The sequence below is a fragment of the Hyperolius riggenbachi genome, chromosome 3 (assembly GCF_040937935.1).
Source record: "Hyperolius riggenbachi isolate aHypRig1 chromosome 3, aHypRig1.pri, whole genome shotgun sequence".
In the NCBI taxonomy this organism is placed as follows: Eukaryota; Metazoa; Chordata; class Amphibia; order Anura; family Hyperoliidae; genus Hyperolius; species Hyperolius riggenbachi.
Genome location: NC_090648.1, coordinates 104,669,634 through 104,741,722, shown reverse-complemented (window position 1 = coordinate 104,741,722; position 72,089 = coordinate 104,669,634).

The following is a 72,089-nucleotide window of genomic DNA, read 5'->3' as shown; positions in this document are numbered from 1 at the left end:
TGTACAGAGTATATATGCTCTTGTCATTAACTGTCCCTCAGAGGGGCTCACTATCTAGTCCCTACCATAGTCATATGTCTATGTATGTATTGTGTAGCGTATGCATCATAGTCTAGGGCCAAGGTAGGGGGAAGCCAATTAACTTATCTGTATGTTTTTGGGATGTGAGAGGATACTGAAGTGCCCAGAGGAAACCCACACAGACACAGGGAGAACATACAAACTCCTGGCAGATATTGACTTGGCAGGGATTCAAGCCAGGGACCCAGCGCTGCAAGGCAAGAGTGATAACCACTACGCCACTGTGCTGCTAATGATCAAACAGAAATGTGCTACAACTACGAGCTAAAAATACGGGGAGGGTAATTCCCTTCCTGCTACGTAAAAGCGCAAAGGTCACAAACTGGCATGTGCACATTCACAATGCTACAGCTGTTATGACTATATGGGATGCGCTAATGGAATCCCTGTAACATGAATAAGTAAACAACAAAAAAACATAAAAGAATAAATAAAAAGTCATGCTATTCCGGCAAGCCTTAATAACTCCTGTGTAGGGCTCCAGCCCTTAAAGTGGACCCAAATTAAAAATACAAGATTTCAGAAATGAAATCTATTTTCTAAATTATAATAATAAATAGCAGCCTTTTTTCAGCTGCATGATGACAAATATAAAATATTTTACATTTATTGGAGAAACCCCTCCCTTCCTTTCATATTGCCGGGCCAGAATCCGGCAAACTGGTGCAGTAGATGGTGTCCGGCAAAGGAGGAATTGCTAATGGCTGCCACCTGTATAACCCTAGTTATGAAAAGAGAAGGGTGAAAAGCATGCACTGAACTGCTCATAGGCTTGAAGGAGTGTTTATTTATCTTTGTATGTGTCAGAGTGGTGCAAATAAATATTTTGAATTAAAAAAATGTTTGGTTTGGGTCCGCTTTAAGGACAGGTAGATAGAAAGAGGAACCACTACACTCTCTCACCACAATCGAAGGTGCAGAAAAGTTCAGCAGGACACAGATTGGAAGTTGAATTGTACAACCCTCAAGATCCATAATATTTGAGGTATTCTGCAAAGGCCTCCCCGTTTGTCCAATGTTTGGACTCAAACCACCTTATGCTGGGGGAGGTGGAGGGAGGGAACTACTTCCACAAATGTGGGGGAATACCCTACCCTTAGGATCATTACGGTTCTTTCGTATTCTTAAAACATGTTAGAATAGAATTGTTCTTTAACAGATGTTATGTCATACTAGTGTTATTATGTTACTGTCTTAAAGAGACACTGAAGCGAAAAAAAAATATGATATAGTGAATTGGTTGTGTACTATGAATAATTACTAGAAGATTAGCAGCAAATAAAATATTCTCATCTTTTTATTTTCAAGTATATAGTGTTTTTTCTAACATTGCATCATTCTATATTATGTGCAGATTACACAACACTCACCATTCAAAATGAGTCTTTCAGAGCAGTCTGTGAAGTAATGAACTCTCCTCTGCCAGAGGAAAAGTAAACAGTTCAATTACAGTTGAGATAATAAAAGTCAGATAACAGCCCTCTCCACCACTAAAGGTCCGTACACACGCCGGACTTTAGGCAACGACGGGTCCGTCGTTGCCTCCCGCTGGGTGGGCGTGCCAGCGACAGTCCGGCGTGTGTACGCTCTGTCGTCAGACTGATACGGCTGTTTCTGAGCGATCCGCCCGGCGGATCGCTCAGAAACAGCCGTATCAGTCTGACGACAGAGCGTACACACGCCGGACTGTCGCTGGCACGCCCACCCAGCGGGAGGCAACGACGGACCCGTCGTTGCCTAAAGTCCGGCGTGTGTACGGACCTTAAGACTAATGCTGGGAATACACGTTAAGTTTTTACTTTAGATAGATGGGTTCGATAGATAAATTCCGACCTGTTGGATCTGGTCGATTCTACTTTCGTTTCGATTCTCCTCATTCAAGTGAATGTAATTGATAAGAAAAGATAAGGAATCGAGAGGGGAATCGAGCAGTGAATCGAGAGTAGAATCGATCGAAAGCGAAAACGACGGCAAAAACGAACGCAAAAACGCATCGTGTATTCCCAGCATTAGTCGGAGAGTTAATGGCTTGTTTACATAGAGATAACAACTGGAGTTTCTTAACTCTTCCTGTACTGGAAACAATTAGACTGATGCATCTGATCTTAATGTTTTATTTCTTAGCTGTACTACACATACAAATCATAATATCATAATTTTTTTTTCCGCTGCAGTGTCTCTTTAAAGGAACATGAGATAAAAAAGAAAGAAACACTTTACTCACTTGGGGCTTCCACCAGCCTTTGGGCTGGACAGTCTATCTGTCCAGTGCCAAAGTTCCTCTGTCCTTCATGTTGTCGCTGTCCCTCCGTAAGATGGCCACTCACTGCTGGGTTGCGGTCTTTTTACGTGTGTGCTGCGTGCCTTTCGTGATTGCGATCACATGGCCGATTGGCCGTAAGCGCTCTGTTCCTGTGTAACTCAAGTCTTTGGAAACTGCACAAGCGCAGAGAGCTCCTGGCTACAGAAGTGCAGTCACGAGAGGCGCACGCAGAAGGGTCAACAGAGGCGACACCCTGGAGGACAGCGGAACTTCGGCTCTGGTCAGATAGACTTCTAGGGGTTGGAAGAAGCCCCAGATGATTAAAGCTTCTCTTTCCTTTTTATTTCATGTATCCTTTAAGTAGAACTTCACATTCACAACTTTTCAATCCTTCCAGTTATTTCTGTTGTGATGTAATTTGTTAATTATATTCACCTCCCAGTGGAATATATTGTTGATTTCGATATCTGTTTTAATAAATATTTTATTGTAAAAAAAAAAAAAAAAAAAAAAAAAAGAATGGATAACCAGTTAGGTCTAAACCTCCTAGGTAAGGCCTCATTCACACTCAGGCGATCAGCAAAGAGCTGCGGGATGACTCACACTGCGTCAATTGTGGCGCGTTTGCAATTTCCGGCAATCGCAAACATTTTTGTGAATGCGAATGTGAACAGAGCCTATATTGGGAAAAATTAGGCCTTTTTTTCTGTTATATTTTTTTATTGAAATATTTTCAATTAACAACAAATGATATAAATGAACAAGACAACGGTACATCTGTGAAACAAGGGCTCTTCTTCAATTCACTTTTCCTCCTAAGTTTTCTCTTAGGTGGTATTTTCACACCTTATCAATAAAATGCCTTTAACACCACCAGCAAATAAGAAAGTACTCAGAATTATTTTGACAGCACTGTTTCACTTACTTTTTGGAACTTTTTCAGTTGCAGAGTGCTGAAAAGTTATTTTAACCACTTCCCCTCCCCCTGGATGAGTAACTACATCCCTGCATTTCCCCATATCTCCTTGTAGGGACGTCCCTTGCTGCTGCGCACTCCCGCTGCCCCCCCTTCGCCCCGCGCTCACTCGTTACCGCCGCCCATCGCTAGACAAGAGATCAGGTTCATTGATCTAAGTCCCATGTGAATGACCGTGATCATCAATGAGATGGCGCCGTCATTCACAAAAACCGATACTTAATCGATACTTACACATCCATGCATTAATTCCTGTTTGCGTAGTAATACTACTCATAGGGAAGTTATGCACGAGGACATCTTGTGGCCAAATAGTAAAATTACATCTACAAACTTTTTTTTAATTAAAAGACATTTAATTTTTTTTACATTCAAAATTAACCCATTACCTCCCACACTACCCAATAATTACCCCAACAAATATTTTGTTAAAAAAATACATACATAGTTACCTTAGGGACTGAACTTTTTTTAATATGTATGTCAAGAAGGTATATTACTGTTACTTCTTAAATTATGGGCTTGTAATTAGTGATGGACGCAAAACTGAAAAAATGCAAACTTTTTTCCAAATAAAATATTGGCGCCATACATTGTACCAGGGAAAAAAATGTTAAATGTTGCAATAACCTGGGCAAATGTGCAAATAAAATGTGTGGGTTTTAAATAATAGCATGTATTATTTTAAAACATAATGGCCGAAAACTGAGAAATAATACATTTTTTCAATTTTTTTCTTATTATTCTCATTAAAACACAGTTAGAATAAAATAATTCTTAGCAAGATATAGATTGTTTCGTTGTGACAAGTAGTGATAAAGTTATAGGTGAATGAAAGGAAGGAGTGCTGACAAGTGAAAATTGCTCTGATTTTTAAGAGGAAAAACCCTTGGAGGTGGAGTGGTTAAACAGAGGATAAAAATAATCTCCTAGATAGAAAAGGAATAGAATAAGGGCCAATACAGTATATCTTAAAGGGAACCAGAGACGAAGGAACCTTAAAAATTGCAAAATATTTTATACATACCTGGGGCTTCCTCCAGCCCCATCTGCATGGATCGCTCCCACACCGCCTTTCTCCGCTACCTCTATCCGCCGGTACCGGGTCCCGTCACTTCTGCCGGACGCGGCCAGTTTTCCGCATCCACAGGGACTCCCTCCGTCTCTTTACGCATGCGTCTGCGCAGTATGGAGGGAGCGCACTGCGCTTGCGTCGACTGGCCCTGACTGGCCGCAATGACAGGACCCGGTACTGGCGGATAGAGACAGCGGAGAAAGGCGGCATGGGAGCAATCCAGGCTGATGGGGCTGGAGGAAGCCCCAGGTATGTATAAATCTATTCATTTGTCTCTGGTTCTATTTAAGGGATAACACAAACAACACAAGCCCTTTAATCTGTTAATTTATTGTATCTCTGATAGATATTCTGGTGACAAAGTCTTCCTTCACTAAACATTGCAATAAAATAGTGCATAAAAATAGTATAAAAAAATAGCTACCGTATTTAAATGCATGAGGGCTCTATAACAACAGTAAAAACAGTGGTCACATATAAATTACTCTAAATTAGGTAATTGTAGCGTAGTGGTATTCTAAAAACTGGGGATTATTTTGACAACCTTGAACCAACTTACCATTCTAAGGTGATATTATATTTAGTTATATTCATGAAAGGGACGCTGAGCAGGACCATAATATGGGCAAATGAACTTACCTGGTGCTTCCTCCAGCCCCTCATAGTCAGTGAGGTCCCTTGGCCTCCTCCAGGCTCCATCCGCAGTGGCGCACAACTTTGGCCAAATTCATCGCTCTAACAACCGCCAGGTAAGTTCATTTTCTCATTGTTTGGTCCTCCTCAGGGTCCCTTTAAGTAGCTTTAAAGGGACACTTAAGTCAAACAAAAAAAAATGAGTTTTACTCACCTGGGGCTTCCAATAGCCCGCTGCAGCTGTCCGGTGCCCTCGCCATCTCCCTCCGATCCTCCTGGCCCCGCCGGCAGCCACTTCCTGTTTCGGTGACAGGAGCTGACAGGCTGGGGACACGAGTGATTCTTCGCGTTCCTGGCCACAATAGCGCCATCTATGCTGCTATAGCATATATCATATACCATATAGCAGCATAGAGGGTGCTAATGTGTCTGGGAACGCGAAGAATCACTCGCGCCCCCAGCCTGTCAGCTCCTGTCACCGAAACAGGAAGTGGCTGCTGGCGGGGCCAGGAGGATTGGAGGTAGACAGCGAGGGCACCGGACAGCTGCAGGGGGCTATTGGAAGCCCTAGGTGAGTAAAACTCATTTTTTTTTATTGACTTAAGTGTCCCTTTAACCTCCTTAGCAGTAACCCAGAGTCAGGCTAAGCTTGGAAATCCACAGCTCAGAGAGGTAACCCCGAGCTGGATCCATGGGAGGTGTGTAATGTGCAGGTCTGCTCCAGATCTATCTAGCGGTATGATTTTTAAGGTCTAAAAGCTTGTAAAAAATTGCACCACTTTTAGACAAAAGTCTGACAGTAATGATACCGCTAGGGAGGTTAAGATGGAATGTCTTCAGATTCCCAATAAGAAGCGATAAGCCGTCTGGCGGTACACAGAAGATGGGTTACAAAAGGTCTATAATTTAAATAAACTGTATTAGCATCAATTTGTAATAAAGCCATCTGAGGAGTAAGAGAACATTGCTTACCCATGAATTTTGAGATTAAAGTTGAAATAGTCTCCTAGAAGCAAGACAGTTTAGGGCAACTCCAAAATATATATGTTCAGGTATAAGTGTCCCAGGATATGGACATCAGTTCAACTGGAAAAATATTTATTTAAAAAAAACAATCTGACATTGCGTTTCAGGGGTAATTACATGCTTCCTCAGGTCAATACAAAATGCCTAAAAGCAGTGAATATATATCTCACTAATATTATAAATGCGAAAGTTTGTTGTTACTCAACCATGCAACAATGGCTGAACGGGTTTGAATGAAATTTGGCACATACATAGTGCATTACCTGGAATAACATATAAGCTACTTTTTATCCCCATAACCAAAAAGTGGGTGGACACAAATACATATTTCACTGGGAAAATGTATACTGCAGTCATTCTTGCACTGTTAATGGCACAAGCCTCAAAACTTGTACAGATGGTCATTGGGCGACTGGGGTTCAAATTCAGAAAAGGGGGCGGAGCCACAAACTGCTAATCAGATTTGTTTCATTTCAGTGCAAATTATTGATGCCAAAGACTGCAAAGCTCACAAACTAGGTCACTGAGTAATTGAGTAATTGGGCTTGATTCACAAAGCCGTGCTAATGTATATCACGACTGTGCTATGCATTTAGCACGCAATCTGACGTGTGCAAAGATTTATGTGCACGCACTAACGTGGCAAAATGTGTGCATTACCGCTCGACAGCCGTAGTTAGCATGCGCACGTAAATCTTTACACTCGCAATCCTTTGCGTGCGTCACATTGCGTGCTAAATGCAAAGCACGGTCATGCTATGCATTAGCACGGCTTTGTGAATCAAGCCCATTGTGTGTTAGGTTTAGAAAAAATGGGAGGAGCCAACACCAGCCGACTACATACTCGGGCAACGCTGGGCCATCAACTAGTGTATATATATATATATATATATATATATATATATATATATATATATATATATATGTATGTATGTATGTATGTATGTATGTATGTACGTACGTACGTACGTACGTACGTACGTACGTACGTACGTACGTATATATATATATATATATATATATATATATATATATATATATACACATATATACACATATATATATATATATATATATATATATATATATATATATATACACACATATATACATATATATATATATATATCCCAGCAGTGATACATTGTTTCCCAATGATTACAACTTTTAGATAGTTTGTTATGAATGACTGAAAATCTGCATTCCATAATCGAATTAATGTATTCAAGGATTGATTTTTACATTACAATTTTATACCAGATACAGATTTATGTTCAATTTTGGAGCATGCAATAACCAATGTTTATTTCTAGAGATTAATGAAATGTAAAATTGGGACAACAAAATCCTTTGATTAGTGAACAAAATTGTAAGCATGTAGAAATGTAGACTCAAGTGAATATACAAAATTGAAGAGAAAAGATTTCAATCTACTATTGTCCATCAGATTATTTATGCAATGTACACCGATTTGTACCCATATTGAGATTACTCATAATACAAGTAAAAAAATGGTAATTTTTGTTCCCCTAACCCAGGGATGTTGAACTCCAGTGCTCAAGGGCCGAGGTCCTCATGCTGGGAATACACGATGCGTTTTTTTGGTCTACTTTCCGTCCGATCGATTTTTGATTCGATTTTCCAGTCGATTCTCTTATCTTTTCTTATCTATTTCCATTCACTTCTATGAGAAAAGGATCAGAAAAATGATCGAATATAAGAACGGACAGGTCATAAATTACCGTATCTATCTAACCATCTATCTGCCGAAAAAACGTATGGTGTATTCCCAGCATCACACATTTTTGGCACAGCTCAAATTAGTTGATGGGACTCAATCAGGAAAGATGTGGCTCATCAAGTAGACCACATTACTCCATTTCTCAGTCCATCCTAAACACTGGATTGGATATGGCTCTTGAGGACTGGACTCACCTGTGCCCTAACCAAACGCTTCCCAACCCTGTCCTCAAGACCCACCAACAGTGCATGTTTTGTGGAAATCCACAGAGGTAGTTAATCAGCTCTACTGAGACACTAATTACCTCACCTGTGAATGTTTGTGGTTTTCTGCAAAACAAGTACTGTTGGTGGTACTTCAGCATGGGGTTGGAAAGCGCTGCCCTTACCTATTCATGTGCCTTATTCAATTCACTTTTTTCCTATGCTTTCTCCTAGGAGATCATTTTTCACCTTCTCTTTAAAATAACTTTTCAGCTCTCTGCAATTGAAAAAGTACCAAAAATTATGAGAAAGGTACAGTACTGTCAAACTTATTTTGAGTATTTTCTTGCTTGCCAGTGGTTTAAAAGGGCTGTTATTGAAGAGGTGTAAAAATATCACCCAAGAGAAAACTTAGGAGAAAAAATGCCCATGAGATCTTTTGGATGGATGGTTTACAGCACTCTGTATTTTCCAGTTGCTTTCAGCTAGCTGCATAAGTCCAGCACTCGTGGTTGTCTCATGCACTTACTGAGTGGTTGTCTCGTGCATGCATCTGAGCAGGCTGTAGCCGGCACCCACTTGATGGGACGTGCGTTGTTTTTTTCTTACTGGACATTAACTTCGCCATGTGTCAACAGCTTCTAGGAAAATTCATCCAAACCTGACTATGCCAAGTAGGCTCACGTTTGCAGAATACATTTGAAATAGGCGCCGGTAGACTTGGGCGCAGGATACAGCCTGTATATGGCCGATCCTGCTTCTGCACAAGTCCGGGCTGTGTTAATTACTATTCCCCCTCCAGGTCGCCATGGATACTGGGGAATGAAATAATTCGGCTTCCAGCAATTGCTGGAGGCCGATTTATTGTGTTTTAAAAGTAACTTCAGCTCCGTCTTCTGACGGCGCCGACGTTACTCACTGAGCGCCGATATGGATGTAATCCCTATTACAGTCTATGGTGGCGCCGGCTGCGCCCAAATCTTCCTGCGCTGAAAAGCTCTGCTCCGTGTTTGCAGGAGCTCTGAAAGAAAACCACGCAAGGGATAAGAAGCTTCCAGAACACAATGGCTATAGATCTATGTAAGGTCCTGCGAAACATGTGACATTGCTACATAAACCAGCCAAAAAATACTTCAGTTCTCATCTCTCCACATGTCCCTGTGCCACCGCCAGACATCAGCGGGCCCAAGGGATGCTCATTCGGATTTCACAGATCAGAAAACGGCATTTCCATTTGGAACTCGGAAATCAGAAAATGGAAATACTGCATTGCTGCCACTCGGTAATTCAAGCCCAATTACAGAACTCGGAAGTATTGGACCAATCAGAGAATGCATAGCCAACTGAGAAGTATTTGGCCAGTCAGAGAATGCAAAAAATGTCCAAAAAAAGATTCCTCAGGAATTGGAAATCTGGTGGAATCGGTAATCTGCGTTGGAAAGAATCAGAAATCGCCATTTCCGAGCATCCCTAGCGGGCCATCTATGCTGCTGGACCCCATCGCCGTCATTAGTCTGCTATAGCTGTTGTTACAAAATAGCCCATCATCTTTATCTGATATTTTTAGACAGGAGTCAGCCAAAACACATCCTTAGCAATTCCCCACACCACCGTCGAGAGGCAAAACATCTTTACTAATTTATTTCTACGCTACTTTTCCTGTTTTAATTCTGAAATGGGGAAGAAATTTAATTATGAGGTTCTCCACAGAATGTTCTGCATTAAAATAGAGTGCGGTGAGCCTGCTCTGAGTGAAAGGGTTAATGCATGTAAACTCATGGAAATATGGAACACGTGTGCGCTCACAGGAGAATATTCCTGACAGGCCCATTAATTCTTTCAGCCTTCAGGAGATTTTCCTCAGATTGTGTGTGAAATCAGCTTCTAACGAGGCTGTGTGCTACAGACAAGGAATTGCTTGTATGGCTGTCTTTACCGCTCTTATGAGTACCTTGTTACCCACAGCTCTTTGGGGTATTGAACGATCTGATTTACATGAACTCCAATTGCTGCCGTTCTTCTATAGATCTTCATGAACCTGTACCTTCAAGGTTTGCTGAGTCGTTTAAAATTCACGGTGACGTCTTTAGAAGTTAAAGAATACAGTCCCTTTGTTGAAAACCGAATAAAAACATTACTATCGGTCTTGTGTATCGCTCAAACTATTTTATTTTGTTTCTGAAGCAAAAATTTCAGTAAAAATGATTGATGAAGAACCAAGAGCACTTTTAGAGTTTTTCTTACCTTAGGCAAACTTTTCACACACACACACACACACACACGCACGCACGCACGCACGCACGCACGCACGCACGCACACACACACACACACACACACACGCACGCACGCACACACACTGAGCACTCACACTGAGCACTCACACTGAGCACTCACACACACTATGAGCAATTACACTGTGTGTATACACACACACACACTAAGCACTAAGCACTCGCACTGTGCATACACACACAATGAGCACTCACACTGTGCATACACACACACACACTGAGCACTGGCATTTTGCATACACACATACACACACTCTGAGCACTCACATTGTGCGTACACACATACACACTGAGCACTCACATTGTGCATGCACACATACACTAACATTGGGCTTGATTCACAAAACAGTGCTAACGAATAGCACGACCGCAATGTAATGCGCGTGAAGGTTTCCGCGGGTAAAGATTTATGCAGGCGCGCTTACGCGGAAAAGTGGGCGCATTAATGCGCGTCAATCTTACATACATATAATGTGCGTCAATCTCACACTGTGCGTACACACACACAATGAGCACTTACACTGTGCATACACACACAATGAGCACTCACACTGTGCATACACACACAATGAGCACTCACACTGTGCATACACACACAATGAGCACTCACACTGTGCATACACACACAATGAGCACTCACACTGTGTGTACACACACACAATGAGCACTCACACTGTGCATACACACACAATGAGCACTCACACTGTGCGTACACACACAATGAGCACTCACACTGTGCATACACACACAATGAGCACTCACACTGTGCATACACACACAATGAGCACTCACACTGTGCATACACACACAATGAGCACTCACACTGTGCATACACACACAATGAGCACTCACACTGTGCGTACACACACAATGAGCACTCACACTGTGCATACACACACAATGAGCACTCACACTGTGAGTACACACACAATGAGCAGTCACACTGTGCATACACACAGAATGAGCACTCACACTGTGCGTACACACACAGTGCAGACACCTTTACATGCACACACTGCACAAACACATAATATGGGAGATTGAAGCTACAGTTAGTACACACATCCATCAAGGATCAAAAAATGAGAAATCGGGAATAGACACATTGATGTGTTCTGTTGCTATGGAGGGGGGTGCGGGACAAGGATCTGCACATATTGGAGTGAAATCCTGTGGGTGGGTGTGGAAGGGGGGGGCAGAGTGGAAATAGTAGTGCGATTGGTCTTGCTCAGTTGTCAGGGGTTGTTAAGTATCTGGTACGATGGATCCTTACCAACCCCCCGACACCCAAGCAGGATCGATCAGGCAGCCTCTGACTGTTCATACACTGTATTATTGACTGAAACAGTCATAATTGGTTATTTCAGCGATAATCATTGTGTACGTATAGTGTAATGCCAGTGGTAACTATCTCGCCCAAAACTAAAATTATTTATCACTGTAAAGCCTAGTACACACCGTCCTTAGGTAGTTCTTAGCTACGGCTCTCCTTTGGAACTGTGTCTAGCATGTGTACATCGACCCCCGACCCTCCCCAATGGATTGACAAGAGATTTGGACTACCGCATCTTGCCCGAACCCTGGGTGACTCCATTGTGTCTTCCCCCCCCCCCTTACCATTCTGAGTCACTCCATTGTGCCCAGTGCATTATCCCTATGTTCCCCCTCCCCATAGCAAAAGAACGTGTTACTAGCCTCCAAGCTAACAATGTGCCTGTACAGCATCAGGACTCAAACTTTCACCTGAGGGATCAAATCTTAATTCCTGTGGGCAACAGTTAATGAAGGTGTGTACATTGCTTTACTTTTGATAGGGAATTCTTAAATGGTAATTATGTTCACACCATTGAATGTCTGTCAAACTTTGTTCCCCCTTATCACCACACTATGGGGTTGATTCACTAAGACAAATAGCATGCCTTATCAAAGTTACCATAGCATGCCTTATCAGAGTTAACTTAACCCCTTAATAGCAGCAGATACCAGCCCTGATCTGTACAGGCCATGGGATCATGATCTGTGCGAGTGTACACACCTTAAAACTCCAGTCACAATACGCAGGGAAATTGTTGCTCTTTCATTAGTGAACTGAGGATTGCACAAAGTAGATGGCAACAAGGAAATCAAAGGCCTTCTCTACAGCCAATGATAGAGTTGACAGGTGATCCCTTGCTGTTGGTTGTTAGGTAAAAAACTTAACCTATTTTGGTTCCTGGACGTAGTTTCTACGTCCAGGAACCATGCGCGCTCCCGCGGCCGATCGCGCGCGTGCACGCGCACTCCCGGCCGCGGATTCGGTAGCCAGGGAATCAATGTATCGGGCTACGGTGCCCGATCATTGATTCCTCTCCCCCGCTGAAAAAGCGACAGCTTCTCTCAGAAGCTGCGCCTTTTCTGGCCGTTCCCTTCCCGATGCGTCACTGTAAGCGTATGTTACGCTTAGAGTGACGTCATGTAAACAAACTCATCTTGTGGCCAAAAAGTAATACTACACCTGTAAAAAAAAATAATTTAAAATTAACACACATTTACATTATAAATCTATTGTTTACCTCCCACCCTCCCAAAACTACCCAAATAAAATGTTTACAATAAAAAAAAAAACCATTACAATAAAAAAAAATAAAAACATGTAAATATTTACCTAAGGGTCTAAACTTTTTAAATATCAATGTAAAGATGAAATATTTCTATATTTTTTTTATTTTAAACTTGTAAATAGTGATAGATGCAAAACGGAAAAAATGCACCTTTATTTCCAAATAAAATATTGTCGCCATACATTGTGATAGGGACATAATTTTAACAGTGTTATAACCGGGACATATGGGCAAATACAATACGTGAGTTTTAATTATGGAGGCATGTATTATTTTAAAACTATAATGGCTGAAAACTGAGAAATAATGAATTTTTTCCGTTTTTTCTTATTCTTCCTGTTAAAATGCATTTACAGTAAAGTGGCTCTTAGCAAAATGTACCCCCCAAAGAAAGCCTAATTGGTGGCGGAAAAAACAAGATATAGATCAGTGCATTGTGATAAGTAGTGATAAAGTTATAGGCTAATGAATGGGAGGTGAACATTTCTCACGTGAAAACGACGGAACCTGAATGGGTTAATGAGAAATGCATTAAGTCCTCGTTATAGCAACCTAAAATAATCTTCTTGGACATACCGAGCTCTAGCATTGGATGAACTGTGTGTACCATGTGATCTGTGATTTACCGTCAGATTGGCTATGTAAGGGCCGGGGCATGAATGTGTCATAAGATGCATAAGATTGCTCTGATTCTTTGAGGAGGAACTTTAACAGAAAGGGGGAGTGATCAAGAAATTATTGATATACGCCATTTAATTTGTTCATGCTGTTTGATCCACAATGAGTGATCACCTTTACTACGTCATCATCTTTACTACTGGCAGACATGAAAAAAAACTAGACAATACCATCTGCCATTATTTATAACCACGCCCACTAACATTGTGATAGGCTTAAAGTTTTTTTTTTTTTATAGATATACATATTCACAGAGGGAGATACTGGTTGCTTGGCAGTTGGAAACAGCTGTTTTTCCCACAATGCAACAAGGCTCACAGACAGGAAACTGTCAAGACCTATGTCCTGACATCACACTGTGGGAGGGGTTTCAGCCTTACAGACCCCCTGATGATCTATTCAAGAAAAGGTATAGATTTCTCATGGGAAAGGGGTATTAGCTATTGATTGGGATGAAGTTCAATCCTTGGTTACAGTTCCTCTTTAAATCTATAACTTACAGTAGCTAACTGCAACCTATGACACCAACACATTCCGGACCATTTGTGTAGGCTAACCCCCAAAAAATGACCTTTCAGAGGCTGTGGGAATTTAACTGGGTTTAAACTGGTAAACACTAATCTGGATAAGTTCAAGTGGGAGATATTGTTATGTTGTTAGACCTTTAGTTGCTGAAGTAGTTGTGTTGGTAAGACTATGGCCTCAATTCACTAAGCAGTTTAGACTAGCCTACAGATTTTTTTTAGTCTACTGATCGTTTGGTCAGTTGCATCAAAGGGGAATTCACTATTACCAAATGTTTTAGACCTGTTTTTAGACCTGGTCTAAACCATTTGGTAATTAGGTGGGTAAAGCAGGGGAAATGATCAAAAGATGCAATTCACAAACGAGTAGCTATGACTGACATCCTTCTCCTTTGATGAGCTCTCCTCTGCATAAAATTAAACTCCTGCATAATTCATTCAAAAGGTTCCATCCTCACATCTAAAATACCTCACAGATTTACCTTACCTACAGAAATTAGCTGGTCTAATCGCTGTCAGAAAAAGTGGGCGTGGTTACTCCTTGTTTGCCTTTGTGAATTGTGTAATTACTGAATGTTAGACCAAGTCTAAAAACAGGTCTAAAACATTACACCAAACCATCAGTAGACTAAAAACCATCTGTAGACTAGTCTAAACTGCTTAGTGAATTGAGGCCATTGTTACTATTAACTTTATGACTACTTGCTGCATGATTACTATAGTGTATTTGTGTGCAACTTCAGTCCTTTTACTCCATTAGGATTTTATTTAACTATTGATGAACATAATAGTAGGATATTTTAATTGGATAGTCTGTTGCTATTTGTCTTCTTTATCAATGGAAACCGCCGGGAGATCTATGAATTATAAATTGAATTGATTTTAACTTTTCAGCCTTATAATAAAAAACAGGAATTGCTGTATAACCTGTGGATCTAGTAAAATTCATTTGATCATTTTATTGTATCATTTGAGAGCACTACATTTTACAGCACAATAATATCTTTGCCTGAAGTGGCATTTTAACTATGCATCTTCCAGTGTTTCTTTCTAATACCATTATTATGATATATATACAAAGTTCAATGTGTATGTCCTCTGACACATAGCAGTAGTAAATGTATGAAATCCCCATTCACACACTTTGTTTAAAGGGAGTCTGAAGCGATAGTAAAAACTCGACGGATCGGTCAGAGACTGCTCTCTTCCGCTGTGGGAGGTTTCGAAAGTCTTTGGGAGCACTTGAGTTACCGAAGACAGGCCGCTCTGTACTGCGCACATGTGAGTGACCTCTCTCACGCGGGTGCAGTACAGAGTCGCCCATATTCGGGAGCACTCGGGCTCCTGAAGACTTCCAGAGCCTCCCGCGGCGGGAGATTTAAACAGAGGAGCCTTCAGGGTCCAGGGTTAATATTAAAGTTAATTAGAGCTAGGGGTGGAGTTTGGTATGTTGTAAGTCCTGGAATGGATTCAGCAAATACATTTTATAAGGAATTCAAAAACTGCTGGCTGTAATGCTAATGACTAAATGGAGATAGTTTGTTTATTGAGCTGATTTTATATAATAATAGTATGAAATAGTATAAATACAAGTTAGTGTTAGTAGTTTAAAGGTTATTGTTAGGCACACATCAAGGAAAGATTAATGTTAGGCATCCAGTAGGAAAAAGTTTAGTGTTAGTTATACAGCAGAAGTAAAGGCTAGTATAAAGGCATACAGAAGGGATAAAGGTTAGTATTAGTCATACAGAAGGATTACAGGTTAGTGTAAGTCATACAGCAGCAGCAGCAGCAGTAAGTCATACAGCAGCAGTAAAGGTAAGTGTTATACATACAAAAGGCATAAAGGTTGTTATTAGGCATACAATGGAAATATAGGTTAATGTTAGGCATATGTTATGGCCAGAACCCGAAGTCTGGCCACTTTGGGTTCTGGCCGGTCAAAATGCGAAGTGGCCGTGCACCTGCGGCCAATGTTAGAAATAAAAAGATTCCTGTCCCCATAAATGCATTTGGCGGCCGTCTCGCTGCGGCCAAATTTATCCAACGGGGTGTGGGGTGGGGGGGTAATTGAATGAATTCCTCTTGCGGCAATGTTATTAGATGAAGCCGCCTCTTTGGCTCTGCCTCCTCTCCCTGCCCCTCTCTCATGCAACTTTGGCAGCCGTCGTTCGTAGTGGCAGGGAAGCAGAGCGGGAAGGCTGCAGACATCACTTCTGTCAGCACCCGCTCTGCAGGAACGAACGGCAGGATTCCCTGCTGCTACAAACGACTCTGAGGGATACACGTGTCCCCGGCTGCCAAACTTGCATAGGAGAGGGGCAGGGGGAGGAGGGAGAGCCGAAGAGGCGGCTTCATCTCACATTGCTGCAAGATTAATTAATATAATTACCCCCCCCCCCTCTCCCCCCAGTTGGATACATTTGGCCGCAGCGAGACGGCCACCAAATGCATTTATGCAGACGGGAATCTTTTTATTTCTAATATTGGCCGCAGGTGCACGGCCACTTCACATTTTGACCGGCCAGAACCCGAAGTGGCCAGACTTCGGGTTCTGGCCGTAACACATACAGCGGGAGTAAAGGTTACTATCAGGCATACAACGGGAGTAACGTTTACTCAGGTATACAATAGGAGTAAAGTTTACTATGAGGCATACAATGGGAGTAAAGATTACTATGATGCATACAACGGGAGTCAGAGGCGGCCTTAGAGTACGTGAGGCCTGGGGCGAGTGTCATATGCGGGGCATAGAGCCATAAGTGTAGGCCATCTACCATACCACCATGCTCATGGGCTTTTCCACTTCTAATGCAGTATGCCTTATTATTGTTTAAAAACAATTAAGTTTGTTAAAGGCCACTAAGCTAACCAATAAACTGGAGATGGGTACTAAGCTGGCTGGGGAGCTAGGGATGGGTACTAGGTTAGCTGGGGCGCTACGGATGGGTACCAGGCTGGATGGGAAACTTGAGATAGATACAGGCTGGCTGGGGAGCTAGGGGTGTGTACCAAATTGGCTGGGGATGGGTGCTAGGCTGAATGGGGAGCTCCCCATGCCTTTCCTGCACCACCACCAGGGGACAGGGTGGACAGGGTGATATGTGTTGTGTCTGTTGGCCTGACTTTGCTGGCTGACTCTGATTCTGTTGGTGGTACCTGTTCAGCAAATTCCAAAATATGATGCTACTGAGTCCTGTGAGAGATTCGTTGTCACAGACTCCTAGTTGACGGTGCTGGGTGGTTGGTATTTTGCGCGCCCATTACAGGGAGTGCTATGTGCATGACGTAAATCATGATGTCAATGCGCAGAGCGCTCTCATCGGTAGGCATGCAATCAAGGGCTGCTGGGTAAGCACCTGAGCAGGAGCCAACCAGGAAGAACGGGGCTCTCAGTGCGAGCGCAGTGGGCATGATTGTGGGGCCCCCTTCAGGTGCGGGGCCTGGAGTGATTGCCCCAATTGCCCCCCCCTCTAAGGCCGCCTCTGACGGGAGTAAAGGTTACTGTCAGGCATACAAACTGAGTAAAGGTTACTGTCAGGCATACAACGGGAGTAAAGGTTACTGTCAGGCATACAATGGGAGTAAAGGTAACTGTCAGGTATACAACGGGAGTAAAGGTTACTGTCAGGCATACAACGGGAGTAAAGGTTACTGTTAGGCATACAAACTGAATAAAGGTTACTTTCAGGCATACAATGGGAGTAAAGGCTACTGGCTGGCATACAACGGGAGTAAAGGTTACTGTCAGGCATACAAACTGAATAAAGGGTACTGTCAGGCATACAAACTGAATAAAGGTTACTGTCAGGCATACAATGGGAGTAAAGGCTACTGGCAGGTATGCAACGGTCTGCATGGGTTCCCACTCTGGATTCAATAATTATTATCGAATAGGATGAAAATCGGTGCCGCCAAGTGCATGTCTGATCAATGATGCCACCAATTTCGGGCAGAGCATAGTAATCGGACATGCTACAAGATGTCAGGTTCATTGGATGTGCGGCGTTAACGACAGCGGTGTTAACGAGAAGAGTGACAAACACGACCAGGGGTGTAACAATAGGCCCTGCAAGGGATGCCTCCGCAGAGGGGCCCAGATGCCACAGGGGGCCCGTGGGGGAAAGTTTGAGAGACTGACAGCTAAGGGCATGGAGAAAAAAACATATTCTGCTCTCACACCATTGTTATATTGACTGCATGTGTCCACAACACAGATAAGGACTCATACACACTTTGGAATTTGTACACTGTCCCTGCTCCCTAGGGTTCGTAAAAAACATCTGTCTCTCACTGCTGCAAAGTTCTAAAGACTTGATGTACAACCTTAGAAACAAAGGAACACATTTTGAAAAAAAGTTGTAGACTTTCCCTTTTCAGCAAAAGGATTCCTAGATTCTTATCACACGGGCTAATGACTTTATGGCCTCTGAATACTTTTACAACTCAATGGAGTGGAGATTGATGTCTTACTGTTGCTGCTTCATTGAGAGCTTGTTGTCTCATACTGAGTCCAAGATCCCGTAATAACAGTATTAAATCAGTGACATTCTGAATGTTTTGCCAAAGTTACATTGATACTATATCTTACGTTCAGCATGTCATTGTTGTTCCTCCATATAGCATGTGCTCTCATGTAGTAAAATAATACAGCTGTGTGTGTATGTATGTACTGAGAGCAGAACTGCGATGAGGGACTTGTTGGCTGCAAGGGGCTGGAGGAAGCCCCGGGTAAGTAGATCTGTGGGTAGAATAGATTTCCTGACGCTTCCTTTAATTCAAAGTGTTTTTATCTAATATCTGCATGGGGAAAACTTGGCTGATTCCCGAGAGATTTCATGCTGAAATTGATCTGGAATTGGCCTGCGGTGTATGGGCCCTCTCTCTAATCAGATTCGATCAGAGTGAGATTTGTCTTGTAATCATATCTGCCCATCATTGCTAGATGTATGGCTTCCTTTAGTTGCTGCTTTGCCTATCTTTTCCCCATTGTTGCCTTTGAGCTGTTTAGGTTTGGCTAATAATACCCACTGCAGTATTCCAGCCCAGTGAAAGTATATTTAAGAGCTGAAAACACGCATGATTAACTTTTTCCTTTATCATAATCCTTAAGCACGGTAGTGAACTCTGTAGAGACCTATCAAAGACTTTCTATTGAGAGAGAAATGGGATGGGCTATGTAATCCGTTGAATCATATAGAGACGGAAGTAGGGAACCCTGCCTAATGGACTTTAGGGCAAATGAGGTAAGTGTCTAGCAAGGTTTTAAAGCTAAAGAAATGTGCTGTAAAAGGTGGGTCCACATATACTTAGCCCCAAGCAATCAGAAAAAAAGCTAATAAAGTCGAGGAATAAATCCTAAACTCTTCAAGAGAGTGTTAAACAACGTTAGCTGCATTTAATGGATTTATTCCTTTGGTTGCTTGGCAGCAGTCAGAGATATTCCTTCTCCAAGACTCAGAGGGACCCAAAATTCTGAATAATTCCAAAAACTGATCTTCCGCCCAGCTGCTAAAATCACGCAAGAACCTGTGGAACCCCGTTTCCGAATAAGAGTTTGGGACACTGTGTAACATGCAAATGAGAACAGGATATAACCCATTTGTAAAACATTCAAACTCTATTTCAATTTCAAAATAGTACAGAGAGAACGCATCAAGTGTTGATACTGAGAAATTTTGATTCACAAACAATATATGGTAATTTTTTTATTTATTACCACTAACAAAAAGTTAAGACAGGTCCAGCAAAGGACTGGAAAGTTGTATAGAGGTAGGAAAACAAATAGAGAACATCTCACAACTTCATTGGCAATGGGTCAGTCACATGACTGGGTATAAAAGGGTATTCTGGAAAGCCTAAAAGCAGTGGAGTAACTACAATTCATGCATCCCCCCCCCCCCGCAAAACTTTGATGTGGCCCCTAAATGTTCATACCCCTTCCCTTGCCTCCCTTTGGTGCCCTTCACAGCCTTGGGGCCCATCTCACAAGGGTCATAAAACAAGTGTGGCCCTCATGATCTTCTACAAAAACACCTGATCTGAAGTATAGTCCCCTGTATCGGAGGAAGAGAAGATTAGTTGTTAGTCCCCCACATCTCTGTCCCCCCTTGTGCTGCTTCTCTCTAGTTACACCCCTGCCTAAAACTCTCAGAAGTAAAGATGGGGAGGGGGTCACTACTCTGTTAAACACTTCTCAATAGGGGAGGGGGGGCATAGAAAGGCTCGGGAGGGAGAGGTCAGCAACAAAGGGGCCTAATGCCTCTTATAGGGGGGAGGGGGTTAGAAGGCTTCCATTACGCCTAGATATGTCCTTGCCAGATGTTCCCTTTCTACTACATATGGCGTACGTATAGTTTGGCCGCTAGTCAGCTGGGCAAAGGGCGAGCCGAATGAAGGCTCACCCCACTGCCGCTGAATCACCAGGTGGCCTTAAATACTATTCCCCTCCAAGTTGTAGCAACTCACAGGGAGAAGTCATTCGGGGTCTGGCGATCGCCGGATCCCCGGATTACCCGTGCATGGAGTGCGTACTATAGCATTACTGCTATAGCTGCACCGTCATTTGGCGCAACACGGCTAGCGATGTGCGCCCAAATGACCTGATTCCCTACACATGGGTGATAATAGGATGAGGAAGTTGTATGGACAGCAAACAGAGATCTTGTCTGTCCAATAAAACTGTGGTGTTGCCTAAAAAGTGGAAGGAACTACGGACACCAGCCAGCGGGTACTTTCAACCTATATAGGAAAAAGTACAGACATGCAGTGCACAAAACTTTGCACATTGCTATTTAATACAAATGTACTATCATATACATTAAAACGGGAAGCTGAACTGATGTGATTGAGAAATACACACGCGCGTTCTCTAAATGCTAATGTGACACCATTGCAGAGCGCTTCTGTTGGCAATCTTCTCTCTATATACATTCATGTCACTTGCTATATAGCACATTGTGAATGGCTGATATCCACTGCACTTCCTCATTGTGGATAATTAATTCTTAATATCTTATTTGCATAATATGTCCTCTTCACACAAACAACTTTTCTCACTCCCATCTACCCCTGTAAAAATGTAAAAAAAAAAGCTCTAATTAACCTGCAGACACTGCAAAGAAAAAAAACCTGGAAAGCCGAAACAGCGACAGGATATAGTGAGAGATATGCAAATGATGCAGGCTGCTGTGTGTTGTGCTTATTGTGTTGCTGCTGACAGCTGCGTTTCACTGTCGGCAAGTGACCTTTTTTTAAGTAAGATCAACATTTTAGACGGTTATCAGATGGTTTTCATATCAATTTCTGCTCAAAATACAACCTGTTAAAGAGAAACTCCGTTTCCATTGAAAGTTGCTTATATCACTTCTGAATTAATTGAAGATTTTCTCCCTGTCAGACTTTTTAAAGCAGCAGAGACAGCCATAATATCCCAGGAAAAAAGAAACACCTACTGTATATAAGTAGATAAATACTTGTTCCACTTACACGTAACATATGTATTGTACTGTGTATTCGGTTTAATTTCAGTGAATTTTATATAGTAAATAAAGAGAAAACTGTTTCAGGCATTTTCCATCTTTGCTGCCTCTGACTGAAGCCAATCCTGATGTCATTTTCTACCTTATTCTTTTTTTTCTCCTAGAAACTGCGCTGTCACATCTAGCTTGCTTTGTAAACACAGTATAGATTGTCTTCAGCATCTTCTGCAAAGGGGTGAGGTGTATTTCCCTTCTCAGCCTCCTGACACACTGAACTTCCCTCAGCCAATTAGTGAGGAGCAGGGATGTGGGAGGGGCGATAACAAGCTTCCCTCTCATCAGCAATGTACTAAATATAGCCATACTGACCAGGGCCGGCCCGCCCATGAGGCGGGGTGAAACTTTTGCCTCAGGTGGTACTTCTGGGGGGGCGGAACCCACCTGTCCGTGAGTATGGGGGGCCGCCCGAGCTGGAGGGGATAGGCTGGAACGAGGAAGAGGTGAGTGATCCCTGCCTGTTGCCTCTTATAGCTGCAGCCAGCGACGTAACTTTTTAAAGCTGGAAACAAGCGGAGGATGGGGGACCCAGGCGAGGGAGGGGGGGGGTCCGACCCCCCTCCCCACCGCTAGGCCCAATACCCCCTTCCTGCCCGCTATCCCCTCCAGCTCGGGCGCCCCCCCCCCACACCCACGGCTGGGGGGGGGGGGGGGGCGGAAATTTCTTTAAAGCTTGCCTGAGGCGGCAAAAGGTCTAGGGCCGGGCCTGATACTGACTGAGATAAGATGTATTACAGCAGAAATATTTATTATTATATTTGAATGCTTACAATGCAGAGTCAGGTCCATCGTGATGGTCGTATGTCTCAAAACATTGTTTGCGTACTTGTGCACATGTACCCACATGGTGAAATCACAGAAATGATTGCTACTCGCCCCCCCTCCCCCTAAAAAAAACCCGCTAGTCACAGGAAAAATTGCCCAACAAGTTACCTTGTGGGTATGTGCCTTTAAATGTATAGATGAGGGTTTGCATTGAGAGAGGGTTAGGGGTCAGGTATGCCGATAGTATAATATTGGTAATAGAACATTACCAATATTCTAATTATCAGCAACACCAAGCTCCTATTTTACCAAGTGGCAGTTTGATATGTGTGCCTCTTCAAATATTGCAAAGTCAACTTAATGGTGTACACACAAATTTTGTTTCTCATCAACATTAAAACATTTTGGCACCCAGTTGGCGGACAGCCTCTGCAAACCCAGCTGCTTGTGAATTATAAACACAGCCCACTCCCTGGATATCTCACAGCAATTGTTCAGCCAAGATTCGTCAATCTGCAAAAACAAGTCATGAATATGATCAACAATTTCACAAACTGACACTGTAGAAGTGTCCAGATCTTCCTGCACTTTCCTGAAACCTTCACACTAAGAGATAGCATAAGTTCAGTAATAAGAGACCTTCATAACCAGGTGTTTGCTGCTTACATATGGATTTCTTTCTCACTCTTCTTCTGTAGGGACATGAATGTCAGTTTGAAGCTAATTCTGCGCACGTGCAAAAAGGGCACCGGGGAAATTTAGGTGCTGAGAATAGCCACTAGTAGAATATCGGTAAAATTACTGATATTTTGCTATTGGGCAGAGGTAATTCCAACAGTAAAATATCATCAATTTTGCTGATATTTTACTAACACTAAACCCAACCCTATTCTCACACAAGCTGGTTCTCTACTGATGCCTAACCCTAACCAAACTCCTCACTGGTGACTAACCCTAACTAACCGACTGATGTTTAACCCTAACCAACCTCCCCATGGATGCCTAACCCTAACCAACGCCCCATCGATGCCTAACCCTAACTGACTCCCCAATGATGCCTAACCCTAACCGACCCCTCAGAAGCCTAACCCTAACTGACAACACTGATTCCTAACCGACCGAACACACATGGCTAACCCTAACCCCACCCCCGCCACAAATCTGCTGATATCTACAAGACATTCACTGCCGTAATGCCACAATACATGTAAAATATAGGGCACCAAGGAGGGTTGAGCACCACCATAGGTGCCCATGCTAATTGCACCAGGCTATTTGTAGGTGCAGTTTTTATCGGGCAGCTCTGGCACCCGCTATTGTATTGGATGCCTATTGCCTACAGTGCCCAAATTTCCCCTCATAGCCACAAATTACCATAGGTGCCCATGGCATTTTGATTGACATAGTCCTTATAAATATTTATACATTAGCAAATTAACACTTCACGCTACGAAATAACATTCTTTCCTGTTATTGTGACGAATGTATACTGAGATTTACAGAAGTGGATCAAACCAAAAATGTCTGCCCCTCTTGTGACATAGGGACTTCCTCTCTGAAAGAGGGACAAGGCACTCATGCTTTTTACTGAAAATCATCACCACTTGCATTTGAATATGCATACCTTGAGATAAGAAAGAGGGACACTTAAGACACACCCTGACACGCCTCTAATCATGCCCCCAACACACCTCTAGTCACACATACCAGAATGAATTCAGAAACAAAAGATACAGTTTTATAATTAGAGGTGGTCCGATTTCCACCAGTGCCGATTCTGTGGATTACCAATCGGTTTCTGAGTTTGGATTTCCAAGTAGTTGGGGGTTTTTTGGTCATTTTCTGCATTCTCTGATTCCTCAAATATTTCTGAGTTGACTCAGCATTCTCTGATTGGTCTATTGCTTCCGAGTTCTGGGATTGGGCTAAAATTACAGCGTTGTGGTAATTTCCTAGTTCGGATTTCGTTGTAGGTTTTTTTTTGGTCATTTTTTGCATTCTCTGACTTGCCAAATACTTCTGAGTTGACTCTGCGTTCTCCTATTAGTCCACAGCTTCTTTGTTCTGTCATTGGGCTAAAATTACCAAACTGCGGTAATGCGGTATTTCCACAGAAATCTTTCTGCAAAAAAATTAGATCTCGGATCAGAAACGCAGAACTTTCAATTCCGTGAAATCCAAATGAGTAGCCCTATTTATAATGCAGACCCTGCTGGTCCTCTCTATCATCATTCGGCCTCCTTCATTTTAACATTTTATAATAAGAAATACCGTATATCAATTTAACCACTTCCCAACTGAGGGGTTTTACCCCCTGAGCACCAGAGCAATTTTCACCTTTCAGCGCTCCTTCCATTCATTCGTCTATAACTTTATCATTACTTATCACAATGAAATGAACTATATTTTGTTTTTTCCGCCACCAATTAGGCTTTCTTTAGGTGGGACATTATGCCAAGAATTATTTTATTCTAAATGTGTTTTAATGAGAAAATAGGAAAAATGTGGGAAAAAATTAATTATTTTTCAGTTTTCGGCCATTATAGTTTTTAAATAATGCATGCTACTGTAATTAAAACCCATGAAATTTATTTGCCCTTTTGTCCCAGTTATAAAACCGTTTAAATGATGTCTCTATCACAATGTTTGGCGCCAATATTTTATTTGGAAATAAAGGTGCATTTTTTCAGTTTTGCGTCCATCCCTAATTACAAGCCCATAGTTTATAAAGTAACAGTGTTGTACCCTCCTGACATAAATATTTAAAGAGTTCAGTCCCTAAGGTAACTATTTATGTATTTTTTTTAATTGTAAATTTTTTAGTTTTTTTTTAATTACAAAAAAAAATAAAAATGGGGAGTGTGGGAGGTAATGTGTTAAATTTTTGTGTATAAGTAATTTATTTGTATGTGAAAAATGTTTAGGGTGTAGTTTTACTATTTGGCCACAAGATGGCAACAGTAACTTTTTGTTTAATGCGACCTCCAAGCGTCCTTCCGGGTGCTTGGAGGAAGTACTAGGAGGCTGGGTAAGGTTTTTTTTTTCACAATGATCGCGCTGCTTAGCGGAAAAGCAGCGGATCATTGCGGGGCTTAGATCAATGAACGGGAATGGATTTTCCTGTTCATTGATCTCCGGGCAAGCGGCGGGCGGCGTGTTTACCCGCAGGAGTGCGCGCTAGAGCGAGCGGGAGCGGGGGCAGCGGCGGGAGCGCGGAAAGTACGGATTTCTCCGTCCCTGGGGGTTAAAGGATGGAAAAAGGGACGGAGAAATTCGTACGGGCGGGGGTAAAGTGGTTAAATGATAGAAATAACATAAATAATATAGTGTGGATACAGAGGCGCCAGAAGGATAAAAAGATCTAAAACGTTTAGAAGTGGAGAGGTAGTGGTGGACTTACCTCCTCCAGGCAGACGCAAGAAAATGCCGATCAATTTTCAGCAAAATAAATTATTTACATACTCCAGTAAAATACAACACGTTTCGTGGGAGAGACCCGCTTCCTCAGGCAATAAGATGGAGCATATACAAAAACAGATCTGGTACTATGCCATGCGCCTCTATATAAATAATATACAGTAGTCACGCATACTATAATGATTCTAAAAGAAAAAATATGTTGTTTAATAATTCAAACCAACTGGTTTTCTATCCTGGTTCATTTTTATTCATATTAACATTTGAAAATAAGAAATATATCAATTTAAAGGGTAGGAATAAACTTTGGAGCCAGTTAAACACATTTTCAGTAAAAAAAAATACATATATTTACACCGATCTGTACATCAGTCATGAAAGAGAGGCAGATGAGGGAAAAAGAGGGACAGAGGGACAGGGTTCCCAAAGAGGGACTGTCCCTCCGAAAAAGGGACAGTTGGGAGCTATGGTATCTGTGTTCTAATCACAACGCTGTCCGCAGCACTGGCTGTGTCTAGCAGTAAAATATGAAATTAATAGCAATCACATACATTTTTCAGGATCGCCAATTACACTGACCAGCGCATTGGACCGGCGAAAATCCCTAACGTGGTTGTAAAAGTTACACAGCACAGATCACAACTGATTGTAAAATCTATTATTTGTAGGAAGAGCAGACATTTCCTCAATAGCAATTTCCTACAGAGAGAGTGAAGAGGAGGTTGAGGTCTTGTGCTGGGGACATGGTAATGTTGCCCTCTGTCCCTTACAGATGTGACGAGAGCCCTTGGGATCCCCCAGTTCATTAGCTGTCTGATTAGTGAGTCTGTGTCCCCTGAATCCTTAACACGGGGTGTGTGATTAGCTTGGTGCAGGGGGTACTCCCTCAGCACCATGACACAATGGCATTGCAATGTCACTCACTGTGACATTTAGGTCACAGTCACAGGCCAAGCCTCGGCTCCGAAGACAGAAAACTTATTCCGGAGTTAACCTATGTGTGCGCTTCTGAGAGCTAGGTCTATATGTGCTGCACAGTGTCAGTGTGGCAACACATGCCCCTGGAGTAAAAGGGTTAATATACATATAGATCTCCCATAATGCTACTGTACTGTGTGTGCAGTAATGAAAATGACCAACAAACTCTCCTAAATCTTGTTGTGTGTACAGTGTGTATACAGTGTGTGTACAGTGTGTGTGTGTAGTGTGTGTGTAGTATGTGTGTAGTGTGTGTGCAGTGTGTGTGTAGTATGTGTGCAGTGTGTGTGTGTGTGTACAGTGTTTGTACAGTGTGTGTGTGTGTGTACAGTGTGTGTACAGTGTGTGTGTGTATGTGTACAGTGTTTGTACAGTGTGTGTGTGTGTATGTGTACAGTGTGTGTGTGTGTGTGTGTACAGTGTTTGTACAGTGTGTGTGTGTGTGTGTGTGTACAGTGTGTGTACAGTGTGTGTGTGTATGTGTACAGTGTGTGTGTGTGTGTGTGTGTGTGTGTGTGTGTGTGTGTGTGTGTGTGTGTGTGTGTGTGTGTGTGTGTGTGAAGGTTCCAGCGTTCACGGCTTCTTTTCAGGGGTGCTGTGTCAGGGCCGGATTATCAACCAGGCAACAAAAGCAGTTGCTTGGGGCCCCATTCAGAGACAAAGGGGCCCCATCAGCACATAAACCAGCCCTCGCCATCCAGTCAGCGGTGGCTGGAAGGTATAATGGTTAAAGGGACTCTGAGCAGTGCAGTAACTATGGAAAGATGCATATCATTTTAAAGCTCTCTTTCTCCTCTTTCCAACGATATATAAATGGCTGCCCTATGCCTTTTAGTTTTTGCTATTTTCGCGATAGAAATCGCAGCCACAGGATGACTTTTCTACAAAGTCGGCAGCTCGATTCAGCACAATGCAATGAAATATAAGGAACCCAGGGGGATATAATTACAAACATTATGCTGGTAGGTGTGAAGATGTAATTAATTAGTTGTGGGTATGCTTAAAGGCATACCCACAGGCACTGCTCAGAGTCCCTTTAAGGGCTCTGCCTCTGACACAGGAGACCAGGGTTCAAATCTCGGCTCTGCCTGTTCAGTAAGCCAGCACCTATTCAGTAGGAGACCTTAGGCAAGTCTCTCTAACACTGCTACTGCCTATAGGGCGCATCCTAGTGGCTGAAGCTCTGGCGCTTTGAGTCCGCCAGGAGAAAAGCGAGATATAAATGTTATTTGTCTTGTCTTTTCAAATGATCCCGTGATTGTCTTCAGAGCCAGGCTCTCCTAGGTCCCCCTCCTGCTACTGTGCGCTCTGCCGCTGCCCACTCCGCCCTCCCTTCCCACAGAGAACCACAGCTGCAGCAAGAATGATTAGCAGCAGTTGGCAAACGCTCACTCACCTATCCATGATCCAAGCGATAGAGATCCCATCATCTGAAACCCATCTGTCTCTTCTACAGTGCAGCCACTCGCTCTGAACATCCTGATTCTCAAATCAGACAGGAAGTAGGAAGTAGTAATAGTAGTAGTAACAGAGCGGCAGCACTCTAGAGGAGACAGATGGGCTCCGGATGATGGGACCTCTATTGCTTGGATCGCAATAGGTGAATGTGAGTCATCTGGTGCTGTCATTCTCCCCCGCTGCGGCTGCCTTCTCTGCTGGACTATCGTATTCACTGGGATGGAGGCTGCATGGCGGCTGTCTAGTTTGGGAGGAAATCGGTTGTTCAGTGGTGGGGGTGGTTATGTAATTCTGTCTGGGGAACGGCTTCCGGTTTGGCGGTGTCCAGAGCTTTCTGCTATTGCCAGGCTGGAGATGCAGGGGGAAAGTGCTGCTGCTGTGATATCTGGCGCCCTCTTCACAGGGGTGCCCCAGCCCCTGAGTGCAAATGTCCCAGCCATTCATCTCTCACTCTGCATTTTGCCGCTGCTATTCCCTGCATTGTGCACCCACAGAGGAAAGCGGGCTGTTGCCCATAGCAACCAGTAGCTCGGCTGCCCCGGTGTGTGCGGCATGTTGCTGTGCAGCTGCATCTTCTGATTCTATTATGACATGATGGGGGGCCCAAATCAGTTACTTTGCTTGGGGCCCCATTTAGCCTTAATCCGGCTCTGTGCTGTGTAGCCACAGAGGTAGAGCTAAAGTGTATACATGGTAATTGCATTTTGTGTAGGTTAATGTTAAAGCAAACCTGTGAGATCCACAGGACAAAAAGTCTGATACTTACCTACAGAGACTTTCCCCATCCCTCTCACCTTCACCGATCCAGTGCTGGACTTTCTAGAAGTTCACAGCTCGTTCGCATCCATGAACAGGCGGGACTGCAAGATTGTGGCCATGGCAGCATCACGGATGGGAGCATGGCTGAACACACCGCTTGACAAAATCCTTGTTGACGAGGTTCCAGGGATCCCAGCACTGGGCGGAGGCGAGTGGGATGGGGGAAGGCACTGGAGGATGGAGAGGCTTGTCTCTACTGAGGTAAGTAACAATTTGGGGCACTTTTTCCCTTTCAGGTACACTTTTTAAGAGGGGCTCTGGGCCCCTGAAAAATTCTTCATTTAAAGGTGCCCAAATTACTATAAAAACAGCGTAATTCAGCCACCAGTAATAGCGTCCGCCAGCAATTACGCCTTACCCCTAAGTCCACCGTGGCCTGGAGGGGGAATAATAATTTATACCCCCAGGACTTTTGCAGGAAAAGGGTGAGCCATTTTTTGGCTTTGCCCTGTGCCCAAATTTCCTGGCGCGATAATTACATGCATGCGTATGGGTATTATAACAGCTCACTGGGGTTCTCCTTTTAACATTCAGAAGGTAAAGATCAGAACCAGCAGTCTGTATCTGGTAACTCATCAGAAACGGTCCCACCTATCATTTCTTCATAAGTTTCCTACCATCATCAGCTGTGGCCTTTTAAATACAATTCCCATCTAAAATTGGCATCCAGTTCCATGGTTAATGGGAGTCTGCTAGTAACTCGCTTCCAATTCCCATTCACCATGCGAGTGCTTCAGGCCTGCAGTTGGCTTCCATATTGGCTCTCCCAGTCTTCAGAGCCAGAGAACTGACAACATCATTGTGCTTAATGGAAGAAGCGAGTGGCTGAAAATAGCTGCATTTCCTCTGAGGCCAGCAGTCCCTCGAGGGACAAGAATGTTAATGGACAATGCTTATGGGAAAAGAAAATTTGTTTTTATATATAAATGATCTAGCTTTGTTTAAAAATAGCAAGAGGTGGACTATTTCTGGTTTCTTTCATTGCATTATGCCCATCATTAAAGATCAGCGGCCTTTCACCAAGCCATAAGAGAAGTAATACACTGATTAGCCAAAAGATTAAAAATCACCCCTTAATATTGCCTAGGTCCCTCTTCTGCTACCAAAACAGAAGATCCTTCAAACGGAACCAAGCGCCACTTTTTTTCTCCTGGTTTGTAAAAGCTATAGGAGCTGCCTTGTTCCCTTCTAGCAGCCCATTATTTATCCAGGGAAAGGTGTGAAGATAGCATCTGTGACTTCTCTAAACTCTTTGAAGAACATTGTCCCTTGTCCCCCCATGCAGATGAAAGCTTTTGTTCGCTCTCTGCTAATGTGTGCAATAAAATAATTACATCAGTCCTTCTCTGCAGGACATTTCTGTGGGTCTGGCAGGCCTCAGAAGTAGGGTAATACAACCCTGTGCTAAACTTTCCAATGTAAAAAGAAGAGGTAAAATTGAAGTTTTCTTATTAATGGATAGGACTTACCGTATTCTTCAAGCACATCCCACAGATGCTGAAGTTTACTGAGAACTGGGGAACTTAGAGGCCAAAGAAAACATGGTTCTTCAGGCCAGGCCTCTTTCTTTCATTATTCCATAGTCTAGTTCTGCCACTCATGTGTCCATTGTAGGTACTTTTGATGGAGGACAGGGGTCAGTAATGGAGCTTTGGCAGCTACAAGCTGTGCTATGTTCAGTGTCTTTCTCTCATGACCAGTGTTTGTTAAAGAATAATTCCTGTGATATTGGCCAACACAAGCTAGATTTTACTCTTCATGTGCTTTGGGAACTGGGGTCATCTTTCTGTGGACCACTTTTGGAAGCTACTAACCACTGTATACTGTAGATTCCAAAGTGAACAAAAGCCAGAATGACACTTACTATCACTGGCCCCGATCACCCGATCCCCTCCCCCCCCCTGGCAGCAATGGCTGAATACTTCATTAAGCAGCAGGGAAGCGTTGTGGCAGCTCTGAAATGCAGCACACTGTGGCATGGCAGCATAGTGTGGCTGGCACTGCACTACTTCTCTCTTCACTACAGGTAGAAGGAGTGTACTGTACACCTCGGGCCACACTCCCACCCACAGAGGACACAATCTTTTAACAGTGTTTGCAAAGGCAGGGAACTGCCATGGCATTTTTTCAGAAAGGGGGCATGGCTAACCAACAAAACCTCAATTTTTTCTGGCACAAGTGGTCAGTTTTTAGACATCTTTTCCTGCTACTCAACAGAATAACTTCTGTTGCCTGTGCTGTGGATTTTATTTTTACACTGGAGGTCAGATTTAAGATGTGGTCAAAGTGGTTGAGATCCTTACCATTGCCCATTTTTCTTCGCCCAACATATCACCTTCAAGAACTTCACTCAGCTTGGTGCCTAATATATTCACCAAAGTCTGATCAACTCATTTGTGGACAGGTTCGGACTGGGATGCTAAGGGCCCACCAGGAAAGTATCAGCATGGAACCCACCCCCCCTACTCACATATGCTTATCAGGAAGTACAGTGATCGACATTGGAGACAGAGGAGCAGGAAGACAAATGACATGCAGAGTTTTGGAAACCAGGAAGAGGTGAGTGCTCTCCACCCACTTGCCCGCTGCCGCAGCACTAAATTCTGGAGAAGGAACACGGAAGGGGAGCCCAAGATGAAAGAGGGAGGCCCCCGTCACTATTTTTAAAATACAAGAGGGCCCACCGGGGGTTCTACCATCTCCATAGTGGCCCAGTCCGAGCCTGTTTGTGGATGTGTATCATGGCTCGAACAAAGGAAGTGTCTGAGAAGGAGTTGATGCCCGTAAAGTTGGAAATTGTCCAGCTCTGGTAAATCAAAGCTACGCTTTTCTTTTGGAAATGATTGTGCATTAAGCTGCATATTCTCAAAAAAATGCAATAATAATTGTCCTGGTTCCACATATCATAATTACCCCGTTAATGCAGAGATCACAATTCACAGTCTACATAAGTTCTGCTGAAACCAAAAACCAATTGCCAGGTAGTATACAGAACAAATCTAAAAGAATTATGAGCTTAATTAGCACATTAATAGCACCTGCTGCACTGTTGTTATGCTAATCAACTTGCCATTGTTATGATAATCAAGGGCTCCAATATAGATGTAAACAGACTGCTAGCTGAATAGGTGTTATAGCACACTTTGTGACCTTCTTTTCCTCCATACTTAAAGTGAAGCTGTCAGCCATACTATCTCAGAACCCCCCCCCCCCACACACACACACACACACATACACATATATAAGTAGATAAATACTTGCTCTACTTACATAACATATGTATTGCACTGTCCACATTTTGATTTTAGTGGTTTTTCTATACTAAATCCTTCTTAGGATTTTCCACTTTGTCTGTGTCTATCTTGAAGCCAATCCTGACATCATTTCCTCGCTTACTCTGTCTGTGTATAATTGCCCGACCCCTTCCCAGTCTTCAGACACTCCCACCCAGGTCTGCAGTAGAAAGTGCATTGAGAAATATTGGCCAATCAGAGAGGAACATAGGTGTGGGAACCTGGGAGGGGAAAACAGGAGTGAAAGAGACTTCAGACAATCAGGCTGCATTAGTTAAGTCTGAGGGAAAAGTAAAGAAGAAAAAAGAAACCCCAGCATGCCCTGTAACTTCCTTTGTGTAGCAGATGTACCAAATAAGAGCCAGGGAAACTGGGGAATGATGTTTTATAGAGAAGAAAAAAAAGAGTGATTTTTAACATATGGATTGCCTGGTTAGCATCCTTGTTACTTGTTTACCAGATAAAAATAAACAATTGATTTTTGATTTTATGCCAGACAGTTACACTTTAAAGGGAACCCGAGGTAAAAGGGATATGGAGTCTGCCAAAATTATTTCCTTTTAAACAATACCAGTTCCCTGGCAGTCCTGATCCTGTGTCTCTAATACTTTTAACCATAGACCCTGAACAAGCATGCAGTAGATTAGGTACTCTGACTCAGCTGACTCAAGTTTTACTGGATTAGCCATATGCTTGTTCCAGGGTTTTGAATCAGACACTACTTATGTCAGAAAATCAACAGGGCTGCCAGCCAGGCAACTGGCATTGTTTACAATGAAATAAAAATGGCAGCCTCCATAGCCCTCTCACCTCGGGTTCCCTTTAAGCTACAGGTACATTCTATCCATTACATCATGAAGCCAGCAGCCCAGCAATATAACTCCATAAAGACTAGTGGACCACATTTATTAAAACTAGACAGGATAAGACAAGACAAATAAGACTTATATCGCGCTTTCCTCCTGGCAGACTCAAAGCCCCAGAGCTGCAGCCACTAGGGCACACGCAAGCAGAGCAGGATCATCCACCAGGCAACCTAGGCAAGTGCTTGGGGCCTAGTGGGTGTCAAGGGGCCCATCTGCCATCTTCTTTGACCCCTCTTTACTCCAGCTTACCAAAAGGACCACAAGGAGGTTTCATATCTACTACATTACCAAGGGCTTCAATACATCTTAATCCATTTCTGCTCAGTAGGCAGAGCAGCTGTAGCAGAGTTAGGGAGTCTTACCCAAGGTCTCCTTACTGAATAGGTGCTGGATTACTGAACAGGAAGAGCTGACATTTGAACCCAGGTCACCTCTGTCAGATGCAGAGCCCCTAAGACAAGTACAAAGAAAATTGGTGTCAAACTGGGGGCCCATCTCACAGGGGTCATAAAACAAGTGTGACCATCATGATCTTCATCCCCATAACAAGTGTAGCCACAAAAACACCTGATCTATAGTATAATCCCCTGTATTGGAGGAAGGGAAGGTTGGTAGTTGGGGCACCACTCAGCTCTGGGCCCCTCTGTGGTCACATGGGCGGCTCCCCTGTAGTTTTGCCCCTACCCTGTATCCTGGAAATGTATCCACGTGTGAGGAGACCTGGCCATAGTACAGGCTTTGCATTGTGCTTGTGTTGTATTATCATGCAGTGATTGCAGTGTAACAATAACAGTCTGTATTCTAAATAATGTAGGAGTGAGCTTGCCTTGTAACGCTTCCTCTGTCTGGTACGCCTTCATATATATCTGTCATATTTTTATCTTGGCCAGCTGTTCTTGCTTTCAGTAGAGACTGATGTTTCACACTAGGTAAACAAGATGGAGTGTGCGTTCCCATACAGGCTGAGCCCCACTCTCTGCAGCACTTATGTGTGATGACACTCGTTCTCCGCAGCAGCAGTTACCCCACAATCTCCTCCTAATGTCTGTGCGGCAGTGATTTTTCTTTCTGTGCTAGAAAGTGTGTTGTGATAAATGTGGACAGATGGCAAGCACAGCACACCTGGAGTGTGTGCAGAGGAGGGAAGTCCCAGGGGGGGCAGGGGACATCTGCCCCATAACACCACATATAGTCTACAGATACACCCACCTACCCACTCATCCCACTGCTTGCTAATAGATCACTTACTCTGCGCATTATCCTTTCCCAAGTGCCAGCTAGCAGGACAGAACACACAGTCCTGGCATTCTAGGCAATGTCCGGCGCAGACTGGGGTCAAACTGTGCTAGTGTTCACTGATCTAGCATAGATTGTCACAATGTGATCCTACAGTGCAGATTTACTGACATGTGGGGATCTGACTGTTATAATTAGGAAAGGAGCCCACACTGAGTGGTACTGTGTCATTATCATTCTTCGGGGTTATCTAGCATCATACGTACTTATATGATCCTATGATCCCTTTTTTGGAACCATATCCCTATGTCCCTTTTCCTCCTTATTTTGCTATCTTTGATGCAGTGGTGTGACAATAAAGGGGTGATTACATGGGCTATAGGGGCCTGCTACCCCTAGTTTGAAATTGCGCACAACAATTCACATCTTAACTGGAAATTTTTGTTGCCAAATTACTACTATGAAAAAATTCTAGCTCATCACCATTGGGCACTGGACCCGGCCGGTACTGTCAGTAATCTAGTAGAGGGATTTAAAGCTGCTAAGGGTAGTGGTGTAGCAATAGGAGATGCAGAGGTTGAAACAGGCTCATACACATGTCCAATTTAATGCACAATCAACCGCACAACATGACCAACCACACAACAAGTTGTGTACCTGAAAAGTATGTACACACATGCCAACCAACTGAACAACCAACTTACTTCAATACTAGGGGCTTAATTCACAAAAACATGATAACTGATAGCACGGCCGTGCTTTGCAGTTACCACGCGATGTAGCGCGCGCGAAGGTTTGCTCTTGTAAAGGCTTACGCACTGCGTGCTAACGAAGGTTTGCGTGCAATCAAACCTTTGTTTAGCACGCGGGCATAAGCCTTTATGCTTGCAAACCTTTGCGCGCGTCACATCGCGTGGTAACTGCATAGCACGTCTGTGCTATCAGTTATGCTTTTGTGAATTAAGCCCCATATGTGCAAGCTAAATGACAAACTGCACAACATGTCCGCATTCAAAAACAACAAAGTTGTTCAAAAGACTTGTACACACGTGCCAACCTGCATGATAGTTGGGCAGATTGATCCACCGGTTGGATCTGGCAAACAACCTGTTATCAATTGGTCATCTGGTTGTTTGTCAGCTGTACACACAAGCCCAACTTATCTTCCAATAGACAAGTTTGGAAGATAGTTGGACAGATTGTTGCTACGTGTGTACAAGCCTTAAGGAGAAGGTCTGGGGTGATTAAAAAGCAAAAATCTACTTACCTGGGGCTTCCTCCATCCCCTGGCAGCCGTCCTGTGCCCTCGCGGCAGCTCCGGTGGCTCCCGGTCCCCTCCGGTGCAGATGCCGACCTCCCCATCTGGACTGTACTGCGCAGACGCAGAACTGCTGCATCGGCGCACTACAGTCTGGATGACGTCAGCGCGACTCCATGAGCTGCAAGCTGGAGCGCAGTAGGCAACTTGCACTGGAGGGGACCCCGGGCCACCGACATTCTGATATTGAAAAATTACATAAAAATCAGGAATGCAACATATGCAAGTCCATTGTATTATTGATCAGGGGTCTAACACTTTGATCACACTTGAATATAAGTATACAGGTGAAACTCAAAAAATTAGAATATTGTCCAAAAGTTCATTTATGCTCTCATTATCTCTCGCTTGGACTATTGTAATATATTGCTTGGTGGACTACCAATGAACCGTCAGGTACCCCTCCAATCTGTACTGAACTTGTCTGCTGGTTTCATCCATCTCTCTTCTCGCTCTTCCTCTGCTGCTCCTCTCTGTCAAGCTCTTCATTGGCTACCAATTAACCAGAGGATCCATTTTCAACTCTTTACCCTAACCTACAATCTCTCTCCCCCATACATCTCTTCACTAGTTTCCAGATACCAACCCAACTGCAATCTCATTTCGGCACAGGAGCTTCTTTTGTCCTCCTCTATAATTTCCTCGCCGCATTCATGTATACCAGACTTCTCACTTGCCTCACCCCTCCTCTGGAATGCCCTTCGACAGCACATCCATCACTCTCCAAACCTTTGAAATTTTTAAATGCTCCCTCAAAACTCACTTTTTCCGACAAGCATATGCTCTAACTTAGGCCATTCCTCATTAGACGCTCAAGTTTTACTCCTTACTAGATAACCTAAACAGGCACTGTGGCTGTATGTATACAGCGTACCTCCCCACTTCTGGTTTCCCCCCCATTCCTTTAGATTGTAAGCTCACAAGGGCAGGGCTCTCTCACCCTTATGTGTCTTGGATTTTGTTGTTCATTTCATAGCTTGTGCTCTGTTATACATTTTATTCATCATGTTCCATCTGTCGTAACCAGGCAGTTCTGTATTTTGTACCAGTGTCCATATTTGATGTACATATCATTGTATGTATCATTATGTACCTGTGAGGAAACACGGAAAAGCCGCCGCGTGTACTCAGAACGGGGCGGCTGATTCCACGTCCAACGCGGCGGTTTGCACGCATAGGCCTACATCCAGTAAGATGGCCGAACGCGAAGGGACCGCCGCATGCCGTGATAGCGGTGCGGCGGATTCCGCGTCCAGCACGGCAGGTGATTTGCAACACATGTCTGGTGTGGCTGGGACTGATAGTCCACACAGGTTCAGAAAGACCGCAGAGAGGCAGAACTTTTATGACAGCCAGAAGGGAGTCAGCTGACCAAGCCGGTCAGCTGACGATTCAACCAGTTCCCATTGGTCCAGCACTTAGGGGAGGCGCTGGAGAGCGCTTTGCTATATATACTGGGTGCTGGTCATTCTCTGGTTGTCTGCCGTTGCGATCACTACGTGGAAGCACTCAGACCTTTTGTTTCTGGATTCTGTGCTATATCTCTGTTATACTTCAGACTAGTTCCAGGGTGTTGATGATCACGGACCTCACACCCAGATTAGGGACTTGTGTTATATCTCTGTTATACTTCAGACTAGTTCCAGGGTGTTGATGATCACGGACCTCACACCCAGATTAGGGACTTGTGTTATATCTCTGTTATACTTCAGACTAGTTCCAGGGTGTTGATGATCACGGACCTCACACCCAGATTAGGGACTTGTGTTATATCTCTGTTATACTTCAGACTAGTTCCAGGGTGTTGATGATCCAGGAGCTCATACCCAGATTAGGGACTTGTGTTACCAACCTGTTATACGTCAGACTAGTTCCAGGGTGTTGATGATCACGGATCTCACACCCAGATTAGGGACTTTTATGATCATTCTGTTATTCTTCAGACTAGTTCCAGGGTGTTGATGATCACGGAGCTCACACCGAGACTAGGCATTGTATATTATCTGTTATGACCTTCTGCTTTCCTGACCATTCATACAAAGAAGAAGTTTAAAATGCCAACTCCACTGCGCTCCTAATCTTGTAAACTGTCTTTGACAAACACAATGTAAGGTCCCACCAGAGTGCAGCTCTTATCTTGCTCTGGGATTAAAGCAATTCACTGTAGAAAACAGAAATGGAAAAGGGGAAAAAACAAAGAGCGCTCTCTGGTGCATTAAACTTTTAATCACTCTCTTCACGCACAAGTATAAAAAAACGTACAATGTATCACTTTAAAAATTGCATATCACACTTTACGTGTACATCTCAGCTCCTTCTCGTCCTCTCCAACTCCACTCGATGCGCATCCACACTGTGGCCAGTAGTGAGGGGGACCCCGAAGGAGTCTAGCGCCAGCGGGTGCAGGGACCCGTTTCCTTCCGCGTCCCTGCACCCGCTGGCGCTAGACTCCTTCGGGGTCCCCCTCACTACTGGCCACAGTGTGGATGCGCATCGAGTGGAGTTGGAGAGGACGAGAAGGAGCTGAGATGTACACGTAAAGTGTGATATGCAATTTTTAAAGTGATACATTGTACGTTTTTTTATACTTGTGCGTGAAGAGAGTGATTAAAAGGTTAATGCACCAGAGAGCGCTCTTTGTTTTTTCCCCTTTTCCTGACCATTCCTCTGCTTTCTGATTCGGTACCACGCATATCTGATATCACGTTGCCAAACCCTGCCTGTCTTGGATACCGAATCAGCCTTCTGTCTTTGTACCTTATCTGTCTGTCTGTTGCCGACCTGGCTAGTCCGACCTCGAGAACTATCTCCTCTGTTTAGAGATAGTTCACAGATCTGTCAGTGACACCCCACCCTTGGTGTCACTCACACTCTGGTCCTTCCTTCACTCAGCCTGACTCCCCCCCTTTGGGAGCCTCAGGCCGAGGAAGGAGCCTGTCCTTCAGGCAGTATCCCATACTGCCTTGTATCCCCTTTACGGGGACCCTCCTCAAAGTATTACTGTTGCACCAAACACTCATATTACTCAGGTGTCCAGAGGTTAGAGATATATCTGATTATCGGTGATATTGCAGATCATCAATAATCGGGTATATATCTGTATTCTCGGTGATACTGCAGATCACCGGTAATCAGATCCTCTCTGTGTTACACCGATCGTTACAGTACCCTTGTTTGTTTGCCTACTTTGCACAGCACCATGGAATATGTTGGTGCTTTATAAGTCAATAATAATAATAATTTATTTCCATAATTCATCTTATTTTATTTGTAATAGTATTGATGATTACGGCTTATAGATTATAAGCCTCTGGCAGGGTCCTCCCTTCCCTAGTGTAGTCTACATGATTGTGTGCTCCTTTCCTATGACAGCCTGTACTTGTATTACTGGACCAACCCATAATTGCATGATCATGTATCCTGTACCGTTTGCCTTGTATAACTTTGTTCTGTGTTGTATAACCTTGTTACGTCTGTCATTCTTGTATCATTGTATATATTTATTGTCCAGCCCTGTGTAATATGTTGCCGTTTTATAAATACAATAAATAATAATAATAATAATAGATTAGGAAAAACCCCAAATCAAAATCTCAGACCATTAGAATGTTGTGAAAAGGTTCAATATTCTAGGCACAAAGTGTCACACTCTAATCAGCTAATTCATCCAAAACACCTGCAAAGGGTTCCTATTTTATACCTTTTGAGGAGAATGACTGAAATAAATAGACTTTTGCACAATATTCTAATTTTTCGAGTTTCACCCGTACTAACACTAATACTAAGTGCATACCAACATAGAGTAACAGAAGGAGACAATACAGAACAAAATAATTTTAAAACATATATTGTTCTGTTGTTGAGTTTGTTGCTTGGCTGACAAGTGGTTTAGGGTTTCTGCTACATGGGTTTTCATTGTATACATACCGATCATATATTTTTATATCTTGTTTTATATAGTGCAGTAGGGCTCCCTCTGCCCCCCCTCCCACCTCCAGTGTCACAATGATTAATCGCAGTCCCGGGCCGAGGTCAATTAGTGAGGGTCAGGTGGCATCAGAGGGTTAGGCTCATCTCTTTATTGAACACAATATTTTAGCACACACTGTCACCCCTCAGCATGATTTATGGCCGGTCCAGGCTCTTACAGCACCTTCTGCACCTCTCACCACCTCTCTGGGTTCAGCACTCTCAGCTAATTATATGTGAGCCAAGAGTGTAGAAAGAGGAAGCAGGATTAGAGGCAGCGCAGTTAGGAACAAGACAAAGACCATAGCATACAGTAGAAGAGGAAGGAATAGTCTTTACCAGGGGTTGGCCCAATGAGTTAGTGGCTAACACTGTGGCCTTGCAGTGTTCGTCTGACACAGTGGCGTAGCTAAGGAGCTATGGGCCCCGATGCAAGTTTTACATGGGGCCCCCCCCAAGCACTCTATACATAACAATTGATACGGCGCAACAAAACCTGCCAAGGATTTCCACAGTGTCAGAGGTGCAAGTAGGGGATGGGAAGCAGGTTGTTAATGATTACTACTATTTTAAGCATCTATAGAAGTGATTATTATCAACACAGGGCCAATAAAGAGCGAATATTTTGCTTGAAGGAGGGCCCCTATGGCCCAAGAGCCCCGATGCGGTCGCTACCTCTGCAACCCCTATTGCTACGCCCCTGGTCTGACATTAAAAGCCCCTGTTAACCACCACATTTTCTCACTGCCCTATTCACTCCACCCCAATAATGCTATTATGTGAATTATCCCAGTCATGAGAAAAAAAAGCTCTAATATCTTAATTTTAGCACTCTGATCACAAGGCACTGCTGCTGTCTTTTTTTTCTGCACAGGCAGTTGCCTTCTAGGAGGAGGGTGTGGCTGAACTGCCCTGCTCCAATTCAAGTATCCAGAAGGGGGCATGGCCAAACTGCCACTCACCACCTCTCAAAATCAGGACATCTGAAGGGGGCATGGCCGAACTGCCACTCATCACCCCTCAAAATCAGGACATCTGAAGGGGGCATGGCCGAACTGCCACTCATCACCCCTCAAAATCAGGACATCTGAAGGGGGCATGGCCGAACTGCCACTCATCACCCCTCAAAATCAGGACATCTGAAGGGTCATGGCCGAACTGCCACTCATCACCCCTCAAAATCAGGACATCTGAAGGGGGCATGGCCAAACTGCCACTCACCACCTCTCAAAATCAGGACATCTGAAGGGGGCATGGCCGAACTGCCACTCATCACCCCTCAAAATCAGGACATCTGAAGGGGGCATGGCCGAACTGCCACTCATCACCCCTCAAAATCAGGACATCTGAAGGGGGCATGGCCGAACTGCCACTCATCACCCCTCAAAATCAGGACATCTGAAGGGGGCATGGCCGAACTGCCACTCATCACCCCTCAAAATCAGGACATCTGAAGGGGGCATGGCCGAACTGCCACTCATCACCCCTCAAAATCAGGACATCTGAAGGGTCATGGCCGAACTGCCACTCATCACCCCTCAAAATCAGGACATCCGAAGGTGATATGGCCAAACTGCCACTCACCATCTCTCGAAATGATGACATCTGAAGGGGGCATGGCCAAACTGCCACTCACAGGGGCGTAGCAATAGGGGGTGCAGAGGTAGCGACCGCATCGGGGCCCTGAAGGGCCCTCGCTCAACTACAATATTAGGTATTTATATAGCGCCAACATATTACGCAGCGCTGCACAGAGTATATACTGTCTTGTCACTAACTGTCCCTCAGAGGGGCTCACAATCTAGTTTCTACCATAGTCATATGTCTATGCATGTATCGTGTAGTGCATGTATCATAGTCTAGGGCCAATTTAGGGGGAAGCCAATGAACTTATATGTATGTTTTTGGAATGTGGGAGGAAACCGGAGTGCCCGGAGGAAACTCACGCAGACATGGGGAGAACATACAAACTCCTTGCAGATGTTGACCTTGCTGGGATTCAAACCGGAAATCGAGCGTTGCAAGGCAAGAGCGTTAACCACTATGCCACCGTGCTGCCCCAGAGTAAAGCCCACAAGAGTTAAACTACAATATTACCTCTCTATTAGTCCTGTGCTCATAATAATCACTTCTATAGATGCTTGGAATGGTAGTAATCATGATTGCACTGTTCCCCATCCTCTTCTTGCACCTCTGACACTGTAGTTGCCATTGGCAGGTTTTGGTGCGCCGTGTCAATTGCTATGTATAGAGTGCTTGGGGGCCCCATTGTAAATCTTGCATCTGGGGCCACAGCTCCTTAGCTACACCGCTGGCCACTCATCACCCCTCAAAATCAGGACATCTGAAGGTGGTTTGGCCATTGGCCAAACTGCCACTCATCACATCTCGAAATCAGGACTCCAGAAGGGGACATGGCCAAACTTCCCCTCACTAACCCTAGAAATCACACTGCCCCTCCACCTTTCTCCCATTAAAATGGGTGTCATGACCAGGGGAAGGTGGATGGGATGGGTCTGGCTCCAATAGCAATCTTCAGGGAAGTCCTGTCAGGGCTCATGCTAGTCTGTAGAAGAAGAAAAAAAAGCAGCAGTGCTCCAGATAACTTGTTTTCTGAACAATTGACTTGTCGATCCAATTAGCAATCGGACGGAAAGGATTGTTCAAGCGCTTAAACGGAGTGAAAAAATGTCATGCAATCCAATGTAAATCAGGTAATTGAAAATTGCGCAAAAGGTGGATCAGCGCAACACCAGGCCGCCTCCGAATGGCCTCCATCAGAGATGCGCTGAGCCCCCCCAGGAACTACAAACGCACCTTGAACCCAAACAGAAGCTCTGCATATACACCAAAAGCATGGCTGTTAAGTGGGAGCAGCTGACCAAAAACGAATTACATTAGTACATAGCAAGGAAATGAGCAGCGCTACTTAAAAACAGACCAGTGCCTACCTGCAAAAGAGTGCAAGCCCCACTTGTGGGGTCGAATACACACCGAGCATATACATGACCTGTCTACCACTAGAGGAGGATGTTGGTTTCCATTAACAGCTTGCATGCAACCTATTAAGTACTTGTCCCTCCCACTGCGAAGAAGTCAATCCTCCATGGGAGGAGCCTAACATTAACTAAATCCTAACCTATGTATATGCATAGCCTGGGTGCGGCTATGTACTAATGTAATTCGTTTTTGGTCAGCTGCTCCCACTTAACAGCCATGCTTTTAGTGTATATGCAGAGCTTCTGTTTGGGTTCAAGGTGCGTTTGTAGTTCCTGGGGGGGCTCAGCGCATCTCTGATGGAGGCCATTCGGAGGCGGCCTGGTGTTGCGCTGATCCACCTTTTGCGCAATTTTCAATTTTCGATTTTATTTGATTAGCCGCACCTAGGCCACTATCCATGTTTTTACACAATGGGCTAATCCCCTCTTATCACATAATGATAATCCCATTCGTTTCACGTAATTTACTCTACATGTATCCCTGCCAGTAATGGCGCTCGCATGGACTCACTGGCAGGCAACTTCCGTCAGTACCCACGCCCTTCACATCCTAGCATGAAACACTTCCTGTAACCTTTACTCACGGACCAATGACGTGCGCTGTGGGCGGAGCCTCGGGTCTAGATAGCCGAGACTCAGAAGCGCCGTCATTTGCCCGGATACGCACGTGAGCAAGCGCTACAGAGCGCAAAACGGCTGTTGTGCACATCCATCACCCCCTGGTCACCCCCCCCCCCCCCCCGCAAGCCTCACTGGATGTATCCATGAAATTATGATGCAAGACACCTGACAGGTTTGATGATTTAATTATATTCAATACCGCATGTCATCTGGCTGCAAGCAGTAAACAATTTGCAACAACAGGACAGTGCCCGGTCTCTTTATCTTTATGTTTTTCGCTACAATGGGAACTTTCTTCCGCTTCTTTTAACTGTGAGCACGTCACTGTGCACAACATGTCTATGCGGCCAGAAAAGTGAGGACTTGTATATTATACACCAGAGCAGGTGTTGCTCACCCCCATTCTCTGCCGGGTGCCCAGCCCCCATTTCCTTTTTGATTTTTACACAAGTAATTCGTTTTTGGTCAGCTGCTCCCACTTAACAGCCATGCTTTTGGTGTATATGCAGAGCTTCTGTTTGGGTTCAAGGTACGTTTGTAGTTCCTGGGGGGGCTCAGCGCATCTCTGATGGAGGCCATTCGGAGGCGGCCTGGTGTTGCGCTGATCCACCTTTTGCGCAATTTTCAATTTTCGATTTTGATTAGCCGCACCCAGGCTATGCATATACATAGGTTAGGATTTAGTTAATGTTAGGCCCCTCCCATGGAGGATTGACTTCTTCGCAGTGGGAGGGACGAGTACTTAATAGGTTGCATGCAAGCTGTTAATGGAAACCAACATCCTCCTCTAGTGGTAGACAGGTCATGTGTATGCTCGGTGTGTATTCGACCTCACAAGTGGGGCTTGCACTCTTTTGCAGGTAGGCACTGGTCTGTTTTTAAGTAGCGCTGCTCATTTCCTTGCTATGTACTAAATCAGGTAATTGGTCTGAAAAATGGATGGATGGAATGAGCGATACATTGATCATTCATGAATAATCAATATCATCAATGCTGTCTGATCCAATTGATCAGGTGATTGATTGTTAGGGAGATTGTATTAATAATAGGCACCTTAAAGAGACTCCGTAACAAAAATTGCATCCTGTTTTTTATCATCCTACAAGTTCCAAAAGCTATTCTAATGTGTTCTGGCTTACTGCAGCACGTTCTACTATCACCATCTCTGTAATAAATCAACTTATCTCTCTCTTGTCAGACTTGTCAGCCTGTGTCTGGAAGGCTGCCAAGTTCTTCAGTGTTGTGGTTCTGTGATGCATCTCCCCCCCCCCCCCCCCTGGCCCCTCTATGCACACTGCCTGTGTGTTATTTAAATTAGGGCAGCTTCTCTCTTCTCTCTTATCTTTTACAAGCTGGATAAATCCTCCTCTGAGCTGGCTGGGCTTTTACATACTGAGGAATTACATACAGGCAGAGCTGTCTGCACTCTGCCGGAAGAAACAGCCTGACACTTCAGTGGAAGATAGCTGCAGGGGGAAATAAACACACAAATGATCTCTTGAGATTCAAAAGGAAAGCTGTATACAGCCTGCTTGTGTATGGATGTATTTTCTATGTGTGGACATACTGTACATCAATCTACTTCCTGTTTTGGTGGCCATTTTGTTTGTTTATAAACAAGCTTTTTAAAACTGTTTTTAACCACTTTTAATGCGGCGAGGAGCGGCGAAATTGTGACAGAGGGTAATAGGAGATGTCCCCTAACGCACTGGTATGTTTACTTTTGTGCGATTTTAACAATACAGATTCTCTTTAAAGAGGAACTTTAACCCAGGATTGAACTTCATCCCAATCAGTGGCTGATACCCCCCTTTTCCTCGAGAACCCTTTGCCTTTTCTCATCAGAGGGGTCTGTATGGCTGATATTTTCATGAAACTCCCCCCACAGTGTGGTGTCATGACCATAGTCCTGACAGTTTCCTGTATGTAAACCTTGTTGCATTGTGGTAAGTAATGGCTTTTTACAACTACCAAGCAAGCAGTATCTCCCTCTGTGCAAAGAACTTAGTAACGAACATTCTGTACAGATCAATGATAACACAGGGATAACAGAGGTGCCAACATAGAGTAAAATATGTTAAAAAACGTTTAAAAGGAAGGAAATGAGTGGATTCACCTCCCTCAGGTACATAAATGACCAGCCAATGTAAGCCGTTTATAAATATAACCAGAGCATTTATTTAAAACAATTCTCCAAATATGATGCAACGCGTTTCACGAGTCAAGCACCCCCCTTCATCAGGCAATTGAACAAGGAGAACTAATTCTGCAGAGTGTTTTACTCTCATTCACCAGTTGTTTCAAATGGCGCTCAAAAATTTCACTGGGTAGAAGTGCGCAGGCTCTGTCTTGTTTGTTAGCTTATTGTTGCCTATCATTGGAACAACTGGTGAATGAGAGTAAAACACTCTGCAGAATTAGTTCTCCTTGTTCAATTGCCTGATGAAGGGGGGTGCTTGACTCGTGAAACGCGTTGCATCATATTTGGAGAATTGTTTTAAATAAATGTTCTGGTTATATTTATAAACGGCTTACATTGGCTGGTCATTTATGTACCTGAGGGAGGTGAATTCACTCATTTCCTTCCTTTTCAACGGTTTTTAACATATTTTACTCTATGTTGGCGCCTCTGTTATCCCTGTGTTATCATTGATCTAGTCCACCCTTGTTGGAGGGGTACATCCCCATTTTTTTCCTTTCTACAGAGAGCGACTTTTTTAAAACTGAGTGGGGTCAGGTAATAATTCTCCCCACGTGCCTTTCCAGTGGTCGCCTGTTGGGTGACCCAAACTTGTGAGTATAATCTCATCTACTTTAAATACTCAAACCAACTGAAACTACTACACTAGATTGGCCTCTCAGTTTCTTGTTTTGTTTTCCAAGTATTCTGTACAGATCACCTGGCAGAACTAAAGAACTAAAGATGTCACCACCAGTGATACATTTCAGAATGTAAATCAGGGAGAGGGCAAACACTGACTAAATAATCTATAGATGAAAATTGTAAAAAAAAAAAAAAAGCAATTTTATTAATAATATTATTTTCTCTAAAGTTCCTCCTTTAAATCTGAAGCATATCTAGACCTAAATGAGAAACAAGAGCCCACCAAGTGCATGCAGTTTTTGTTGCATGTGGCTCACAGTTGAATGCAATTTTTTTTGTTGCATGTGGCTCACAGTTGAATGCAATTTTTGTTGCATGTGGCTCACAGTTGAATGCAATTTTTGTTGCATGTGGCTCACAGTTGAATGCAATTTTTGTTGCATGAGGCTCACAGTTGAATGCGATTTTTGTTGCATGTGGCTCACAGTTAAATGTAATTTTTGTTGCATGTAGCTCACAGTTGAATGCGATTTTTGTTGCATATGGCTCACAGTTAAATGCAATTTTTGTTGCATGTGGCTCACAGTTGAATGCAATTTTTGTTGCATGTGGCTCACAGTTGAATGCGATTTTTGTTGCATGTAGCTCACAGTTGAATGCAATTTTTGTTGCATGTAGCTCACAGTTGAATGCGATTTTTGTTGCATGTGGCTCACAGTTGAATGCGATTTTTGTTGCATGTAGCTCACAGTTGAATGCAATTATTGTTGCATGTGGCTCACAGTTGAATGCGATTTTTGTAGCATGTGGCTCACAGTTGAAAGCGATTTTTGTTGCATGTAGCTCACAGTTGAATGCGATTTTTGTTGCATGTGGCTCACAGTTGAATGTGATTCTTATTGCATGTGGTTCACTGTTGAATGTGTTTTTTGTTGAATGTGGTTCACATTTGAATGCAATTTTTGTTGATTGTGGTTCACAGTTGAATGTGATTTAGGTATCAAAATATCGTACATTGTGTGCATTTTTCCATTGAAAATCATCAGCTTCTGGGGGAAAACATGCATTTAAACGCACAGAAACGCAAACCTTGTGCAAAAGATCATATGAGAAAAAATATGTATGCTTTTCGCATGGTCAAGTGTGGTCCCAGCCTGAATAACTTGTCATCAAACATTGGGTGAGTCATATGTACGACCAGACTACCCTTACATCTGACCAGCTTAGTATCACCCACTATAATGGTGCATACAGACATGCGACTATAGTCGTTTAAAACGATCGTTACCGACGGCATTGCCCGACGATCGTTCGTAAAAAGTGCACTAACGATCATTAAAACGACCGACCAACGAGATATGTCGTTGGTAAAGAACGATCCATTCTGCCAGATCTTTTCCAACGACCATCGTTCAAAAAGTAATGTCTGTACAACGATCGGTCGTTGATCGTTCGTTCTCAAAGCTTTGCACATGCTCAAACAGTTCTTTTTGACACTTGTGTTTGAAATCAGTTTATACATCATGTTGCGCACGCAACGCTCGTTCCAAGATCGTTCGTACACAAACGATGTTCAAAGTAGCCTTTCTTCAAACGATCATCGGCCGATACCTCCTTTAACATCGTTCATCGTTCAGAACGAACGATCGTTATCGTATGTCTGTACGTACCCTAAGAGTGTGGCAGGAAATATTAGATTACAATACTTTTTGAGGCTAGGTTTACAGTGATCAGTTGCATAATGCACATTCTACGGGTGGGCCAGGCAGGGCTCCGCCTGGGGCGCTGTGAGGGAGGGTGTACGTAGGGACGGAGAGGGGGGAGCCGAGGCCTCACTAGAACTCAGCTGCGGAAGGGGGACCCGAATTCTCCCTCACCCCAGGGCTCCCCTTTGCAGAGTAAACACAGCAGAAGACCTTATGAGCAACTCACCTCCCTTCCTGCTCCAAGCGCCGATCACTTGCCGCTGGTCTCCTCTGTCTGCATAGCCGCTTATACACTCTCTACTTCCTGCTAATCAGGAAGTAGAGAATGTATTAGCGGCTATGCAGACTGAGGAGACCAGCGGCAAGTGATCAACAATTGGAGCAAGAGGGGAGGTGAGTGGCTCATACAAGTCTTTCGATGCTCTTACTCTTCCAAGAGGGGGGAGCATGGAGAAGGGCCCAATGGAGAAAGCAGTCGAGCCCCCTTCCCTGTGGCTAAATCCCAGTGTGGCCACGGCTTCCCCCTCCATCCCCTATATGGCACCTATACCTGGCTACCTATACTGAAGGCACCTATACCTAGCTACCTATACTGAAGGCACCTATACCTAGCTACCTATAATGAAGGCACCTATACCTAGCTATCTATACTGGGAGCACCTATCCCTAGCTAACTTATACTGGTGGCACCTATACTTAGCTAACCTTTAGTGGCGCCACCTATACCTAGCTAACCTATATTGGGGGCACCTATACTTAGCTAACCTATATTGGGGGCACCTATACTTAGCTAACCTATACTGGGAGCACCTATAGCTATCTACCTATACAGGGGGCACCTACAGCTGGCTAGCTATACTGGGGACACCTATGTCTGGCTACCTATAGTGGGGGCATCCATACTTGACTACCTACACTGGGGGCATAGTATGGGTTCGCAAGTCCATGGGAAGGGGATTTCTACACCCTTGCCCTGAGTGCAATTTCACCTAGAAACTGTCCTGTGTTATAGTGACTGTGAATTACAACCAATGGAGACTGGATTTAGACTTTAATACAAAGCCTACATACAGTGAGTTAGAATAACATGATCACTTACAACACAGTACTGTGAACAGCTCCATAAAATTGTATGGTCAATTCTAAGGCTACGTTCACAGTGCTCAGTTACATTGCATCATAATAGAGGTTTTTTTTCAACTGAGAAAATTGCTCAGCAATGAAACGTAAATGCGACGTTCACAGTGCATGCGGTGCTTTGCGCATCAATGGGGTACGTAAAAATAATGCATATCCTGCTCTGCGTTTATATAAATATATGCGTTGACGCGCTCATTGTTGTTATCACTGGCATGTTTGAATATTTGCATCACGTCGCACTACGTTATTGCCATTGCACATGTGCAAATCTGCTTTAGAAAAGGTGGAGCTTTATACTATTAAATGTGCGACACAAACGGCACACATCTATGATGAAATTTTGATTCTTATGCCTCCTTTACATCGGATGCCACGGCAACCACATTACTTGCTACTTTGCGTTGCGTTTTACTTTTCCACTGTGAACCTAGCCTGAGGGCAGTAACTGATGTGAGTGGCTCGATATACTCTGGATAATTGTAAGCCAAAACCATATGAACACATTCATTAAATAACATGTCAGGCATGACTGACAGCTAACCTACTCCTCTGGGAAAACCATAGGAACCTCTACTGGACCTCATCCATACATCTATATGGCACCATTGCTCAACAAGGACTGGTAACTATGCGACTTTCCTTGGTCTCTCACCACATTTCATTGGCATGGACTTGCTTTATTTAATCTGCATGGACAGTTACCACGCTCATCTTGCATGGACTTGCTTCACTTTGCTTTGCTTTACTGACATCATCATCAAGTGCCTGCTATACTAACCACTGCCTATTCCCTGTGATTGGAGGACTCACAGTTTATACTGTTTAATACAAACCTGACCATCCAGCTCCATTTGGTCATTGCTTAAAGTGGTTGGAGGATACATATGGTTGCAACAAGGATCACTATTGTCAGTTGGGAGATCCCAGTATGATCTGATGAACTGTCACTGTGTCAACCCTGCGATTGGGGGCAAATGCATAATGAAAGATCAATGATCCATGTGCCTTAAGAAGCTATTAGTCCATATTCTATGATTGCATGATCACTACAGGTTTACTAGCTACATGCTCACTTTGCTGCAAGTATATATTATTTCATGGATGTCGCACTGTTTCGCTTTGGAGTGTCCATATTGAACTGCCTTTGAACCATATATATTGGAGAAGTTCTGGGGACTGCAGCCCCATATTGTTCTGGTAGAGGAATGATGCCCAGTTTGGGGGTAGTATTTGAATTTTAGCCATTTTGGGGGGCTTTGATATATTTTCTAGTTTGTATGTCTTTTATGCTATATGAGTGATTTGTAATAAAGCTATTATATGTATTTTTTCATGCACCCATGAGCCAATCCTCATTTTTGTTGCTACTTTTTTAAATAATAAGTGTAAGGAATATATACTACGTGTTTTACCTGCGACTGAGCATAATGCAGGGCATCTGTCTTGATCTAACTCATAGGAATCTAGCTGCAAAACAGTATTAATGAAGATGAATTTGGTAATTTCTAGACGGTTCATGTAACAATCAGGTACCATTCATGAGGTGAATGTTTCATTGATCTGTCCGGCATCTATTCATCCTCATGTATACTAACATATTCTGGGAAAGGTGGAGAACAGGAGGAAGGTGCATGACAGAAATCAATGAGGCCTCATAGCTGCCTAGCTGGAGACTTCCTACTACCTCAAGCAGGACGACTGACCTCTGATCTGAGCCATTGGCAGGGGAGAAGGAGCAGTTCACTTACTCGTAATGGGCAAGCTAAGACTGAACACAAGAGAGTCACAAAGGCCAAGAAGCTGTGACTGTGGTACCTCAGCACACTTGTCTTTACAAACCTTGCACATTGTACTGTACAGTATATTGGAATAAGACTGGACAAAAGCTAGCAACATTTCTAACGCAGAATTGCGGCCGCAAAGTGGCTTCCTCGTTCCTCCTGGACGCATGCGTCATCTCACGATGCGCGAGATTTGACGGTAGCTCTAGCGTGAGCTTCCGTAAATAAACAGAGCAGGGCTCCGTGTTCAGCCTGCCACTGGCAAGCTGTTAAAAAAGGCCGTTTTTCTTTCGTACAGCTCTGCGATCTAGCGCAGCGCTGTACTGGGGACAGCTCTGTCATTGAGCTGTCCCCTTGAGTGGCTCACGAACTGATCCCTCTCATAGGCTAATGACTATGAGAGGTGATCATAGGGATTGGTTCCCGGTGGTGGTCCTTAAGAGGTTAAGGCAAGTACCCACCGGACGATACTTGCGGCGTTGTCACCCGATGTCGGTCAACATCGTTTAACATAAGCATGTTAAACCATGTTGCCCACCCGGGCGATCACAAATCGTTAAGTGACTGACACGGCAGTTCGGATCGTGTAGATCCCCACTGACTCCAGCGCAAAGTGTCGTGATCACTTGAAGTCTTGTCGTGCCTATTGTGTAACATCGCGCATACCCACCGGCCGGAAGATGAAGGAAGATGGATCGGTGGAGCACCCGTCGTTAGGGAGACGTCGCAGGATCCATCTCCCTGCATCGTGACTTGCAAGGTGAGTACGTAGCATTAGACCCCATTCACACCTATTAGAATTCCTGTATGCTTTGAGTATATGTGAAATCATTTATCCTTACCTCACCTAATAAAGTGTACCAGAGATGAATGTTACTCAAAGTTTTATACATACCTGGAGCTTCCTCCAGCCCCATCCACACGATCGCTCCCACGCCGCCGTCCTCAGTCTTCTCCATCTTCTGCACCGGATCGCGAAAGTTCAGCCACTCATGGCCAGTCTGAGCATGCGCACTGCATTCTCTCTGTCTCTCTCCGGTGGAGAATAGTACTGCATAATATAATATATAATAGTACTGCTGTTTTTAACTTTAATTTTATGACTTTTAGCACCTGTTTATTCTTCTTGCATTGCTCATCCAAGCTTGGTGGAGGTTGTCCTGTTAGCCATCCAAAGAGTGAATTTTAGCCTGAGTGGAGTCAGACTTGTTCTCCCAGTGGTGCAGCTAATGAGCTGTGCACATTAAAAACATACATAAGTACCGTACATAAACATACACACAATAGTGAACATACTGTAAAATTACAGACATTGGTACAAAATCTAGAAATGGTAGACAATATATGATAAGTTAAACAGTGACAGTTGTGAAGTGATAACCCTGCCCTTGCAAGCTTACAGTGTATTTTAAAGTGGGATTACACTCAAAATTTAATTTGCAAATGTATTACCAGTAATAATCGATAATAGTTATCTAATCAGATGGTCAATCGGCCACCAAGTCACTAGATGTATGGACATCTTAAGACTGCTCTTAATCAATGCATATTTACACCTCACTGAGGCTCACTACTATCATAGTCAGCTGCAGGACAAATTATCATAATGACTACTAATTCAGTAATTAGTGAGCAAATAAAGAAGAGGAAGTTATCTGCTTCCCCCCTGGATACAGAGTGAACTTTTCTACCTTGTTTACACAGTTTATTACACTTCAAGCAACACCAGGGGAGTCTTAGGGTTAGGCACCACTAGAGAGGTCTTAGGGTTAGGCACCACCAGGGGGTCTTAGGGTTAGGCATCACCAGGGGTGAGTTTGGATTAGGCACCACCAGGGGGGGTATTAGGGTTAAGGTCCGTACACACGCCGGACTTCAGGCAACGACGGGTCCGTCGTCACCTCCCGCTGGGTGGGCGTTCCAGCGACAGTCCGGCGTGTGTACAGTCTGTCTGCAGACTGATACGGCTGTTTCTGAGCGATCCGCCCGGCGGATCGCTCAGAAACAGCCGTATCAGTCTGCCGACAGACTGTACACACGCCAGACTGTCTGCTGAAAACACGCCCAGCAAGAGGTGACGACGGACCCGTCGTTTCCTGCAGTCCGGCGTGTGTACGGACCTTTAGGCATCACCAAGGGTGCGTTTGGATTAGGCACCACCAGGGGGGTTTTAGGGTTAGGCACCACCAGGGGTGAGTTTGGGTTAAGAACAACCAAGGGCTTTTATTGCTCCAATACTAACAATTATGTGCACAATTAGGCACCACCAGGGGGTCTTAGAGTTAGGCATCACCAGGGGTGAGTTTGGATTAGGCACCACCAGGGGGGTATTATGGTTAGACACCACCAGGGGTGAGTTTGGGTTAGGCACCACCAGGGGTGAGTTTGGGTTAGGTACCACCAGGGGTGAGCTTGGATTAGGCACCACCAGGTGGGTATTAGGGTTAGGCACCACCAGGGGTGAGTTTGGATTAGGCACCACCAGGTGGGTATTAGGGTTAGGCACCACCAGGGGTGAGTTTGGATTAGGCACCACCAGGGGGGTATTAGGGTTAGGCACCACCAGGGGTGAGTTTGGATTAGGCACCACCAGGGGGGTATTAGGGTTAGGCACCACCAGGGGTGAGTTTGGATTAGGCACCACCATGGGGGTATTAGGGTTAGGCACCACCAGGTGTGAGTTAGGGTTTAGGCATCAGTAGTGGAGGGTTCTGAGTGAGAGGGAAAGTAGGGTTAGGTTTAACTATAGCAAAATATTGGTAACAATTACTGATATGTTACTAATGAAAATTAACACTTTAAATAGTAGAGTATCAATAAATTTACCAATATACTGCTATCAGCACTGTTCCTGCGCCCGATTTTCCATGCCCGAAATTCACATACACAGAAGATGTAGTTCAGTTCTTCTTTCTATACAGCAGCACCATGCAAACAACAAGCACAAAAAACTGATTCTGAAAACTCATTATTTGTACACTGATCTATAGATCTACCTGCCTGTCTACTCTCAGACCTGAGATCATGTATACCGGGAGGATTTAACCAACAGCAAATGTAAGCGATTGCCCCTAAGAGCTAACACTCTAATTAGTTCCACAGGAAAATAAACAGAAGCCGTGGGGGCCGACTCAGTAAATAGTCATTCTAAACCACGGGGGTCAGAGTTCACAGTGAGGGTCACAGACTCATTGGATGGCCTATCTCAGCAAGTGGTGCATGGGGAAGGCATGGAAGGTATAATTGGTGTGGCTCAGAAGCTGGAAGGTAATGAGGAGTGACAAGGGAAATATAATCTGAATTACAATGTTGCACCTCTAATGGCATTTAAGCCTTGTCATAATTGTACATTTCCCTTTATGTGGTGCTGTTGTGCTTTTGACTTGGATATAATTGTTCTTCATGTAATATACGGTAGCTGCTGTCGTGAATGGCATGCCCAGGTTCAGAGATAACAACAGCAAAAGGGAAAAGAAAAAAGAAAGCAAATACAAAAATAATTAAATAAAAATCCTCCACTATTTTATATATACCAACAAGCTTTTCTTAACATTTAAAGGGCCTGATTCATGAAACATTCTTGTGCGCTGACAGTTAAGTTATCAGGGTGATATAGAATTTGCACCAAACAGCATAAGTGTGCTATGCACAGAGCAGGATCATCCACCAGGCAACCTAGGCAGTTGCTTGGGGCCTAGACCCACTTGCCACTTCCTTGACTTCTCTCCACTTCAGCTTACCAAAAGAACCACAAGGGGGCTCCAAATCTACTCCCTTGCCTAGGGGCCCATTACATATTAAGCCATTTCTGGCTAGGCATGCAGGGCATTCATTGTTCCAATACTAACAATTATGTGCATTGTTGGCAGATAGAAATCAGTGGCGTAGCAATAGATGATGCAGAGGTAGCAACTGCACCAGGGCCCCTGGACCCTTCTTCAACAGCTTTATTAACTCTTTGTTGGAGCTAAGCTGGAAATGATCACCTCTGCAGGGGCATAGCAATAGACCCTGCAAAGGATGCAGCTGCAGGGGGGCCCAGAAGCTGCAGGGGGCCCTGTGTGGGGGGGGGGAGAAGTTTATTTTCCCTGTCCTTAGAGACTGACAACTAAGGGCATGGAGAGAAAAAAATTTCTGCTCTCTACATAATTTTTCTAAATGTGCAAATCGCCCGGTAACCAGGGAAGGCGCTTCCATAGAGGCAAAGGGGGCAATTACTCCATGGCCTGTGTGAGCCCCCCAAGGTACTCTCCCTCCCCTCCAGCTATGGTGACCCATAAGAGCGGGGATCATGTGTGCACACTCCATATAGGAAAAAGAGGAGGTGAATAATGGGAACCCCAAATTTTAGGTAGCATATGATGGACACCAAATGATACTGTTTGATAGGGTAAGGGTGGCATAAGGCCTGACAGACGGCTCAGGGGTCCTGGGGGTGATTTGGTTGCAAAGGGGGCATCGGGGGAGCCCCCAAGTTACTTTTGCCCCAGTACCCCATTGTAGCAAGCACTGCGTTACCATGCCAGGACCCACCGCCACTAACAGTGCACTTGATCAGCAGGCAACCCCTTAAACATGCCTCATTTGTCGTAATGCCCCAATTAACCAACTGTTGAGGAGCCCGAAACCAGTGAGTATTCTATAGTTCCTCTCCTTCATAGCGCAAGTGATTGTGGTCTCGGCCAAGGCCACAAACAGCTCAGACCACTCTTCCTCACTCCTCTGAGCATTTAATCTTGGCCTAACTTTTTATGTATAGCACAAGGAGGTTAATATCACCATCTATGCTCTTATTTTTGCCCACGTGAGAAAATGTCCCATTTCCATTACAGTACTTATGGTTAATTTTTTAATTCAGATTTCTATATCAGACTTAGCAAGGAAAGAAGGAGTGACCTACAAGTGCTGGAAGTGGCGTCCCCTTATCATGCCCAGCGATAGCTTCAGCTGAGGCCGCACGTTCCTTAGACGGTAAACAGCTGCAGAGCAGAGACAGGCAGTGCCCCCTGCGCAGCGCTCAATGTGTGCCAGGATGTAGGGGGCAATAACAAGACCCTCTTCCCATTATTGTATCATTTAAAGCATTGTAGCCTGGAGGCCCTGCGAGCGGCTATGTAATTACACACACACTGTTCGGATAATTAGACCTGAGCGCTGGAGCATCCTCCGGCCGCTGTGTTGGAAGCACAATAAGCACAGAACTCTCCTCAGAGACGAACACAGAATGAAGGCTCTGCGGCTAGGCACCAGTGCAATAAGCTGAACCTCTGCCAGAGCCCAGATCGATGTTCCTAACCTGCTGCTCACTGTCTGCTTAACCCCTTTCTGGACTCACCACTGACCTGTGATGGCGAGGGAGATAGCGGGCAGTGGCACAGGCCTTGCTCAGCTTACTCAGTACACAGCAGTGTGCAAAAAGCTGTAACCTATAGTAACCAACCACAATCCACCTTCCACAGGTCCGACTTCAATAAGCTGAAGTCTCATAGGCTAGTAAACGTTGCTACTCATCAGCATTGCATCGATCACTCTCTTGTTTCACAGAGCAGGTCATTCATGTTTTGGCTTTGTATGGAGTCACAGTAACTACGGATAGCTTTGGTTCATCTGAATCTGCTTATTCTCACTATTTTTATCATATACTTGTTAATACTCCTCCCCAGGCCGCCCAAGAGGGCGGGAGAGGCAGGTTCCTCAGGCGGCGAAAGTGTGGTGGGACGATGCCCGTCTGGCCATGGGAAGCAGCAGGCACATGGGTGGGGAGGGGGGTCAGACCCCCCCCCCCTCACTTGGGTCCCCTCATCTGCTCTCCCCCCCCCCCCCCCCCCAGCTATGAACGCAGCATGTGTCAGGCAGTGGGCAGGGAAGTAATTGCTCACCTCTTTCTTCTGCGTTCCAGCGCAGCATACCACCGTTTGTCACTTACTGCAATACAGCCCACTGTACTTGCCCAAGTACAGTGGGCGGCAAAAATATAATTTTTCAAAAAAGACCTTGTAGCTATTCAGAAAATCGATTTTAAAAATGCAAAAGAAAAATGGTTTTTAAAATCACCCAAAAATTACAGTTTAAAAAAACTCCGACCAAGAATTGAACTTTATCCCAATCAGTAGCTGATACCCCCTTTTACATGACAAATCTATTGCATTTCACAAACAGACCATCAGGGGGCGCTGTATGACTGATTTTGTGATGAAACCCCTCCCACAAGAAACTCTGGTACCGCGGTACTCTGGGCAAACTGCCACAATGTAACAATGTTCACAGACAGGAAATGGCTGTTTACAGCTGTCTAACAGCCAAAACAGCTAGCAGCAGCTACATAACCTGCCCACAGTAAAAATGTCACCATGTGATACATGTCAGAATGTAAATCTGGGAGAGGAAAGATTTTACAATGAGCAAACACTGACTAAATCATTTATACATAATTGTTGTAAAAATGAAGCACTTTTTTTATTACATTATTTTCACTGGAGTTCCTCTTTAAATCAATTTTCTCACAAACTACAAGGGACTTGATTCACAAAAGAGTGCTAACTGATAGCACGGCCGTTTTCGTGTGAATTTTCGCGTATCGTTTGCACACGAAAATTCATGTTTGCGCACGAAAGCGTTATCGTTTCACGCAAAAATTCGCGCGAAGCGGCCATGCTATCAGTTAGCACTCTTTTGTGAATCAAGCCCATGGTCTTTTCGAAAAATCTATTGTTTGCCTTGTTCCCACAATTCTCCTTAACATACATAGCAATTTTGGTGATGATAGCAAGTACGGGGGCTTTGCTATTACCCACTACAGTCTGCATGAAATTATGCAAAAATTTCATGAAATTGCAAAATTACAGTTCCTGATTACGTTTACAAACTAAAATAACCACTTAAAGAGACACTGAAGCGAGACTAAATCTCGCTTCAACTCTCGTATATAGCAGGGGCATGTGTGCCCCTGCTAAAACGCCGCTATCCCGCGGCTTAACGGGGGTCCCTTCACCCCCAACCCACCCCCCGCAAAAGTTGGTCGCAGACTTGGTCGCTACTTTTCTCTTCCTGGAGGCAGGGCTAACGGCTGCAGCCCTGCCTCCCAGCGTGTCTATCAGACGCGCATCGCCGCCTCTCCCCCGCCCCTCTCAGTGAAGGAAGACTGAGAGGGGCGGGGGAGAGGCGGAGATACGCGTCTGACAGACGCGCGTGGGGCAGGGCTGCGGCAGTTAGCCCTGCCCCAATGCGGAAATGCTCCCCCGCATTACGGAGGGGATTTGGGGGGACAGGGACCCCCGTTCAGCCGCGGGATAGCGGCGTTTTAGCAGGGGCACACATGCCCCTGCTATATATGAGGTCTGAAGCGAGATCTATTCTCTCTTCAGACTCTCTTTAACCACTTCACAACTGAGGGGTTTTACCCCTTGAGCACCAGAGCAATTTTCACCTTTCAGCGCTCCTTCCATTCATTCATCTATAACTTTATCATTACTTATCACAATGAAATTAACTATATCTTGTTCTTTTCGCCACCAATTAGGCTTTCTTTAGGTGGGACATTATGCCAAGAATTATTTTATTTTAAATGTGTTTTAATGGGAAAATAGGAAAAAAATGTGGAAAAAAATGTATTATTTTTCAGTTTTCGGCCTTTATAGTTTTTAAATAATGCATGGTACTGTAAATAAAACCCATGAAATGTATTTGCCCCTTTATCCCGGTTATAAAACCGTTTAAATTATGTCCCTATCACAATGTTTGGCGCCAATATTTTATTTGGAAATAAAGGTGCATTTTTTTCAGTTTTGCGTCCATCCCTAATTACAAGCCCATAGTTTATAAAGTAACAGTGCTATACCCTCTTGACATAAATATTTAAAAAGTAACTATTTATGTATTTTTTTTAATTGTAATTTTTTTTTTTTAATTACAAAAAAATAATAATTGGGGAGTGTAGGAGGTAATGAGTTAATTTTTAGTGTAAAAGTAATGTATTTGTATATGAAAAATGCTTTAGGGTGTAGTTTTACTATTTGGCCACAAGATTGCCACAGTAACTTTTTGTTTATGCGACCTGCAAGCGTACAGGAAGTACGCTTGCAGGAAGGGTTAGGAGGCTGGGAAACTGTTTTTTTCTCACAATGATCGATGCTTCTCGTAGAAGCAGCTGATCATTGCTCAGGGCAGAGATCAACAAACGGGAAAGGAGCGGGCGGCGGCGTGCACGAGCGCAGGGGCGCGCGGACGAGCGAGCGGGACCGCGGACAGCGGCGGGAACGGCGTCAGGTGCGGATTTCTCCATCCCTTGGTGTTAACAGAGTAGAAAAAGGGACGGAGAAATCCGTACCGCTGGGGGTAAAGTGGTTAAAGGGGCAGTACAGCGAAAAACTGTAAAATTTAAAATATGTGCAAACCTATACAAATAAGAAGTACATTTTTTACTTTTTCTCCTATAATTCTGTCACTTACAGTAGGCAGTAGAAATCTGTCAGAAGTGACAGGTTATAGACTAGTCCATCTCTTTATAGGGGATACTCAGCAAGGCTTTTATTCTTTATAAAGATATTCCCTAAAAAGGATTTAAACAATGATGCCGGCCAGCTTCCCTGCTCCATACACAGTTTTTTGGCAGTTGGACAGAGCAACTGCCATTCACTAAGTGCTTTTGAAAATAAATATATCCCTGAGAACCCCCTATAAAGAGTTGGACTAGTCCAAAACCTGTCACTTCTGTCAGATTTCTACTACCTACTGTAAGTGACAGCAACATAGGAGAAAAGTAATTTATGGCTCATTTTACTCTGGAAAAAATGTACTTCTTATTTGCATATGTTTGCACATATTTTAAATTTTACAGTTTTTCGCTGTAGTGCCCCTTTAACTACTGAGGGTTTTTTCCCCTTTAGGACTAGAGCAATCCTATAAAATAAAACTCCTGTGTCTCTGCATTCTGTCCCTGTGTGTGTGTGTGTGTGTGTCCCCGTGCTTCCAGACTTTGCAGTTTGCTGTCTGTCTTCTGCCATTGCATTGTGGAAAATAACAGCTTTTTCCAACTGCCAAGCAAGGAACATCTCCCTGTGCATATACTTCGGACATCAGTGGGGGACTGGTGAGCAGGACGCATTGCCGCGGTTTAGCGGCCGTGGCCTAGCACCCGTTTTTTTAACAGGCGGGCTTTTTTACTAGTAATCTATATCTTGTTTTAGAGTCAATTAAACACATTTTTCAGTAGAAATATATTGTAATGCTGGGGGGTCATACTTTCTGACCACCCAACACAACAAGGCTAAGAGCTGGATAATGGAAGAGGCTACACAGACTGCCCAAAGCAACTGCAGCTCTGGACTTCCAATATCTCTACAAATAAGACGCAATGGCAGCGCAGTGCGATGTTGCGCTGCTCTTGCGATAGCAAGCATTCAGACACATACAAGACAGGACTATAGATTGGAGCGTAACTAGTAGCAACCACAGCTCACAGTCACGTCCACAGAAACAGAGCAAGCAAGCTAACAAAAGTCACCAGCAAGCATCCACACAGGCAAACCTGCATGAAAGAATGTAACTAAAAGCAACACAACTATGCTAGCTAAGCACGGGTGGCCACGATAAGCGCAACCTACCGAAACGTGCTAAACTGACTTGCTAACACAGTAACTGAAAAATCTCCGTAGCTCGAATAAAGAAAATAACAAACGACTCAACTAATGGATAAATATATATTAGCAAGTCTGCATACAGTGGTGTGAAAAAATATTTGCCCCTTTCCTGATTTCTTATTCTTTTGCATGTTTGTCACAGTTAAATGTTTTTGCTCATCAAAAACCGTTAACTATTAGTCAAAGATAACCTAATTGAACACAAAATGCAGTTTTAAATGATGGTTTCTATTATTTAGTGAGAAAAAAACCCTCCAAATCTACATGGCCCTGTGTGAAAAAGTGATTGCCCCCCCTTGTTAAAAAATAACTTAAAGGTGGTTTATTACACCTGAGTTCAATTTCTGTAGTCACTCCCAGGCCTGATTACTGCCACACCTGTTTCAATCAAGAAATCACTTAAATAGGAGCTATCTGACACAGAGAAGTAGACCAAAAGCACCTCAATAGCTAGACATCATGCCAAGATCCAAAGAAATTAATAGAACAAATGAGAACAAAAGTACTGTAATTGAAATCTATCAGTCCGGTAAAGGTTATAAAGCCATTTCTAAAGCTTTGGGACTCCAGCAAACCACAGTGAGAGCCATTATCCACAAATGGCAAACACATGGAACAGTGATGAACCTTCCCAGGAGTGGCCGGCCGACCAAAATTACCCCAAGAGTGCAGAGAAAACTCATCCGAGAGGCCACAAAAGACCCCAGGACAACATCTAAAGAACTGCAGGCCTCACTTGCCTCAATTAAGGTCAGTGTTCACGACTCCACCATAAGAAAGAGACTGGGCAAAAACGGCCTGCATGGAAGATATCCAAGGCGCAAACCACTTTTAAGCAAAAAGAACATTAAGGCTCGTCTCAATTTTGCTAAAAAAAACATCTCAATGATTGCCAAGACTTGTGGGAAAATACCTTGAGGACCGACGAGACAAAAGTTGAACTTTTTGGAAGGTGCGTGTCCAGTTACATCTGGCGTAGAAATAACACAGCATTTCAGCAGAAGAACATCATACCAACAGTAAAATATGGTGGTGGTTGTGTGATGGTCTCGGGTTGTTTTGCTGCTTCAGGACCTGGAAGGCATGCTGTGATAGATGGAACCATGAATTCTACTGTCTGCCAAAAAATCCTGAAGGAGAATGTCCGGCCATCTGTTCGTCAACTCAAGCTGAAGCGATCTTGGGTGCTGCAGCAGGACAATGACCCAAAACACACCAGCAAATTCACCTCTGAATGGCTGAAGAAAAACAAAATGAAGACTTTGGAGAGGCCTAGTCAAAGTCCTGACCTGAATCCTATTGAGATGTTGTGGCATGACCTTAAAAAGGCAGTTCATGCTAGAAAACCCTCAAATAAAGCTGAATTACAACAATTCTGCAAAGATGAGTGGGCCAAAATTCCTCCAGAGCGCTGTAAAAGACTCGTTGCTAGTTATCGCAAATGCTTGATTGCAGTTATTGCTGCTAAGGGTGGCCCAACCAGTTATTAGGTTCAAGGGGCAATTTCTTTTTCACACAGGGCCATGTAGGTTTAGAGGTTTTTTTCTCACTAAATAATAAAAAACATCATTTAAAACTGCATTTTGTGTTCAATTATGTTATCTTTGACTAATAGTTAACGGTTTTTGATGAGCAGAAACATTTAAGTGTGACAAACATGCAAAAGAATAAGAAATCTGGAAGGGGGCAAATAGTTTTTCACACCACTGTATATATTTATCAAGAACTAAAGCACAAGTAATGGTAATTAACAATACAGACAACAGACAGACAGACATACGGAATGCTCAGCCAATCTAGTCGCTGTTTCAGCAACGGCAACATTCACACTGAGATAGACAAGACTAACAGGTAGGAACGAACTAATGACAACCGCTAGTATAGTTCGTCCTCAAGAACAAGGCTAGAAGGAATACTACCAGTCACCAATGTGGTGCTGGCAGAATCTTACTATCAGGATCAGAAGGATTTCACAGAGCCCCCGCAGGTCAGCAAACATCCAGCAGACATGACAATACAGAGCAAGGCATTATACATTTACAATAACAACTTTCACAGCATAGACCCAACGACAATTCAGAGAGCTGAACGCTATGATGGGCGAGGTCTAAAAGGGGAGGCAGACTTTTATTCCGGCATTGACCAATGGATGCAAGCATGCAAATCTCCACAAAGCTGAATGGTAATCATTCAATCCTGAGCTGGCTTGATAACCATTTGCTAGCTGGTTGTGAATGCAAAGGACTCCCATAGGAAATACATGCAGTATTATGTAACATGCCTGCAGGGAATCCAGGGCTATCTGGCCGCAGCTCAGCTGTAGTAAGCCATTGGTGGAATGATGACAGCACCCTGAGCTGCCAGAACTGCAGAGCAATTGCAAATGACAATGTGACTCATTGCGAATGCACAACCGAATGCAGGCAGACAAGCCAGAACTGTCCGTTTGTGGCTCCACCGCAACGTACAGAACACGCCACAGGAGGAATCCTTACAAATATACTGTATATATTAACACAGATCTGTACATCAGTACTAGAGATGTCGGTTCGCGAACCGGGTTCGCGAACTTCCGCAGAAGGTTCGGTTCGCGGAAAAATTCGCGAACCGCAATAGACTTCAATGGGGAGGCGAACTTTGAAAAATAGAAAAAATTATGCTGGCCACAAAAGTGATGGAAAAGATGTTTCCAGGGGTCTAACACCTGGAGGGGGGCATGGCGGAGTGGGATACATGCCCAAAGTCCCGGGGAAAAATCTGGATATTACGCAAAGCAGCGTTTTAAGGGCAGAAATCACATTGAATGCTAAATTGCAGGCCTAACGTGCTTTCAAACATCTTGCATGTGTATACATCAATCAGGTAGTGTAATTAGAGTACTGCTTCACACTGACACACCAAACTCACTGTGTAACGCACCGCAAACAGCTGTTTGTGTAGTGACGGCCATGCTGGACTACTGCGCAACATGGCGAGATTGCTCTTCCTCACTCAGTGATGTCAGGTAATGTGTGACTTCCTTCTCAACTTTCCATGGCATTGTTAAAAAGCTTACGTTTTGTTTTTAATTTACATTTTCTACTTGCTGTGTACTTGTTCAGTACCGCTACAATGAGAATCCTGTGGAGGCGGGCAAGTCTGCCATTGTGACCCCGGGTAATGGCCGGGGAATGAGAGGTTTGAATCCGGTGTGGAGCCTGAGCAACGGCTACCACTACACATCCAAGGAGGGCAGCGGGCAGGCATGCACGCCCGCCCGCCCCGAGGTAGTGACCAAAAATAACAATACAGGAGGCGGACTTTCGAGGCCCTGCTGTGTATTTGAAATGAATGTACTTTAAATCCTTTAACAAGAACCAGTTATGGCGGGCAAAGATGACACCACATTCCTTTCACGAGAATCATATGGAGGCGGGCAAGTCTGTCATTTGTGACCCCGGGTAATGGCCGGGGAATGAGGGATAGAATCCGGTGTGGAGCCTGAGAAACGGCTACCACTACACATCCAAGGAGGGCAGCAGGTAGGCATGCACGCCCGCCCCGAGGTAGTGACCAAAAATAACAATACAGGACTCAGGAGGACCTTTTGCGGCCCTAATTGAAATGAACTAACTTTAAATCCTTTAACGGGAATCCGTTAAGGAGGGCAAGTCTGCCATTGTCACCGCGGGTAATGAAGGTTGGATTCCGGCCCGAAGTGGGAGCCTGCTGAGACCCATGCTGTAGCTGCCCTGACCGTGCTTTGCCGACCAGGCATCTGTGGTCAGATGGACCCTTGAGCCAGCGGAAGACAAACCAAGTCGAAAGCATTTGCCAAGAATGTTTTACGGAGGGCAAGTTTTTTTGCCCTTTTTTTAAATTTTTTGAAAATGATAGATGGTTGTATTTTTAAATTGTTTGAAAGTTTAGATGGTTGTATTTTTAAATTGTTTGAAAGTTTAGATGGTTGTATTTTTAAATTGTTTGAAAGTTTAGATGGTTGTATTTTTAAATTGTTTAAAAGTGTATCCATTCTTCCTCCCCCCAGCCACGAACAATACCATGGGAACGTGGAGCAGCAGAAGCCCCCTGTGACAGCTGCCACGGTTGTTCTCCGCTGCTTGTCTTTTGAGGGGTGCTTCTTTTCCTCAGGTGTTCTTGCCATAGCTGTTTGTGCCTTCTCTCCAGGTGCCTTCGTAAAGCACTTGTCCCTACGTGAGAGTTGGCCTTTCCACGGCTCAATTTTTGCTGGCAGAGACAACAGATGGCTTTGCTCCGATCTGAGACACACACGTGAAAAAATTTCCAAACCGCTGAGCCCCCCTGGGGTGATGGCGCTACGGTGGCATCAGCAGCAGCTGACGTTGAAGGGCATGTGTGCTCCCTGGCCATAGCTGGCGATACATGGCACCGGACACTGCCCCCAGCTGTTTCTGAGGACGAGCTCCCTCTGCTTCTATCATGGAGTCGTCTCCTCCTACTCCTCTCTGACTCCTCCTCTGAACTGTCCCCCTGGTCATCTCCTCTACCGGGAACATATGTGGTATCCGTATAATCGTCATCATAATCCTCCTGGCCAGCTGCGCTTTCCTCAGACACCTCCTCAAGTGCACCAACTTCAGGTGGTCCACCATCATCCCCATCCACACACATTACGTCCATACTATCGCCACCTAACTCAGACGTATGAGGTGGTGTACCTGCGCCTTCTTGTTGTTGTTGCAGTAGTGGCTGGGAATCAGTGATTTCACCACCACCACCAAATAACTCCTGCGAAGTGTCAAATGCAGCAGATGTGGTGCTTGTTGTAGCGCTGGTGGCTGCGGGAGATGAGGTGTTCTGTGTTAAATACTCAATCACCTCCTCACGATTTTGGGAAGTGATGGCACGTGCCTTCTTCTGAGCACTGTATTTTGGGGCAGGTCCGCATGAAATCACAGCAACACCACCTCGCACAGCCACGACCTGCCGGTGCCTGGTGGCCTTCCTCTGGGTCTGCCTCTACCTCTTCCTCTACCTGGTTTGTCCATTTTGTCCATCTCGGGGGTATGCTAGCTATATGCAGTAAGGTGGGTTCTCACTCAACACAACAGGTAGTTAGATGCAGTGAGGTGGCCAGGTGGGTTCACACTCAACACAACAGGTAGTTAGATGCAGTGAGCTGGGTTCACTCAACACAAGGCTAGGTATATGCAGTGATGAGGTGGGTTAAGTAAACACAACAGGTACTGGGTAGTTAGATGCAGTGAGCTGGGTTCACTCAACAGTAAAGGTACTTAAGATGCAGTGAGGTGGGTTCTCACTCATCACAACAGGTAGTTAGATGCAGTGAGGTGGCCAGGTGGGTTCACACTCAACACAACAGGTAATTAGATGCAGTGAGCTGGGTTCACTCAACACAAGGCTAGGTATATGCAGTGATGAGGTGGGTTAAGTAAACACAACAGGTACTGGGTAGTTAGATGCAGTGAGCTGGGTTCACTCAACAGTAAAGGTACTTAAGATGCAGTGAGGTGGGTTCTCACTCAACACAACAGGTAGTTAGATGCAGTGAGGTGGCCAGGTGGGTTCACACTCAACACAACAGGTAGTTAGATGCAGTGAGCTGGGTTCACTCAACACAAGGCTAGGTATATGCAGTGATGAGGTGGGTTAAGTAAACACAACAGGTACTGGGTAGTTAGATGCAGTGAGCTGGGTTCACTCAACAGTAAAGGTACTTAAGATGCAGTGAGGTGGGTTCTCACTCATCACAACAGGTAGTTAGATGCAGTGAGGTGGCCAGGTGGGTTCACACTCAACACAACAGGTAATTAGATGCAGTGAGCTGGGTTCACTCAACACAAGGCTAGGTATATGCAGTGATGAGGTGGGTTAAGTAAACACAACAGGTACTGGGTAGTTAGATGCAGTGAGCTGGGTTCACTCAACAGTAAAGGTACTTAAGATGCAGTGAGGTGGGTTCTCACTCAACACAACAGGTAGTTAGATGCAGTGAGGTGGCCAGGTGGGTTCACACTCAACACAACAGGTAGTTAGATGCAGTGAGCTGGGTTCACTCAACAGTAAAGGTACTTAAGATGCAGTGAGGTGGGTTCTCACTCAACACAACAGGTAGTTAGATGCAGTGAGGTGGCCAGGTGGGTTCACACTCAACACAACAGGTAATTAGATGCAGTGAGCTGGGTTCACTCAACACAAGGCTAGGTATATGCAGTGATGAGGTGGGTTAAGTAAACACAACAGGTACTGGGTAGTTAGATGCAGTGAGCTGGGTTCACTCAACAGTAAAGGTACTTAAGATGCAGTGAGGTGGGTTCTCACTCAACACAACAGGTAGTTAGATGCAGTGAGGTGGCCAGGTGGGTTCACACTCAACACAACAGGTAGTTAGATGCAGTGAGCTGGGTTCACTCAACAGTAAAGGTACTTAAGATGCAGTGAGGTGGGTTCTCACTCAACACAACAGGTAGTTAGATGCAGTGAGGTGGCCAGGTGCGTTCACACTCAACACAACAGGTAGTTAGATGCAGTGAGCTGGGTTCACTCAACACAAGGCTAGGTATATGCAGTGATGAGGTGGGTTAAGTAAACACAACAGGTACTGGGTAGTTAAATGCAGTGAGCTGGGTTCACTCAACAGTAAAGGTACTTAAGATGCAGTGAGGTGGGTTCTCACTCAACACAACAGGTAGTTAGATGCAGTGAGCTGGGTTCACTCAACAGTAAAGGTACTTAAGATGCAGTGAGGTGGGTTCTCACTCAACACAACAGGTAGTTAGATGCAGTGAGGTGGCCAGGTGGGTTCACACTCAACACAACAGGTAGTTAGATGCAGTGAGCTGGGTTCACTCAACAGTAAAGGTACTTAAGATGCAGTGAGGTGGGTTCTCACTCAACACAACAGGTAGTTAGATACAGTGAGGTGGCCAGGTGGGTTCACACTCAACACAACAGGTAGTTAGATGCAGTGAGCTGGGTTCACTCAACACAACGCTAGGTATATGCAGTGATGATGTGGGTTAAGTAAACACAACAGGTACTGGGTAGTTAGATGCAGTGAGCTGGGTTCACTGAACAGTATACAGTAAAGGTACTTAAGATGCAGTGAGGTGGGTTCTCACTCAACACAACAGGTAGTTAGACTTAGATGCAGTGAGCTGGGTTCACTCCACACAACGCTAGGTATATGCAGTGATGAGGTGGGTTAAGTAAACACAACAGGTACTGGGTAGTTAGATGCAGTGAGCTGGGTTCACTCAACACAAAGCTAGCTATATGCAGTGATGAGGTGGGTTAAGTAAACACAACAGGTACTGGGGTATATGCAGTACTGTGTAGTACAATGTGCAGCTCCCTGTCACACACACAGGCAGTCAGTCACTGAATGTGCTGGGCTGCTGGCAGTGGCACACACACTATCAATTAGCAAGGCTGTGCATGCAACAAAAGTGTCAGAAAAGCAAAGCAGCCTAGAACCTAACTAATCTGTCCCTAAGAGAAAAAGTCTGCAGCAGCTGTCCCTTTCCTCTCTCTAGCAGGCACACGAGTGACTGTAATGGCCGCCGGACCCTGCCTTATATAAGGGGGGGGGGGGGGGGGGCTTACTGTAGCCTGAATGGCTACAATGTGCCTGCTGACTGTGATGCAGAGGGTCAAAGTTGACCCTCATAGTGCATTATGGGGCGAATTGAACTTCCGGAAAAGTTCGCCTGGCGCAGGCGAACGCGAACCCCCAATGTTCGCCTGGAACCGTTCGCCGGCGAACCGTTCGGTACACCTCTAATCAGTACCAAAAGAAGGACAAATGGAAAAAAAGAGGGGCAAAGGGATTTGGTTCCTAAAGAGGGACTGTCCCACCAAAAAAGGGTCACAAGTAAGAAGTCACAACTTGGCTTTCCACATGGAACCAATTGTACAGTAAAAACTGGAATTTGACGTAGTTTCATGAAAATCAATCTAATATATAGGAGTCTTGCTGATGACTGAGGTCTAATATGAATTGACTTAAAGCGAACCTGATGTGAGGAAACTCACTTCAGGCTAGATACTAACCAATGTAGAGGGAAAGCTCTGGATTCCATAGAGCCTTCCCTGTCCTAGGTCCGTCCTGTTGTTCCAGCACCATTCCCTGTTGAAGTAATTTGACCAGCTAGGTTGAATACTTCTTTGGTTATCCTTGTGCAGGTTTTGTTAGTAATCCCCAAGTCAGTCCGGGATTGCACATGCGCAATGTGGATGCATCGGTCCTTGGAAGCACTTGGGGATGCAAATACTTCTGAAGTCTGCTGAGGAGTACCAACGGCACAGTTGGAAATTCAACAGGTGACAGCAGTGGAATGATGAGATGGAGAGAAGACCAGGAAGGCCCTGTGGTATCCAGAGCCATCCTTTTACTTAGGTCTTTATTAGAATTCCATTAAAAAGCTTTACGTAGGTAAGTAGGAACCTAACCGCGTATACCCAATGTCACGCTTGAGTGTATTGCTAACGATAGCTCTGCCTCTTAGAAAATGTATTTACAGTTGTGTCAACGCCTCCATTGATAGAGAATGGAGAGGGAACATTTCCAAGATCATATGGTAGTAGGGGCCCACTACGCGTACATGTCAGCTTGCCGATCGGTCACTTTGGTGCAGGGTAAACCGAATTGGCGGCTCACCCTGCTGTTGGTGAAATTTTGGGTGGCGTTAATCTGTTTTCCCCTCCGAGTCATAGCAACAAGTACCTTCAACCCCAAATTATGGCTACGTGGGCCGCACACTAAAGCATTGTGGCTATAGCAGCACCCAATTCAAATGCTACGGGGTGCGTGCCGTGCGCCAAGAAGCCCTGCCTCGCCCACAACTTTGCCAAGCATATTAACCCAGTTAATAGAATTAAGAATCACTTAGGAGTCCGTTAGACTCCACTGAAGTCATAATAACAACATTTTTAAAGTGACACTGAAGCAAAAAACAAACAAACCCTTATGATATAATGAATTGTATGGTCCTCAGAAAGGCTCAGCACCTCCAAGTATTATAGCTCAGTGTGGGTCTGGCCAGCTTGAGGAAAGTCTGCCCTGCCTGAAACAGCAGGCTGTCGCTGGAGCCCAGCCCCGCACTTTATACCACTTTTTAATGGATTTCTAATAAAGAGATATGTTTTAAAGAGCTATAACACTTGGTGGTGCTGACCCTTTCTGAGGACTACAGTATACGCTACCGTCTGAGGGGTATGGAAGGACGGCCAAGTTTTAATACTCTACCTTTATGATACCTGGGTACTGATCACACCAGGAAGATTGGCTAATGAATAGTATGTGTAGTACGGATAATTAATAGAACATTAGTAGCAAAGAAAAGAATGTCATATTTTTATTTTCAGTTACATGGCTTTTTTTATTGCATTACATTGTTCTCTCAAATCTGCAATTACAATCCACACATTGTATTATAAACTATGAAACAGAGCAGAACTAATGACTCTGTAGTAAAACCTTATCTGAAGCTGCCTCTCACTGTTTCTTTGATGTACACGTGCTTCAGAAAACAGGACTGTATCCGACCCAAATTGGGTCTGAGAGCTCAGAGAAGCTAATTTGCATAGATAACAATGGAAGTTTCTTAACTCTTCCTGTACTAGAAAAAATATGAGACTGTTCTTTCCTAGTGCTACTAATGTTCTATTTCTTAGCTGTTCTATACATACAATTCATTATATCATAAGCTTATTTTCACTTCAGACTCCCTTTAAAGTGGATCCGAGATGAACTTTTACTCATTGCATAATTGTGTTACTTTCCTATTGTTTATAGGGCATTCCTCAAGCCAAATACTTTTTTGTTTTTGTTTTAATACTCCCTTTAAACTAAAGAAGCTACGCCCACAGGTTTTCAGAGAGCCTTGGCAGTAGCAAGGGCTCATGGGAGCTCAGTCTGGGCAGAAGGAGGCAGAGGTATTACTAGCCAGAGGTTTCAGAGGCAGAGGGGAGGAGGGGGATTAGGTTTTTTTGCTCAAGATACAGATACGCTTGCCTGTGTGTAATGTTTACAAACAACATGGCTGCTGTCATTGTATCACATGAATAATCAATCATATTATATTAAAGCTGTTTGCAGCTAGATTTGCTGTGTAAACTATCTAAACTTTAGGTAAGATATATAGACAATTTACTTGTTATAGTTAGTTTTTCATCTCGGATCCGCTTTAAATATAATATTTTCATGTTTTTAGCAAGTTCCATACTATGTAAGAGTCATTTGCAATTAGTTATTGATATAGAGAGTTGTAGTTTCTGGATCCAAGCTAAGGGAAGTGTTTTTGCAGCACTTTGGTATCTAAAAAAGGCTTCTTTAGAGGCTCACTCACTTGAAAACTGATTTTGTCTTTCAGGGGTGTTGCTAGCCCCAAAGTTCAGTGGCACGTGCCCCGGATCTATTCTGGGGTGCCCCAGATGTCCCCCAAGCAGAATCAGCGGTGGGTCCTCAATGGCGGTCATGCTGGGAGCTGTATTGCATCAGTTGGGAGGTATGCTGGGTGCTGTGGTGCTTCTATGTGGGCATACTGGGTGCTGTGGTGCCATAATGGGCACTGTGATGCCTTTATGGGGCTGCGGTTTTTCTATGGGGGCATGCTGGGAGTTGTGGTGCCTCAATGGCAGGCCCGTGAGAGCATGTGAGGCGGTCCACTAGAAGGTCAGGGAATGCTATGGGGGAACTGCGAGATAACGTGGCAGTCCAGCCTGCCCAGCAGAAAGCCAGACCAGCCAGCACTGAAGCCAGGTGACTCTAAGGTGATATGCTGCATTTTTTTGTTTAAATGGAGAGGGGCCTTCATCCAACATTTTGCAAGACAGGCCTACTTAGACCGCTGTTAACTTCATGAAAATTTGGCTCCACCCATGACCACAACCACATTTTGGTGCGTGGCCACACCCATTTTCTGACTGAAGTGCACCGAATCTTTTGGGATCCTAGCAACGCCCCTGTTGTCTTTGAAAAATTAAAAATGACCTGAATGAAAAATAAATTGGCAGTGTTTTACAAAAATGTAGAGCAAGCAAATGCTGCCATGTCTGAGCAGAAGCTCCTGAGTTCAGCAAGCTTCTCACACTGATTCTGGACAAGACTGGAGCTACTTATTATATGCTTCTATGTTGTGCAGCTTTCATTTTCTGAAACACAGAGCAAGGGTTATTAAGGCTGGTATAGACAAAGATAGTCTTTGAATGTGCAAAGCACAATTTCGCAACCATCATAAACTAGGATAAGCTCTCCAAACAGGGCAAACCTATTTTCAGTGAAATGTGCACCATTGCAGAGGAGTGAGGGGGAATTTTCTTTCTTTTTGATTTTACTCTCCTGGTGCCTTCCCAGAGTCCTTTGCATCAGTGGACATTCACACAGAACTGTGAGAATCTGGCAACAGTGGATTCCAATAAGCCAGCACATTCAGTAAGGGGTTCTTGCAGGGCCGGCCTTAGGCTGCTTCACAGCGCCCTGAGCGATACTAGATTTTTGTGCCCCCCCCCCTCCCCTTCATCCTCTTCACGCATGCACGCACACGCACTCACACACACAGGCCCATATGCAATTCACCTTTTCTCCTGAGACAGTGGTTAGCAACCTTATTGACGTTGTGACACATCATGCCAAAGGCTCAGATCTCT